Source organism: Lactuca saligna, chromosome 6 (assembly GCF_052625555.1).
Source record: "Lactuca saligna cultivar CGN05327 chromosome 6, ASM5262555v1, whole genome shotgun sequence".
NCBI lineage: Eukaryota > Viridiplantae > Streptophyta > Magnoliopsida > Asterales > Asteraceae > Lactuca > Lactuca saligna.
Window position 1 is genome coordinate 61,979,653 of NC_136422.1, and position 72,089 is coordinate 62,051,741.

The 72,089-nt window shown below is 37.8% G+C and overlaps 1 protein-coding gene across 3 annotated transcripts; it reads left to right on the forward strand.

Annotated features, from left to right (window-relative positions):
• Positions 1–1,263: 1,263 nt before the first annotated feature.
• Positions 1,264–10,430, forward strand: GCT (RNA polymerase II transcription mediator). Of its 3 annotated transcripts, none has more exons than XM_078960199.1 (23): positions 1,264–1,508; positions 1,674–1,766; positions 2,125–2,264; positions 2,483–2,553; positions 2,643–2,782; positions 2,877–2,963; positions 3,105–3,192; positions 3,299–3,379; positions 3,458–3,535; positions 3,652–3,731; positions 4,035–4,113; positions 4,214–4,501; positions 4,603–4,662; positions 4,770–5,004; positions 5,092–5,310; positions 5,399–6,769; positions 6,854–7,091; positions 7,190–7,304; positions 7,404–7,491; positions 7,581–7,659; positions 7,745–9,019; positions 9,120–9,476; positions 9,567–10,430. In XM_078960199.1, the coding sequence occupies exons 3-23, from the start codon at positions 2,241–2,243 to the stop codon at positions 10,178–10,180; spliced, it is 5,667 nt and encodes a 1,888-aa protein (XP_078816325.1). In that variant the 5' UTR covers positions 1,264–1,508; positions 1,674–1,766; positions 2,125–2,240; the 3' UTR covers positions 10,181–10,430. The 3 variants fall into 3 exon arrangements, with proteins under 3 accessions (XP_078816325.1, XP_078816326.1, XP_078816327.1); XM_078960200.1 differs by having other exon boundaries at positions 1,264–1,427; XM_078960201.1 differs by having other exon boundaries at positions 1,264–1,427; positions 1,719–1,766.
• Positions 10,431–72,089: the final 61,659 nt, after the last annotated feature.

Here is a 72,089-nt window from a genome sequence, read left to right on the forward strand (position 1 = left end):
ATCATGCGGGATAGATCTGCACTGCCTCCCACTCCCCTGTACATCAAAGGTGTGGAAGTTTCATCGTCACAGAACTTGGATACTCTAATTTGATGGGCGATTGGAAAGTCGGTGGATTGGAAGGATAGGGAAGAATTGTGACAAGTTATTGTAGTTGGAATGAGCGTCCTTAGGGAACTGCTCGATGAAATGTTGGACGTTGTGAGAAGACATGGTTGGAACTGTGTAGTTGCTGGAAGAAAATGCCTCGAATATTAGAATTGAATAGTGGGAGACGATGGTACGACCGTTCTAGCTGCAAATCACAGGATGCTTCATGGAGTTTCGGTCACAAACGGATTTTTCTGCTTGAACAACCACCATTGAGTATGAGCAACCGGTCGGAATCAATCGACAACAAACTGGAATCAATATGCAGCAAAATCCAGAATCAGAAACGGTTCTATAAGAAGGACGCAAAATATTTGTAGCATAATCAATCTGCACTTGAAAGATTTAAGGTCACCAGTCTGTGGTGGATCAACAATCATTGTTGCTGTCTGTGTCATCGCCGCCATTGTTTCCATCATTCAGATCTGGTAAAACTAGGGCTAGAATTCGTGAAATGTTTCCTGAATCAGAAACAATTCTATGTAATGGAGTCGGAATCAGTGATATTGATTTGTAGATGACTAAGGAGATGGTCAGGGCAGAAGCATAATAGCGGTGGTGTCGGTTTGGTGGTAGAAGGAGAGCACTGATAATGAAGGTGAATGGAAGAGTACATCTTGAAACTCAAATCAATGGTTGCTTCATTTCCGAAAAAAACCGATTCATCTTTACCATTGCTAATTTATGTCTGTGGGTTTGTATATATTCTAGGTTCAATGTTTTGCAAAAAGAAAAAAAGTGGAGGAGTACAGTGGAGACGATGGTTGCATTTTGGAAGTGCTTACTTGGCAGGTGACTAAGCAAGAATACCTACTTTTTCAATCGGTAAAACATAAGTACATGCCCTTCAAATGCAAAAAAAGTTACGAGGGACCATTTAAACCAATATACTAAAGTTTGTTGGGTTAGAGTGACAATAACCCTTACTGAAATATATGAAGGAGCTTCCGATGACACAACTGCCGCTCTAAAAAAAAATACTGTATATAACAATTTATTACTACTTCAAAGTGAAAATTCTAAAAATCTTGAGGGGAGTCAAGTGTCGAATTCCAAAACCACAAGGCACGAAATGGATTCGTCAGCCTTGACGACACAGTACACACCAACAAGCCATAAACCACAAACCGGAAAAAGAAAGACGAGAAATAAACGGAAGGAAAAGGAGTGGAGGATCGATTCTTCACAGGAGAATCCAGCCATAGCAGCACTTACCATCCCCAACACATAAAACCCTTCGCTTTTCTTGCTGAAAAGGGAATCTTTCAACGCAAAGGGTTCGTATTCTGTTCGTTGTTTCATCAAATTTCTTCATTGGTTACCCAGAATTCGCACATTTACAGATCTCTTTCACCTCCGTAAGTCTTAATTGAAAACCCGTTTTCAGTTTTCTCGAAATCTCCACCGGTTCACATAATCAGAGCTCAAATTTTTTGTTTTTCCACTCTTTTAGCTTATACGATTTTAGCAACTTACTTCCTTTCTTAAATTTGTTTCTATATACTTGAAATTGAAATCCTCAGTAGCTGAACCTTGCCTTTGAATACTTCAATCATCGCGTGGGACAGCTAGTAGCTTGATGCAGCAAAGGAAAATGTTTCGTAATCTATGATTAGGTATGCAATTGCCATTCATCTCAGTTCATATTATCTGTATGTTTATATTTTTGGGGATTTTCGCATTCGTTTTTTTTCATTGGCTATATTGGGTCCATATTTTATATGCGATTATGGAGCTAGGTTTCCAATTGTTACTCTGATTGCGCTTTAATTTGATCAAATTTGAAGTTTCTAGGGCTAGCTAGGGATTCATTATGATCCCTCATATGTCACACAAACATCATGTATATGACTACTTTAAACACTCTGTATCTCTTTTATTCAACCAATGAAATCTTTCTTAACCTCAGTTGCTAATAATTTCATTTGATTCTGATCACAAACCATACAATTGGCTGATTTCAATTTCCTTCAGTTGTCAAGGGGAAGACCTCTACGAGTTTACTTGAATGAGGATACGAATGTGGCTTTCAATAGAACAAAGTTTTTACCTGATTTGAACTTGTGGGGAGGTGTTCAAGTGCATTAGTGATGTGGACAAATGTCTTCAAAATCGTATGTTTCTTCCCTTTACACTAATCTTCTTTTGAATATATTATTATCGCTTGTATTCGGCTATAGTAATGTTAACAATTGCCATCTACTTATCATTTTCGGCTACTTATTCAAGTTCTTGATTTTCTTCCATTTTGGACGCGTGTTATTGTTTCTAAAGATCACATGGTTTTATTATTCATATTCTCATTTACTCTCTCTCTTTGACTTTTCTGAAGGGTGGTCTACATCAAGTATCATGGTTCCAGTATCTCCCGAACGAATCTGATCCCAACATTTCTGATAGAAGGTTCTTCATTTTCACAAATTTTAATACTTTAGTATATTATAATTTATTAATTCTTGCTAAAAATCATATCTTTTTCAATATTTTCACAGTGCAAAGTTAAACCAAAGAGATTTTGCTGCACAATTAGTCCTTTCATCCCATTTGCAGTTACAAAAAGATGGATTCCTTAGCACATGGGGTAATTCTTTTGTTGGCCCTTGGGATCCATCTCAGGGTCTACATAACCCTGGTAAACCTTTTAACTCTTTAATCACCTGTTTCAAGAATTGAAAAAGTGACATATTTAGTCCTCCAACTAATTCTTACTTGACAAAATCTTGTAGATGAGAAAATCAAGCTATGGCTTTTTATCCCTGGTCGCCATTCGTCTCCCAATGATAAAGCCAAAGCCATTGTATCTAAACTGAGAGGTGCACTTTTTTGTTGCAATCCATGTTTATAATCTGTGAAAACATATACTAGCGACAATACTATAAAAATACAAAAATAATGAAAGCAGATATAACTTATAAGCAAATCATGGTGTAATCCATGTTCATAATTTGTTGCAGTTCTTGCATCTGGAGTTTGGTTAGCACCTGGGGATTCTGAAGAGGTGGCAGCTGCACTTTCTCAAGCTTTAAGGAATTGTATTGAAAGGTTCTTCTTTTTTATTTTTTTCCTCTTTTATTCTTTATTTAAGTTTCTTGAAGAAAACTATATAATAAACATATGAATTTCATTTTCTCTTAACTAATGTTGACAGAGCATTAGTAAATCTTTCATATATGAGATTTGGGGATGTATTTTCAAGATACCATCCATCTTCACAAGGAGAATCATTTAGGTATGATCATTGATATTCTATAATTTTTACTTTTTGGGTGTTGAAGTAGCTTAAAAATTACGATTTTTGCCATTGTAGGAGAGGCAGACCAATGCTTGAGTTCATATTTACTGCAACAGAAGAAGCAGTATTCGTTCATGTCATAATATCTGCAAAGTTTGTTGCTTTCTTCCTTCTTTTTTTCTTTCATCAAATCATCAATTGTCTTTATGACTTATGAGCTCTTATTTGCTATTTGAAGATATTTACATTTATACCCTTCTTCCTACCAGGCATGTTCGGGCACTTTCAAATGGTGACATGGAGGCAATCTTGAAGCGCACGTCTAGTCATTCTAGTGACAGGCTTCCAGGTTGATTTATAGCATCCTACTTTCATTTAATTCTATTACAACTTTGTACTCTCATTTTTATTCTTATTAAAGCATTGATTGTACTTTGAAAAAATCTATTCAATTATAGCAATAACTGCTAAATCTTTTTCTTTTTGGACCATTATACTCTAAAAATCTTTCCATTTATATTTGGATGACAGATTTTCCAAAAAAACAATTCTGTAATAAGAAGAAATGAAAGTAGAATGCTATAGTTAACAAATCGAGAAAAGTACATTGCTATTTCTTGTATTTAACCCTATAAAGTATTTCCTTATGCAGTTATTGCTTCACCTCATGGAATGCGTGGCAGACTTACAGGATTTTGTCCAGGTGATCTTGTGAAGCAATTGTATTTCAGGTATTCCTTCATTTCATAACTTCTTTTTATAATAATTAATATTTTAATAATAACAACATAACTCATATTTCTTCTTCTTTCTTGTTCTTGTAATGAACAGTTCTGGAAAGTTCAAGGCTTCAAATGGAATTGTTGGTCTTCCAAACCAAATGTCCCAAACCTCCGGGTGCCAACTCAGGGGCCAAAAATGTTACCTTGAAGTAACCCTAGGGTGCGAAAGTGTCAAAAATGAGAAACCATTACCATCAAATTCAACTAAAAACTTTTCAAAGCATCATTCAACTGAAAATGAGAAGGGGCCCACATACGATAAAACTTTCATATATCCAACCGAAGCAGTTCTTGTACCCGTTGTTCAAACATCATCCGCTAGATCCTCTCTAAAAAGGCATCCCACTTTATCTTTCATTATTTAAAAAAAAAAAAGTAAATAAGCTTATATTGCTATTATCTATTTATATGTTCACTAAGTGTTACTTTATTGTATAGATTCTGGCTTCAAAACTGGATGGGCCCATCATTGTCTGGTTCCTCTTTCTCTATGCAATGGTAACTCTTTTTGTTTTCAATTAAAACATACAAAAACATTGTAACATTTACAATTCCATAATCATAATCATAATCATAATCCGAATTCTGTTTGGATCTCTGTGTAGTGATGCTTTGAGTAGCATGGATGGATCATGGCATGATGCAAGCATCCGATGTCAACAGGGTTACAATAGTAGTGGGAATAGTAATAGTAGCAGTATTAGCACAAGTTCATCTAGTGATAGTGATTATAGAATGACAGCAGAAACTGGTGACCTTGAAGCTGATGCTGATTCTCTTTCTTGCATAAAATCTGGATTAACTTCTGCTGATCAAATGCATATTGATGCCTCCAAAATGGTATAATCATTTATCTAAATAGTAATTTTTTTTTGCATTATCTTAAATTATGTATTTTAAATCTATGAATCATATAAAATTATGCAGGGTAGCAAGCGATCAAGGCCTGGATTGACCGAGTCATATGGTCAAGCTGGAGCAGTCATTAATGACTTTGGGTCAATGGAAGTCAACAATGAGCAAGGTGGGTCCCAGTGGGATTGGGATGATGATGACAGAGGCATGGGTATGGACATTCAAGCACTTCTCTCAGAGTTTGGAGATTTTGGAGACTTTTTTGAAAATGATGCTTTACCATTTGGAGAAGTAAGTGATAAAATTACAAAACAATTAAGAAAAACACTTTTGTTTTCTTCTAAACTTTTATGATGTGTTTTTTTTGAAAAATTTAAAGCCACCAGGGACTGAAGAGTCACAAACACAAACTCCCATGTTTTCTGCAACGGATGGTGGAGATGCAAGTAGCAGCCCATTTACAGGGATGATGGATGCATCTGATCAGATCATTATTCCACTTGGGTTTTCATCTTTTGAAAGCTTTAATCCTCCATCAACTGTTGTAGAAGAATCCATAAGCAAAAATCAAGAACTCACAAAAGAAACAGTGTCATCAGGCTCAATGAACTACAACCCACCAGCTAACAACACTGAGTTTGATTATGTAATAAAAGCAGAAGCCATGATGACATTCGCACCTGAATATTCAGCAGTTGAAACCCCTGGAAATGACTTGTTATTAACTGTCATTAAAACCCCATATGTCCCAAAATCAAGAACAACCGAAAGTGCAAATTCAAGCACGAATAATTACATCTACTCTTCAATTCCTCCTAAGCATGATTTATCTGATGATAAATCAGGTGCGAATTTGAATGATAAGAACTACTACACTCATGTGGAAAGTGGAAAACTTAAAGACAAAAAAGATGAAAAGGATGAAAAGCTTTCGTTTCGTGACAGTTTTGGTTTTGGAGAAGATGTTGCTAATGCTAATGCTAATGCTAATGCTAATGCTTCAGGTTTCAGTTCTTTAAGTACTGCTTCAAGATCAAAGATTTTGGAAGGAGGATTAGGAATGGAGAATTTTGTTTTGTCATCAAAGACAGGTGTCGCGAATGAACTCGAATGCGTCATGTTTCAAGCTTTTATGTGTAGAATAAGACATACATTATTAGCTTCAAACAGATTATCCGGGAACAACAACAACAACAACAATAATAATAATAATAATAATACAATTTTGTATCAAATGCATAGTGAATCGAATGTTTTGGGGGATAACATGTCATCAAAATATGATATAAAAAAGAAAGAAACAATTCCAGTTAGAATCGCGGGTGGTGACATGGACACTGGGCTTCTAGATGGGCCTTTGAACTCGCCTGTTGGTGTTTGGAGGACAGTTGGTGTCGCAAAAGGGTCAAAGGCAATGAGCATGACACAGAATATGGAATCTTTCGGGAATATTCCTCATAATTCTTTTACTGAGGAAGGAATGTTGTTGTCATATGGTCAAAGGCAACCTCTTTTAGAGCTTCTTGATGGAATGTCTTTGCTTTTTCAACAAGCGTTGACTTTTGTTGATGTCACTTTGGATTCCGATTGTGGGGACGGGCCCTACGGGTGGTTGGCAATGCAAGAGCAATGGAGACGCGGGTTTTCATGTGGGCCCGCTTTGGTTCATGCGGGTTGTGGCGGGGTGTTGGCGGCTTCTCATTCTCTTGATATTGCTGGTGTCGAGTTAGCGGATCCACTTTCTGCTGATGTAAGCTTCCACTTTCCGCTGATGTAATCATTCTACATTTTTGTGAAATTTTGTATTTTTGATAACTTTAATGTTATGTTTCAGGTTCCGGCATCGTATGCTATAACATTACTACAATCGGATATAAAATTAGCCTTGAAATCGGCTTTTGGTAACTTTGATGGACCCTTGTCAGTCATGGATTGGTGCAAAGGGCGAAATGGTCAAATTGATGGGTTTTCAGCTGAGTCATCAGCAAGTATAAATGATTGTAGAGATTCTTCAAGTACACCAACAAGCCCATCTCAATCTGCTGGTGGATCAACATCCTGTCTTAGCAAAGGTAGCAAATATTTTTTACTCATTTAGTAAATGGTAAATACGTTTGTTAGATATATATTTTATTGTTTTAATAAAATAAAAATCACATATTGTTGATAGATGGAAATCGAATTGATGATGTAAGCGAAAGAAGATCAAACCAAGATGAGTCAGAGCAGCAACTCGGCCTCAGGCCTGCACTTCTTGTGCTTCCTATTCCTGCTATTCTTGTTGGGTATTATTATTATTATTATTATTATTTTTAATAATATAAAGTTTTTATAATGTTATTTTGACCAGTCAAACTCTAAAAGGGTGTATTCAAATATAACAGGTATCAAGATGATTGGCTAAAGACATCAGCAAGCTCTCTTCAACATTGGGAAAAAGCTCCTTTTGAACCTTATGCTATGCAGAAACACGTGAGAAAAATTTAATTTACCCTTAGTTTTTAACTTCTTATTAATAATTGTCAACGAATTTATTATCTTCTTTTACATAATTTTTGCAGATGAATTATTGCGTTGTATGTCCAGATATTGATCCCCTTACAACTGCTGCTGCAGACTTTTTTCAACAGCTCGACACTGGTGTGTCATAATTACTTGTCTTCTTTTTCCATTAAGTTCTTTTTCTTTTTTGGACTGAATGAACTAAGTATCTGTTTTCATACAGTTTATGAAACCTGCAAATTGGGAACTCATTCACCTCAAAATTTGGGTAACCAAACTTCCAAAGACTCGGTCAAATGGTCAACTTCTGGGTTTGTTTTACTAGATTGCCCTCAATCAATGAAGATCGAAGGCGATAGTGCATCTCTCGTGGGATCAATCAGTGATTACTTTCTTTCTTTATCCAACGGTTGGGATTTAACAAGTTTCTTGAAATCCCTCTCCAAAGTTCTCAAAACCCTAAAACTCAATTCCATCTTTGCCCCTAATTCAAAAGAAGGAAACACCACTCCATGCACAGTAATATACGTGGTGTGCCCGTTTCCCGAACCCGTTTCGATTTTAAAAACCGTGGTTGAATCATGTGTAGCCATTGGATCTGCCATGTGTCCACCATCCGATAAAGAACGAAGATCCGCCTTACAAAATCAAGTTGGAAAGGCTTTAAGTTGCACAACAGCTGTAGATGAAGCATCAATTTCAAACATCGTGACAATTTCCGGTTTCAGTGTCCCTAAATTAGTCCTCCAAATCATAACCGTTGATTCCATCTTTCGTGTCACAACCCCGTCTCTCACCGAGCCCGTGATATTGAAAGAAATCGCCTTCACAGTCTACAATAAAGCGCGAAGAATCTCCCGAGGGAATGGAATCGCCGATTCCATTCCATCGGTTAGATCTCAGTCGCAGTCTCATTCGGGAATGATGCAAATGAATTCGAACTCGCCGATTCCGGGGATGTGGAAAGACTCAATTGCCCCTCGGATGGTGGGACCTAGAGAGGGCGAGTGGGATAACAACTCATGGCAAATGTCTAATCGTGTCACGGGAGAATATTTTCTTCAAGATGAGTTAAAATACATGTTTGAGCCGCTTTTTATTCTTGCGGATTCACCGGAACGCGGGATTCCGCCGGAATCATTGAAGGTTTTGTCAGATGATGGGACGAGTTCTGATACCGGAGACGGGTTGGATGACGGATACGGGTCGACCCATAAACCTCCCCCGAGTTTACATTGTTGTTATGGATGGACAGAGGATTGGAAGTGGCTTGTTTGTATATGGACTGATTCCAGAGGGGAATTACTCGATAGCTATACGTTTCCATTCGGTGGAATCAGTAGTAGACAAGACACAAAGGGGCTTCAATTCCTTTTTGTTCAAATTTTGCAACAAGGTTGTCAGATTCTTCAGGCATGTTCACCGGAAACAACCACTGCCAGGCCACGAGATTTTGTCATTACACGTATCGGTTGCTTCTTTGAACTTGAATGCCAAGGTATAATTACGTTTCTACCCTTTGGTATTACAATTTACAATTATAATACCCGTGTTAATTAATTAATGTAATGTGATGTGATGTGTAATTGTGTATGCAGAATGGCAGAAAGCGCTTTATTCTATTGGTGGTTCGGAGGTGAAAAAATGGTCGTTGCAGCTCCGGCGATCGGTGCCGGATGGGATTCCGGCGAGTAGTAATGGTGGTTCTGAAATGGGTATGATTCAAGATCGGAATCTGGCGGCTCATGGGAAGGGTGGTGGGTTTATGAAAGGTGGTGGGATGGGACAGGCAGCTTCTAGAAAGCAGATTTTGAGTGGTGGTGGTGGTGGTGGTGGTGGACATATGGGAATGGATAATTCCAAGGGTTTGCTTCAATGGGTGCAAAGTATAACTTTTGTATCGGTTTCAGTTGATCATTCATTACAGTTGGTTTACCAAGCGGATTCATCTCCAGGTTAGTTTTATTTTGGAAGGAATGGAATGGTTCATTCCGAGGAATGTGATTCCTGTTTAATTTAGTTTTTTAAATTTCTTGGTGCAACAGGGACAACTCAAGGGAGTGGAATCATGGGGCAATCGGTGTACACGGAAGGATTCACACCTGTAAAATCTCTGGGTTCCACATCAGCATCTTACATATTCATTCCATCACCCACCATGCGATTCCTCCCCCCGAACCCCCTCCAACTCCCCACCTGCCTAACCTCGGAATCACCGCCACTCGCCCACCTCCTCCACAGCAAGGGTTCCGCCATTCCCATTTCCACCGGATTTGTAGTCTCAAAAGCCGTTCCTTCCATGCGAAAAGATTCAAGAACCAACTCCAAAGAAGAATGGCCTTCGGTTCTCTCAGTAGCCCTTTTCGATTACTACGGAGGCAACAACAATAACAATAGCAACAACAATAATAATAATAACAACAACAATAATAATAACGAAAAAACATCCAAGAACATGGGAAAATCTATCGAGAATCATGTGATTTTGGACAGAGTGGCGGCTGAGCTACACGCGTTGTCTTGGATGACTGTGAGCCCCGGGTACTTAGAAAGAAGAACATCGCTTCCTTTTCATTGTGATATGGTGTTGAGGTTAAGAAGGCTTTTGCATTTTGCGGATAAACAACTCTCGCAGATTTCGGTTAAGTCAGAAGTTTAGATGTCTTAATGGGTTATTGTGGAGAAATAGTTGTACAATGTATAACTAAAAAAAAATGCATGATGATTTTAGAGTTCTTTTTGGTGATTAGGGATTATAATGTTTTTATCAAGGGTTGTGAGAACTAGAGGGAAGATTAAAATACATAGATGGTCATCAAGTGTTGTAGTGGTAGGAGTTGTTGATTGTTTGTACAAAAACAACATTTGGATTTTGAAGGGTGTTTGTGAAGCATTATAGGTCAACATAATCACCTCTTATGTTAGTCCATTAGTCAAACAGATGATTAAATATTAATGAGACAAATGCCACTATTCATAGCGAAGAAATTTTGTTTAAATCTATGGGCATGAACTTCATCCATTTTATTTGTGTAAAAAAATTGAAAAAAGAAAAAAAGAAAATAAATATAGAAGGATATACCGAGAGAGATGATAACATGGGGTGGGTGGGGGCAATCCAACCCATGTGAGAGACAAAGGTCCAACCAACCGACCCTTTTCGATAGTGAAAAGCAATGATTATGTGTAGACACCCGTTTGGGTTAGGCCTTCTTCCCCCATGTGCAATGCACATGATGCCAAAATCTCATTTGTCATTTTACCTCACCTTCATTGTTCATATCTTGTGATCCTCAAAATATCTTTTGGTTTTTTTCATTATTGATCCACCTAAATTTTGCTCACATAACATGAAAAATAAGTTATGAACTTGGTTATTGTTTTATATTATTTGTTACGCCTTTTAGTGAAAAAACTAATATCATCTCCATTTAATCAACTTGATTTCATTTTTGTTTTGGATTTGGTCACATAGTTCAAAATCAGGACGCTACACCAGTCGTACGCCTGAGGGTATTTTCGTCTATTCATCTCTGTATTTGGTGAATGCGATTAATGGTTTTATGAAGAATGATTGAAAACAACCTCTCATACAGCATGTGATATGATTTGACGTCTAATTTTGGACATAGTACCAAGCGCAAAACAAAACGAAACCACAATAATAACAAATGTAACACAAATAATTTTTGAATTAGATCTATAACAAACAATAAGTACTTAAAACAAAGATAATGGTAACAAAATTTGGAATTGATTTACATTAGTAAATAATTATTTCTTATTAATATTTGTAAGATGGAACAGTGTTTGGTCTGTTTTAGCCTTTAGGATATGCCATAGAAGTTTCTGTTTTTTGGAGTTGAGCACAAGTTTTCTCCAATGATGTGGGGTTGATTTGATTGTTAATCTTGTTTGTTTTATTGGCATTATTATTTAATAATTCAAACAATAATGAAGGTAACATGTTAATTCAACTTTTCCATCTTAAAAAAAAGTCGTTCTGTCTTTTCTTTAAATTAGTGAAAGATGTCTCCTTTTCTACTCAACAAATTCATCAACAGAATTGTTGTGATCAACAATTTGAATTTTGAACGCAAAAAACCATAATTTTTTTTTTTACCTTCTCGGATAACAGAATAGTCACCTTGTTATTTAAATGGTTTACGTCGCCTTGTTTTCATACAAGAATAATTTAAGTAAAGCTGCTTTACTAAAGTTCTTAATCGTGAATTTAATTGCATATAATTACAATATCAACAGGAATTATGAAAAATAGGAGAGTATTGAAAAATTCATTGATTAGCAAAAAAAGTAGAGTCTGTCAAAAGAATTAAATAAAGGAATGAATTGGATTATGAAGTAATTGTAATCAAATAAATATTTGGTTGACAGTAAATAAGATAAAAATCAATAATAGAATGACTTTTATATTTATATTTATAATGACATGTTACTTATCTACTGTTGTTCCGGGAGTAATGTTTGTTGCTCACGTTTCGCTTCCTTTTTAAACTCCATCTTTAGTTTTAGGTTCCTCAAAAATTTCCTTACGAAGAATGTAACATATTTGGTTTCGATACGTTATAACTATGAATTGTGAAATACTAAAATCTATCAAAGATGAAACTTATAATTTTTTTTAAAGGTGTCCATTTGACAATCAAACAGTAATTGAATATAATCTAGCATTCCAGTTAAATAAGCAATTCCACATTCATATAAGTTAACATCTCATTAAGTCGTACACAAATAACACTTAAGGTTTAATTCAAAGTGACATAACAAGACGTCTAAACTGTTTAAAGATATTTAAGCATTAAGTGAATGTTTCTTATTATTAATCAAATGTTCGTAAATAATTACGAAAAAGCTGAAACTATTTAATGATCATCTTATTACTTTTCACCTAATTTTAATTGAAGTGGGAATGCTATTCCTCAAAAGGAATAATAATGTGAAATTTGAAGTAGAATCATGTACTACGAAGTGGGAATGCTATTCCCAAAGCACAGGTTCGGAAAGCAAGATATCGAATAAAGCTACAAAGGTGCAATTGTGCAAACGCATTGAGATTTGTTTTACTTTTGAGATGATAAAAAGCAACTCTAAGAATTTGATCAGATTAATATGTAACTATCTACATTCTACAATGATTCCGATTAGATAAGAACAACTATCCATATAATCGATCTTCGAAAAAACGTAGATCAAATCCAATAAAATCAGGAACTGAATTTAATTAAATACTAGCAAACTCAAACAGAATCATAGATAAAAAGATATAATTATGAATTCATTAAGAAACAAGAATGATACAATATGAGTATGGAGTTACTGATTACATCGTCCGATTTAACATAAAAATAGTGCAAGTTCCTCCCAAATCCACAGATCAAATCCATTAATATCACGAACTAAATTTTATTAATCTAACAAACTCAAACACAAATATAGATAGAAGATTTACATTCTTCTCTCTCGCTTCCTTCTATTTAAAATAGGAGAAAAGAGAGAGAGCAGAATTGATAGGTATATTTATAGTAACAATAACTCTGAAAATTAAATCGTACTCTGGAGTAGAATTAATTAGAAAAGGAAGGAGAAAACGAGTGCAGATAGAGAGGCGACAACGGTGGGGATGAAGACGGTTGTGGCATCGGAGGTAGGAGCCGGAGCCGGAGCTTCTGCGGCGGAGACAGAGATGGCTGAGACAGCCATCGTCATCACCACCATTATGGCGAAAAGCTTCATCATCTTTGTTGCCTCCATGAATGAGCTCTGCAATTCAATTCTCGATGAAGATTGTGGGAGAGAAGAGAATTGTGAGAGCAGATAGTGGGGAACAGAAGGGTTCAGGTGTTGGGGTTTTATAGGGAAGGGCAATGGAGTATTCTCAAGACATGGATGGTAGTAATAGAGAAGGTCGCTGCCCGCTGCCCGTTTCTTTTTTGGAGAAGAGTAAATTAGTGTTTTGGTACATGACCTATACATCTTTCTCCATGTTACAATATTTAAGAAATTATATCCTTGGTGGTTATGGTTTATAGGGATATAAATGGATTTAAGAGTAGTTTAATGATCTTCCAAAAAAATATGCCATTAAATATCTTTCTTAAATAAGTATAAAAATGTTATGAAATATTATTTAGTGAATGACTATTGGATTCCTATGTTTTCCTTTTACTCTCCATAAATAGTGAGCATTATAACAAACTTTATTATGAATTTTATGACTGTAATTATGCATCACTATAATGAACATTTATAACATACATCATATTTCATCTTTTTTGTCTAGTATAAATAGTTAATATTATGTATTGTAAGGTTTGATGATTTCACACACGTATTTGAATAAAAGTTCTCTTTATTCTCATATATTTCTTTATCTATAATTCATATTGTTATTCAATTTTATTTTATAACACATTGTCAGCACGACTCTACTATAGAGCTCTAACTCATTATCGTTTTTGTTATTTTCAGGTATGTATTTTTTATAAGCTCACATGTACAATGATTACATATTATTTTATAAAATTTTGTAACTAACAATTCCTTAATGTACAAGTCTTAATTTTGATTAATATTTTCACTATGGAAATTATTTTATGCTAGAGAAAATTTTCTCTACTTTTCATATCACCAACATGCTCCTACATCAACAATATCGTGAGGAACGTTTAAAAAAAACTATTCATAATTAATCTCATGCCTTCTTGTGGCTAAACAAAACATGAGTTATTGATGAAAAATCATCAATCAATCCCTACCAATTCTACTGCATTTCCTGAAGTGAATGCACCATCATATAATTATAATAGTCATGGGTGTAACCGAGATCGTGAATGTTATCATAATTATCATAAAAATAACAAGATTACAAGTAACCACCAGAAGTTGGAAAATAGCAAAAATAATGATAAAAGTGAGCAAGGCAAAATGAAAGATGAAAATGTTTGTCACCGATGTAGAATGACCGATTATTGGTCTTGTACATGCCGCTTACCAAAGCATTTTGTTGATCTTTATCAAGCTTCTTAAAATCTAAAGAAAAATTAAATATCAAAACAAATTTTATCCAAAATGATTTTCACGAAGATCGACCGTAAATGACACATTTGGATGTTGTCGATTTTATTGTCTACCCAGAAGGGACACGTGCTACTATGGATAGTGATTAGAGAATAATATGTAGTTTTGTTTCATATAATTTATTATGTTTTTATGTCATATTCATATTATGAAAAATGATGTCATCACAATCTTCTCAAAGAAATAAAATATGAATTTATTTCTTTAAGTTGAATGTTTCTTATGTTTTACTAATTTATTGAAGAGAAATATTGATATTCGCAAAAGAAATGATGAAGATATATGTCTTGCAGACAGTGCAAGAACACATAACATTTTTAATAATGAAAATTATTTTACTTACTTATCAATTAGAGAAGCAAATGTTAATACAATAACGGGTAATGCAAAAATGATTAAAGACTCTAGAAGAGCGAATATAGTATTACCACAAGGGACAATAATTATAATTGGTGATTCAGTATTTTCATTAAAATCACCAAGAAATATATTAAGTTTTAAGAATATTCAGTCTAACGAATATCATGTTGAAACAACTAATGATGGTGATAAATAATATCGCAATATTACAAAAATCATATCGGGAAAGAAAAATCTTTTGGAAAAATTATCCATATTATCCACCAGATTGTATTATACAAATATTAAAATGATTAAATCTAATGCTATTGAAAATAAAAGGTATGATAACACCTTCAAAGTTTGACATTACCGGTTGAGCCATTCCGAATCAATTATGATGCGCAAAATAATTGAAACTTCAAGTGGTCATTCCTTAAAAAATATGACATCCCCAAATTTCTAGGCCAGAATAGACCGATTTAGTTTATGTTTTTAAAATAAAATCATAGTAATCTTTTAACAGATTTTGCGGAATTTGCCTCCAAAACAAAACATGATAAAAATTTATCAAAACATTTATTAAAGAAATAAATATTTTCATTATATATCAAAACCTCGGGATGTCATGTTCCGATACAGGCCAAAAACATAAGCAGTACATTATAAGCCTTACAACAAATATTTACATCTAATGGCCTATAATCCAAAAATCCTTCTTCATCATCCAACTACGCTCTGGGTCCACTTCTTGTAATATAAAAAGTTGAGTGGGTCAAGCTTGGGAGCCTGATGAGCATATAGGGTTTTCAACCCACAAATAATAAATTTATTAATTTCTTCAACCAACAATAAATTTATTAATTTCATCAACCAACAATAACCCTGATTACCCGTTCCCGTTATCCTCACTTTACGTCCCTAAACACCTATCATAAAGGGACCTAGCCTAAGGATCATCATCGGGATGGACACTACTGCTAAGGCGATTTCTCAGCCATATATGTCCTTAAGGCAACCATGAGGGGAATGGAGTACACCAGCGAACATATAGTTCACCAACACCTACAGGTTGTAAACATGCTAGCGTTTCACTGGACTGTCTAGAAAGGTTTGTGGTCATCATCTATACTCTACTAGATGACTACAACAACAACAGCAACAACAACATCGAGGCCTCTCATCATTTTAACACACACCAACTATTTCATTTACCTATGTTATACCCAACATATTTGTAGATTAAAATACATATATAGCTTAAATCATTTTAAAACCTGTATAAAATATTCATTCAACACTCATCTCAAATAAACAAACAATAAATATACACATAACACGTATTTTTTAGAAAATACTTCATATCTATGTGTAAGATGAAAGTAACCACACACTCATTTGTTTTAATGAAAATTGGGTAGCAACTTGTTTCTTAAAATAATCATTTTCTGATGAAACCGGGGTGATTTCTCAAAAACCGAGCTTCACGTGGGCATATTTTCGGCTCGAAAACTGTTTCTCTCGTGATCTTCGGGCTCTCTGAGGCTTGCTTATGATGCTAGGATAGTATTTTAGGGTTAGGGGTATTTATTGCCACAAAAAGGAAAGTAGAAGGTGAAAGAAGCAAAAATGTAACCAAAATTCAGTTGGCTTCAGTTCCTATTTATAAGGGACCAGAGCACCTTAGTACGCGGGGCGTACTGCCTCGCATAAGTCTTCGCTAGGCGTAACTTCGTACGCTGGGCGTACGTAGTGGATTGGATTGGACGCGTCAAGGCTACGATACGTGACTCACATGCGAAGGAGTAGGGCTACGTGGCCAATCTCGGTTCGTGAACACTTACACGAGTACGCTGGGCGTACTCCCTCGGACCAGCCTCGAAGTTTGTACCTAAAACTTCAAAAATTCATAACTCTTTGATTAATCGGAAACTAACTCAAAACCAATGTTTTACAATTTGTTCTCATAATTATAAACTCGATTATGAACATGTATATATAGCCTAATAAACCAACTTGTATTAAACTAGGAAAATTATGACCAACTTGTCATAAACTAGACTTGCCATAAACTAGATTGCTTGGTCTCCAAGTCATCATCGACTTAGGATTCCAACAGTGGACATGTGGTAGAACATTGTTGGACATGATACCGAACACGTCGACTAGAACTTCGTTGGGGGTGGCGTTGATCATCAATAAATTGAGGGAAAGAAGATTGCACTGGAATGTCCATAGGAAACAATCGATTGTTCTTGTTAGGATACTGGATACAATTACAGTCGAGAGTGTGAGGATGAGAGGTTGGCCGAGAAGGAATTAGGAAGATAACGTAAGGTTTGACTTGGAGGACTTACCTTTACCGCATGCATGAACTCATACAAAAGTGTGGAGACTTAGAATCATGGTAGCAGAGTAATATTGGCATAGTCTATGTTCTAGATCATATTGTTGGTCATAGTCTATGTTCTAGATCATATTGTTGGTGTATGTCGGCTTGTTTCCACCTTCTTACTCTTGTTTTCCTACATATAACATATGAAACTAATATTTGCTTTCAAATTACTTCTTATATCTGCTTCCACTACTTATGTATTCACTAATGTTTTACTTGTTGACCCTCACTTCTTCATGTGCAAATTTAATTACTTTTTTCTTTATTCGCTCTTTTCATTACAAACATATACCCACGTTATCATTCATCATGGGTGAATGTATTTATATACATGGATCTTGTGCAAGGATAACTATAATGTCAGCATGATTATGAAATTTTTATTTATATGTATTTATCATTATTTGAATTTTTTGTCGAATGTTTATTTACGGAAACCATCTTTAAACCCTACTGTGGAGCCACTAACCATCATACCTCCCTCTTACTCAATTTGCAGGGTCAATCCAAACGTATCTGAGGCCCGAAGCAAAAAGAAAAAAAAGGTCCCTCAAAGACAAATAAAATATCTAATTAAAAAAATATCATTTATTTTTTGGTATAAATGTTTTCAATTAGCAATAACAAGTAAATCAAATTTTTTATCTTTTGAGCTAATTTAAGTTTGAACCAACTTTACACCCTAAAAATCATTTAGGTAATAATTTTTTTTAATAATATACTCTACATATCCCATAAATTTTGGCCCTCATGGAGAAATGGGATTTAGGCGGTCGCTCGGGTTGCCACCATCTGGACCAGCCCTCTCAATTTGTATAAGATTGTGGAGTTGTTAGATTGTTGTTGATTGAATCAAGCTCGATAGAGTCACACCAACTTCTTATCACACCCAATAAGAAGCATATTAAAGACAATATGACCGAATCATAAATTTCTAATTATGATATCAAACGGTTAAAATCTGACTGAGTCAGAATCAACCTCTTACCAAACTCATTAATAAGCATATCAAACAATATTGCTGTTGTTTGTATGGGAGCTAGGTGTGGTTTACCTTTTTGGTTATGTAGATCATTGGATGTAGATATTTAATTTTATTCTTTTAGGAGTTGCTGTATTGGTTTAAATTTGTCATTTGGAACATTTATTGGTTAACATATGATTTTTAATTGTTTTCGAATCGTAATTCCAAAAAGATAAAGAGATGGCCTTTTATAGAAGAGGTTTTGATTTATGTTGGGCTATTATCATGTTGATTTATTTCAGGAAATATTATAATTAATGTCTTTTTACATTAAATGTGAGTTATGAACGATTTTTACTTTGTTTGGATGATGTGTTCTAGTTTTCGATATGACGTCCATTCGAAGGACTTTACTTTTTGTACATATGTGTCTTAAATATGCAATACGATTGTCAAAAAAGCCCCGTTAATCAAATTAACGTATTCCTAAGTGAAATAAGTTCAAGTTTAATAAGGCCATGCTATTTGGTATATGTATCAAGCACTATATTTTTGCATAAACTAGGAATTTTCAACACAATTAATGTTTTTTGATTTGTGGCGCGTCACAGCTATCAAACCAGTTTTTTTATTTTTTATTTTTATTTTTATTTATTTTATTTTTATTTATTTTATTTTATTTTAAGTTGTCATGTTTGAAAAGACAAAAAATAGCTTATAAATTGGTTTTTTAAAACCTATTTAGAATAGCTTTTAGAAGTTTTTTTTTAAAATTTTCCAAAAATACTTCTTAATTAATTATAGAAACATATTCTTTTAAATGTCATTTTAAACCATTTTATATTTTTCGGTTAGTTTTACTAAATGATATTTTTTATCAGCTAGTTTTTCAGTTATCAGTTAGTTTTTTATTTAATAGCTAACTTTTAATTATCAGCTAGTTTTTCAACTAACAAATAACTTTTTAGTTTGTACGCCAAACATAACATTAATATTGACTTAATTCTAACTTTTAGTTAATGATGGTTAATAATCAAATAAAATAAAGATTTACTCATATAATTGAATAACACAAAATGAAATCCACATGTTAAGGCCTCCCCACAAATTCCAAATAAGAATACCAAACAACGTTTAGGAACTATTTTAAGGTAAAAACTAAAAATAAAAAATAGACGTATTCTCCTTTTTCTATTTTTTTTTATAATATAATACATTAATTTAATTTATAATATAACATCAATAAAAATTGTAATGTAATATTAATTTAATTTATATAATATCAAATGAATATCAATTTATTTATAATATAATATTTCAAATAACTATATTAACTACATATATAATTAAATAAATAATCTAATAAAAGTGAATAAATTTAAATTTGAAATATCAATTTGTAATGATCAAGTATTTTTTTAAAACAAATTACACATAAATTTACTACTCTACTTCTCAAAAATCTATATCGTTCCTCCAAAGCCATTTTGTAATGTATTATTATTATATTTAATGTTAATGAATAATTTAATTTGTATTATACTATTTGCCATCGGCAAATTCGGAGTAATCATATCTACTCTAATAAATAAATGGTTTTTTTTGCCACATTTCACACTCTCATTCAATTTGCTAAATGTTATTTTCTAGTTATTTTGAATTAATTTCTTTTCCACATGTCATTTTATGAGTTTTTCTATTTTAATAAATTAAATCTACTATAATAAATGAAGGTTTTTTTTTGCCACATGTCATATTCTTATTTATTTGGACACTTGACATTTTCTAAAATTTTTAAATTTTTTACTTTCTACTTGTCATTTTATTAAATTAAAATTTCATATTTAATGTGTAAGGTAATATATATGTAAATTATTTATTAAAAAGGGTTTATATATGTTATGTATTCAATATATTAAAGTTTTAATAATTTTCATAATTCAATTTTTTTTCCATTTTTCTTATAAATTCAAACTTTTCAAATTGTTGAAATTTCATATATATATATATATATATATATATATATATATATATATATATATATATATATATATATATATATTTTAAATTAAAACCATGTAATACATGGGTCTTACACATAGTATTTTAATGTAATAACATTGTAATAAATGAATATCAATTTCATTAATAAATTTATTTTTTTATTTCAAAATTCCCAAATTAAAGTTCATTGGTTTATTTTATTTATTCATTTAAATTATTTTTTTAAATTTAAAAGATGAAAAACATTTCAATTATAACAATCCATTAGTTTTCTTATTTTCTTATAAATTCAAATTTCTCAAATATATTGATATTAAGATTTAATTTGTTTAAAAAAAATTAACACATGTAATTGATGAGACTCACAACTAGTTTTCTGTAATATCATTCAACAAACCAATTTGGGCATAATTTTTAATGCTCCTCGTACAAAAATGGTGTAAAAAATCGATTATTCAATTAAAATGACATGTATTTTTGGAATGTTCTTAAAATTAAACATTAGATGTACGACAACACAAATGGTATTTGGTACTTGTATATCATTCCTTCTTGCCGTTAATATGCCATATGAAGGCATCTTATCCAATAAAATCTTGAATCGTAAGAAAATATAAAGATAACCACTTCAACAAGACGTCACGTCCATGTGCTCGATATAACTTGCGGGTATCTTTAGAAAAATAAAAAATAAATAGCTTATAGCTGAAAATTGCAAACTCGAAAACTATAGCTTTTATTTGCTTGCAAAGCATTTTGATTAACAATTGCACAAATTGTTCTGAAGAAGAAAATGAAGAGTAAAATGTAAATGTTTTCAAGTAACCTTGAGTCAGTGACAACCAATGTTTTAAAATCGGTTAGAACCAATCGGTCGAGTTGGGATCCAGGTAAATGAGTGGTTAAATATTATCGATTTTATGCCAAATTTTATATCCGATCGAATCTGATGGTTTATTTAAAAACCGGGTTGAACCGTAGAACCGGTAAAAAACTTTTTGAACCGGTTTATTAGATTTGGATACGTGAATTTCATTTCGCCCTTAAAAATAACTCATTTCCAAAGCAGCTTGAATAACGTGATAAATATAAAACTTATGGTTATCTATTTTTGTAACATACTTGTATTGATCTAAAGTTGTTATGTTTATTTTCATTGTTTGAAATTATGGATGTGAAATTCTTTTATATATATATATATATATATATATATATATATATATATATATAACCATATTGAACCAATAGTTGAAACGGTTGAACTAAAAATATTCGTAATGTATAATTCAAAAGGAGAGTTGAATGAAATATTATGCCTAATTGATATTCAATAGATTAAACTCTACTATCAATAACTATAGAGTTCGGTTGTCATTGAACTTTTTAATAGAAAAAAAAACTTCTTATTAATAAATATATATTATATTAAACTTTATAAAGTTTAATACATTATTAAAAATAACTTTGATTAGAGTAATAATCTATTAAATTTAATGAGTTCTTAAAAATTGATCAGGTTCAATTAAAAGATCTGTTTTTTAAAAGATTGATTATTGATACAAACAGATATAGTACAATTATGTCTCTGAAAGAAAGACCTCCATGGCTCAATTAAAGAATATGAAGTTTCTGGAAATAATAAGGCGATGCTTATAAGTAAAATCATGGAGAGAGAATGATATTCATATTCCCAAAACAAAGTCTACAAAGCAACATGCACGATTAAAGTTACGTAAAGTACAACTGCATTTACCTTTTTGACCTCTGTTTTACTTTTGAAAGGATAAAAAAGCAAGAAATCATGAATACATCAATTAAAGCTTAAACTGAAACCACAAATTTGATGCTTCAAATCCAACGAATCCAGTAATGAATTCAACAAGAACAAGAACATGAACGTAACAATTAACATTAATAATAACTATCTCCGAATTTATATATATGTAGAACGATAAAGTTCACAAACACAAACTTTCTAGATCTAGCAAACTCGAGTAGAATTACATATATAAGATCTACCTTCCTCTCAGAGAGAGAAGAGGTGTATGTATAGTAACAATAACACTAAGAATCAAATCACACTGAAATCTGAAGGTGAAATTAATTAAAATAAGAAAGCGAAAACGACCGCAGATAGAGATGCGATGGCGGTGGGGACGAAGACGGTTGAAGCACCTGCGGTAGGAGCAGGAGCAGGGGCGTCTGCGGCGGAGACGGTGACGGAGAAGGCTGAGACGACCATCATCATCACCAGCATTACTGCGAAAAGCTTCATCGTCTTCAAGGCCTCCATGAAATTGGTCTGTGATTCAGTTGTTGATGGAGAGATGAGATGAGAGAAGAAAATTGCGAGAGAAAAGAGTAGGGAAGAGAAGGGTTAGAGGGATGGGTTTTTATAGAGAAGAAGGAAGGGTTCTTACTTGTTAAGTTAAGACATGGGTAGTAAGTAGTAGTACCTCAGTAGAAGTGGTCCTCCAATAAGAGAAAGATGGTATGCCCGTTGCCCGTGATTCCTGATTCTCTTTGACAGGTTGTTGGGTGTAGGGAGGTAAAAGACCGACACGTGTCCTTAATGAGTTCTTCCAAATTTCATCTATTTAATTTTCGTTTTTACATAAAATAAGGTTTATTAAACTCCATAGAATATTCAACATTAATGACAAAATTATATACTATGTGGTTAGGAAAAGTACCACTACAAGTTCTAAGTTTTTATGAAAAAAAATTTGTATGGATGACTTGCATCAATGGCTAATATCCTTAAAAAATAAGGGTAAAGTTTTTCACATATTTATCGTTTATTTTTTATTTTTAGTCTTTTTAAATTTTATATTATTTAATTTTGATCTTAAATATTTTTGGTTTTTAATATATATATATATATATATATATATATATATATATATATATATATATATATATATATATATATATATATATATATATATATATAATAAAAGGCTAACATACAAATAACATATGTACTACATCTTCGTTTTCTTTGTGGAAGACTCGCACCATAACTTTGTCGAAGAACCAAATCTATAATCACTTTCTTTATATTGTTTTGTATCTCTATCATTGTTAATTTCTTGCACCTTGAAAATATCTTAATCTCATTGGATAGAATAATATAGAAGACATCATATATTCTTTTTAACTTAATCGGTTGGAAAAACATAAAAATGATAAGTAGTCAGGTAGTGAGGGGATAATCAACTTTCTCTTGTGTTTTTTCTCTCCCAAAAATAGGGATAATGACTTAAAAGGGTAACATATTTTTATGTTTGTACATTTAGTCATTGACTTTTATTTTTCACCAAATTTTCTCATTGAACTTGTTAAATTGTTCAAAAAACATCCTTACGACCTACTATCGGAGGTTTAGCCGGTCTCCGATGTTCTTGTGAGCTCCGGTGAGACTCCGGTCATCTTTTCTGGCGAGTCTCCGACCCAAAACATCAAAAAAAAAAAAAACACATACATAAACAAAAAACACCTAGATTCATATGTTTTCCTAAAAAAATTCTTCAACCCCTTCAACCCAAATTGAACATCTTCAAGAACAACTAGATCTGAAAAATGAGATCATCAAAAATGTTTTCAGATTTGTATGTGAGTGTGTGCGTGTTTGGTAGATCTGAAAAAAAAAATTCTCCAACCCTTCAATCGTTGTGTATGTGTGGGTTTTTTAGATTAGAAAAACACATACACAATCATGTTCATCCCTTCAAACCCTTCGAACCAAAAATCATAAACCCATAAATTCTTCAACCACTTCAACCTAAATCTGACCATCTTCAAGAACAAATAGACCACAAAAACGAGTTCATCGATGTGTGTGTGTTCATCTTCTTCCCAGAAATCAAAAGATCTTCAACTGAAGTTATGTTTTTGAGTTATAATTTGAAATCAAGTTTCCATTTTTGTTCAAGAACACACTGTTCTGAACTCGAATCTAGAAGTGTTCATGTGAAAAGTTTGAAGCTCGAAAATCATGTTTCCATTTGTATTCAAGAACACACTGAACTCGAATGTGATATCAAGTTCGTATAAAAAATCGAGAATCATGAGTGTTTGTATGTTCTTGAACAGATGAAGATGACTTTTGGGTTTGTGTTTGTGTTCTTCATCATATTTGTGTTCTTGTTCTTCATCAGATCTAAAAACCGGCATAAATCTTTTTTGTTTGTGTTCTTAAAGGTCTGATGAGCTTTAAGATAAACTCGAGTTAGGGTTTTCAAACCCAAAAATTGTCGGAGTATTGTTCCAGATCTTTTGTTCATCGTGTTCATCTTATTTGTTCTTGGAAGTCAACAAAGTACAAATAATGCAGCACAATTGTACAAGTTCGTCGATGCATTATGCTTTGAACCAGCTCACATAAAATCGATTTCTTCTATGTGCTTGAAAATTGTTTCTGGAAAGTAGGGGTGTCAATTTATGACATGACACGACAAAAATACACGAATCGAAACCAAATCGGGACGAAATCAAAATTCGAATTCATGTTCGTGCCGTGTTCGTGTCAAGATTAAAAAACACGATGTCGTATCGTGTCGTGTTTGTGTTCATAAATCGACACGAAATTTACACGATTAAGCATGTGGTGGTCGTCTTTTTTGTGTTTGTCATTTTTGTCGTGTTGTATATTTTTAAGTATGAATGAAATACACTAATAGTTATGTAATATTATCTTTGTTGTGTCGTGTCGTGTTTTAATTTGTTCATTTTCGTGTTAATGAAAAAAACACGACATCGTGTCGTGTCAGACAAAAACACAAGACGAATGCCCGATTTGACAGCCCAACTGGAAAGAAGAAGATGATCGAACATCAGATTTGGGAAGAAGATGAAGACGATGAAGATCTACAAACCTTGAAGATCATTTAGAGGTGGCAAAAATTGACATGACCCGAAACTCGACCCGAAATCGACACGAAATAAATGGGTTTGGGATAGAGATTTCGACACGTTTAATTAAACGGGTTGACACGACACGACACGATTATTAAACGGGTAAGGTTAGGGTTAAGATTTTCAACTCGAAAATGACACGAAAATAACCTGTGTGTGTGTGTATATATATATATATATATATATATATATATATATATATATATATATATATATAGAGAGAGAGAGAGAGAGAGAGAGAGAGAGAGAGAGAGTATTGGGTTAAAGTAACATATTGGGCTGTTATTGTGTTCAAAGGGTATTGGACTATTGGGCTAATAAAGAGATTTTTTGACCTAATTACGTGATGACCTAATTCTTTCCTAGTTTCCGCACACCAGTGAGGCAGTGACCACAGAAGACAGAACGCACTCCACGAAAACGCTCTTGATTCTCGTCTTCTTTTCCTCTTACGTCGTTCGATCAATCGTTCCTTGTGAGTCGCAACAACTATCGGTTTACTTCCTCCTACATATCAATCGATTCTCATCTTCTTTTCCTCTTATGTGTTTTTTTTTTTTTTTTTTTTTTTTTTTTTTTTTTTTTTTTGTAGTTAGGTAATCATGGATGAACCACTCAACTTGTCTGGTGATGAAATCGATGTTTCTAATGACGAAATAGGAGATGAGATGGAAGAGGAAGTTGGTAGTGCACCACCAAGTTCTAATCGGAATATGCATAAACCGAATCTGTCTGGTAACCCACCTGTCAAACGAAAACGTAAGCTTACTTCTCGTGTTTGGAAATCCTTTGAAATACTTAAAGAATCGGATAGTAAGGGGAATATGTTGTGCAAATGCAATAAATGTGGGACTACGTATATTGCTAAAAGTAGTCACGGGACAGGGAATCTACTTAGGCATAAAAGGGCTTGTGATTTGAAACACAAAAGTTATAAAGATGTTGGACAGCTTCTTATACAATCTAATTTGAAAGGGACTTTGGGTACTAGATCTCCTACTTTTAATGCTGATGAATTTCGTGAGTTGGTTGTTGTTGCTATTGCTAGACATAATCTTCCTTTTCAATTTGTAGAATATGAAGGTATTAGGAAATGTTTTGCTTACTTATATCCAGAAGTTAAAACATTTTGTAGCAATACCATAAAAAAAGAAATATTCAACATGTATTCAATTGAGAAATCAAAGCTCTATGATTTGTTGCGACTTGTTCCTGGTAGAATAGCATTAACATCAGATTGTTGGACTTCTGTAACAATTGATGGGTATATTTCATTGACTGCTCACTTTGTTGATCATAATTGGTGCTTGCAAAAACGTATTTTAGCTTTTACTTCTATGCCCCCTCCCCATAATGGTGCTTCCTTAGCAGAAAGAGTTTGTGGATTGTTAAAACAATGGGGAATTGATAAGAAAATAGTTTCCATAACCTTAGATAATGCCTCTGCAAATGATTCTATGGCTAATGCACTGAAGTTTGATTTGAATTTGATGTCTGATGGTCATTATTTTCATGTTCGTTGTTGTGCTCACATCCTTAATTTGATTGTACAAGATGGCTTAAAAGAATTAGATGAAGCTATCGTTAAGGTGAGAGATACTGTTAAGTATTGCAAAGGTTCTCAAGCTCGGAAAAAATAATTTTTGCGTTCTATTCAATATGTTGGCATAGATTCCACAAGAGGGCTAAGGCAAGATGTTCCAACTCGTTGGAATTCTACATATCACATGTTAGATAGTGCATTATATCACAAAAAAAGCAATTCTTCATTTGGCAAAGACTGATGCAAACTATGTTCATTGCCCAAGCTTCGACGAGTGGAGTAGGATTGAAAAACTTTGCAACTTTTTGCAAGTTTTCCATGATGTGACTTTAGCTTTTTCAGGTTCTAAGTATCCTACTTCCAATCTTTATTTTCCTAATGTTTTAAAGATAAGATTGCTTTTGCAAGAGGAGAAGGAAAATTGTGATACTTTTATAAAGAACATGGCTAAAAATATGCATTTGAAGTTTGACAAGTATTGGTGTGAGTTTAGCACTATTATGGGCATTGCCATTGTTTTTGATCCCCGTTACAAGTTTCATTTTATTGAATGAGCTTTCAAAAAGATATATGGCTCATCTTTTGATGTTGAGTTGGATTTGTTTAAAAAAAAATTATTTTCCTTGTTTGATGAGTATACAAAAAATTATTTTCCTTGTTTGATGAGTATACGGCTGTTAGTGCTACAACCAAGGCTAATGAAAGCTCATCTCATTCCGGTGTTGCCAATGATAAGTCGGACACATATATGACGGTAATATTTTGCTCCTATCTTATTTTATGATTTTTTTTTGTATTTTCCTAACTTCTACATTTTTTGTTAGGATTTTGATGATTTCTTTAGCTGTGAATTTACTACTGGTGGTAAATCTGAGCTGCAATCTTACCTAGAGGAGCCAAAATTACCTCGCACGAGTGATTTGAATGTGTTGGAGTATTGGAAACATCTTCAAGGACGGTATCTCATTGTTTCTCAAATGGCTAGAGATATTTTGGCCATGCCAATATCTACTGTTGCTTCTGAATCTGTTTTCAGTATTGGAGGAAGAGTTATTGATGTTTATCGTAGTTCGTTGAAGGCAAATGCTGCTGAAGCCTTGGTTTGTCTTAGAAATTGGGTTTTTAGTGAAGGTAAAATTTGCATTTATAAAATTCTATATTTACAAAAAAAAAAAAAAAAAAAAAAAAAAAAAAACTGCATTTAAACAAATATTAAGAGTAAAATCTGCATTTTTTAAAGAGTTAGAATTTTGCATTTACAAAAAAACAACATTTAAATTTATGCATTTATAAAAAAAAAAACTGCATTTAATATGAAAGTAATGCTAATATAATTTTTTGTATTTTGTAGGTTCAATGCATACAGATATTGAGGCGTTATGCAAACAGACTTTAACAATGAAGATTGACGATGTGAATGAAGATGAAAGTGATGTACCAAGTACTCCTAGTATTCAAACTCAACAATCCGGTTTAGGTTAAAGATTTGAAGTTGAATTCTCGTATTACTTGTATTTTTTATTTTAATGTTGTGGATGTTGATGTTTTGGAAACTTTCTATTATTTTGGATTGTAAACTTTTCTTAATACTTTGAATGTTTAATGCTTTAACTTGTGAACTTTAAGTTTTGATCTACTGATTTGGTTGTTTACTTTCCTGATGTAAAATTTAGAAAATTTTATTCTTTAAACGGGTTACATGGGTTAAACAGGTTTCGCAGGTTAAACAGGTCGTGTCGGGTTAAAGGGTTTTATACGTGTCGAGTTCAGGTCAACAATTTTTGACCCATTTAATAAACATGTCGTGTTCGTGTCACATATTTCCAACCTGTTTAAGTTTCGACACGACACGACCCGTTTGCCACCTCTAAGATCATTGTGTGTGTGTTCATCTGATACTTCTTCTATTTAAACTCAAGAACATTTATCATTATTTCTCTCTCAAAAAAATGATATTTAAGTGTAAGGTATTTTGATCTTCAAGCTGAATCATGATATGAAGACACCGAAGTTCATGTTCTTCATTAACTTCGATTTTCCATTTTTGTTCAAGAACACGACTTTGATTTATGGGGTTTTCTTCATGTTCTTCATCAGATTTTTCGATTTATGTTCTTGAGTTCATGTTTGGTTTGGAGATGAAATATTGTGTGTGTTGTTGATCAAAAAATAAAAAATTAAATTATTTTAAATTTATGGTTAGAGACTCACCGGAGAAGATGACCGGAGTATCGCTGGAGGTGGCAAATATGCCGAAAACCCGTTTAACTTCCGATAGCAAGTCATGAGGATGTTATTTGAACAGTTGAACAAGTTCAATGAGAAAATGTACACAAAAAAATATCAGTGATTAAATGTATACAAACTGAAAAATATGTTACCCTTTTAAATATGTTACCCTTTTAAATCATTATCCCAAAAAAAAATATATTAAACTTGTTGTAATGGATAGTGGGCATGACCATCAGAGCAATTAGAATAGGTTGTCATCTTTTTTCATGAGAAAAATCTCATAATTTCTTGATCAATAACACCTAAGGATAATAAAAGCTAGATTTAATTATGTTTTGAAAGTTGAGTTAAAAACCGTCATCAATTTTGGTATCATATATCCTAAATATGAACTTAATAAAATTAAATACGGATGGATGCTCTCGCGGTATATTTCAGTTACCTATATTGATTCAAATGTTCAATCAGATCTTATGATGCAAACGGTAGTGAGCAAATGGTTTGTAATGATTCCGCCGAATACTGATATGCTCTAGGGATTCAATTCTGAAAAAAAAAAAAATAGTAATATTCAATTTATGATTACTTCAGTTATCATTGAAAAGAACTTTATTATGGAAATTTTTGGGGATGTGATAGCCTATGTTTGCTTTTCCTACTCGATGATGTGGACGATGATTCAGGTTTCAGTCAGTTCTTCGTCATTTAGTTATAACGAGAGAGAGAGAGAGAGAGAGAGAGAGAGAGAGAGAGAGAGAGAGAGAGAGAGAGAGAGAGAGAGAGAGAGAGAGAGAGAGAGAGAGAGAGAGATGTCTATTTTGGTTTTAATTAATCGTAAACCAATTAAAGAAAAATAAAATAAAAATGGTAAAAATTCCATGTAACAAACACTTAACCGTTATGCTTTAACATTGTTAGGCATAAGGACCTACAAATAAAGTTTTTGAAACCACAATGTCGATCTATCTCAAAAAAAAAAAAAAAAAATCCTATGAAGACTTGTAGGGTTTTTTTACGAACAAGAAGAACCGTTTATGTTATTTTGTCATGTAAATATTAAATGCTTTTAGTTTTGTTCCATGCAAGTTTTTGTAGATATTTCATATTTGTGTCTTCGTATTTAACGGATTTCGTTATATCTTTTTGGTCAAATTCCATTAAAAAGAAAAATTCATAAAAAATATTTGAGTATGTTTTTTTTAACCACCGAAAGAAGTTTTTTTTTTTTTTTTTTTTTTTAAATTTAATCATTGGGAGTTTGTTTGTTTTTTAAAAAAAAAATCAATTTAAGTTTTCCCCCTAATTTGTTGTAGAAAACAAATGAGAGATTATTATTCGGTTAAAGATGTTTTTGTTTTTAATTTCAAACTTTCAATAGTTAGATCAAAATAAAAATTCTTAGAATGGTTAAACTAAATAAATTTCAAGCTATAATCGCTTTTATATAATTTAAAGGTTTATATAATAGTTTTTGTAGATATTTCATGTTTGTGTCTTCCTATTTAACGGATTTCGTTATATCTTTTTGGTCAAATTCCATAAAAAAAACATTCACAAAAATTATTGTAGTATGTTTTTTTTAAACAGTAAATATATTAAACAAAACACCTCACATCAAAACCATGCAAGGGGAAAATACAAAACTGAAAAAACAAAAAACAAGAAAATTACAAACAAAGAAAATGATCAAGATTCCAAACTCTCCAATCCATGTTTTGAAAGGAACCTCTATCTTTACATCAAATGAAAGTTATTGAGTTCATCTTCTCCACCGTATTCGCCGGTACGGTACAAAGGAAATGTTTTTGAAAACCTTTTGATTTATGTCTTTCCATATACACCACAATCCTCCAAATAAAATCACATTCAACATATATCTTTTCTTTTTGCACTTAGACCACCGAGATATGAAAAGTAACATATCATTCACCGAGTCAAATCCATCGTACGAGACTTCACACCAAGAATAAATTGGATTCATGACAGCTTTAGCCAATGGGCATAACAGAAGGACATGATCGCTCGTCTCCTAATCCAGTTACATGAACCACACATAGTTGATAGAACAGGAACTCCCCTTGATTTTAACGAAACTGATACACCATTCGAACAGTCCATCACAGACAATGTGACTTGCTATTTCAGTCCGTTCTCGTAACAATCTCACAGAGAACTGACCGTCAATCCCAAAGTCAGAGACCCAACAACCTTCAGTTGATTTCCAATACACAATTCCATTAGGATCAATGGTTGAGATTCTTTAACACACGCCTGATTTTGACTATATTCTTCCAAACACATGTTCAAGATCTATCACCGAAAGAAGGGTTTTTTTTTTTTTTTTTTTTTTTAATTTAATCATCGAGAGTTTGTTTGTTTTTCCAAAAAAAAATCACTTTAAGTTTTCCCTTTAGTTTGTTGTAAAAAACAAACAAGAGATTATTATTTGGGTTAAAGATGTTTTACTTTCAATCAAGGTTGTAAAAATGTTCGACGTTAGCTAGTTGGTGGACTGGTGTCAAGGAATTAATCGACTAAGCGGAGATTTATCGAGAGTTTTTTTAAATTTAATCATCGAGAGTTTGTTTGTTTTTCCAAAAAAAATCACTTTAAGTTTTCCCTTTAGCTTGTTGTAAAAAACAAACGAGAGATTATTATTTGGGTTAAAGATGTTTTACTTTCAATCAAGGTTGTAAAAATGTTCGACGTTAGCTAGTCGGTGGACTGGTGTCAAGGGATTAATCGATTAGGCGGAGACCATTAATTGCTAATTTGTTGAATTTTAAAAAATCAAATATGACTAATATCATATCAAAGTTCATAAATACCACTAATATGATAACAAAATAGGTTAATATGATTAATACAACACTAATCATGCCTCAAATAGTTTCTATTGAAATAAGACTTCTTCAAAATATTAAAATTTCATCGTTTTATAATGTTTCACTCATTATGTATGCAGAGATTAATCGTTAGGCGCTCTCTAATCGGCCGAGTAGTGCCTAGAGATTAATCGGGATCTAGTCAGGATTTTTACAACAGTGTTTTTAATTGTTACATGGTCCATGTTTTTTTTAATAAGCGATCAAAACTTGAAAGTTCATCATTTGTTTTTGATATTTATAAAAGTTACACTAATGGTCCATGTGTTTCGGCTAATTTTTCCGATCCCAAAAAAATAATAATAGGTAAGTTTTTATTATTTGGTTTTGTTGTAATTTGGTTCCTAACATACCTTAAATGGTTGTTAAACCCTTCTTTTTCCTTTTTATGTTTTTATATTATTAATTTCCAAAAAAAATGTTTATAAAATTAGTTGGTCCCCTTTTTATAGGTCATTCTCATGATTTGTGTATCTACATTTCTCTTCTTCATCAGATATCAAGAAGAACAATAGGACCACTGTCACCCCACTTAATATCTCACTCTCTCTCATCTCTGGCAACCGTCTCCTACCATCATATCCGGCCACCAGTTTTGAGCTAAAAAAACAAATATTGTTTTTGAATCATATGTACAACAAAAACATAAAATCCCAAAATCTAGAATCAATCTAGAATAAAAAGTCGTCAACTCCCAAAGATCTTGAAAGTTAGATATGAAACTTGTTACCTATACTATAAAGTCTTAGAAAAAATTAACATATTATTAGTTATTATTTTGTATAATAAAACCAATTTATATTTTTGACTGTGTATAATACTATTTTATGTTCTGGAACTGGAACCGACTGGTTCCGATTTCAGTTCCTAATATGTGGAATTATTTGGGACCTTTTTTTTCTTTTTCTTTTTCTCTCCTCTATGGAAAGAAAGAAGGGATGATATGTGCCATGGTATACCATGTTGATTGAATGAACAAACAAACTTGCAGAACCATTTCACCTAATCGATTGTGGTTAAGTCAGCAATGGATTCGATGGATCATCAACGTCGCAAATTGGATGGCACACACAATTCTGACTAGTTCTCTGCACTAACTCAAATGATACCCGCGTAAATGCTAGTCGAATATGTATTATAACATCCCGATAGAGGTATAGTTCTCTGACCTTAATCTTTTATGTATTTGTCAAGACTAGTCCTTATTGAGAAAAGGTGGTAATTGAGTACGTGGGGCATATGCATGTGTACGCGCAGCGTACTCATGCACTTTGCATGAGCGCGGAGGCCACCAGGTACGTTGGGCGTACCAGAGGGTACACTGGGTGTACTAGGCGTATAGTAAAACCATAATGCCCTTTTGTGCCCTTATTTAAGGAACATGATGGCCTCATTTCCAACCACCAATTCCAGCCTCCAACCTCCCTCAAACCCTAATTTTGTATTCCTAGCTTGTGTGAGTGTTTGTGGCTCATTTGAGTGTCCTTTTGAAGCTGTTGGTGAAGAAGGAGCCTTAAAGGAAGGATAGCTTGTGCATCTAGCTCTTAGATCTGAACTCTAGTCTTGTTGGTGCATCTTCCAGAGGTATCAAGTTCAAAACTTGCTCATTGTTGTGTTAGTTCATGTTTTGGGTCCATTTTTAGGGTTTTATATATGTCCCAAAGCTTTGTGAGTTTGGTGAACTCCAGAGCATATCTCCTATCCTTTTAAGTGTATTTGGTTGTCGAGATTCATAAAAAAGGGAACTTAATCGTCTAAACCTCTCCATGCATGAGTTATGTTGACTTTTGTGTGGAGAAGGTTAGATTTTGTGAGTTTGGGACTTGTTCAGCCATGCTTAGGCTTAAAATCCACGGCTTTATGAAGTAATAGGCCTTATTCAGCCCAGAGGGTTTTATTTGTTTATGTGTTATTATGCTATCTTTGTGACTTATGTTGTTATATTATTCTGTGTGTATGTTGATATATGACCGGAGGGTCCATACCGAGACGTGAGACCGGAGGGTCTTCACTGAGACAAATGACCGGAGGGTCCTTATCGAGGTTTAGCCATGAGAGGCTAATTATTTGTGTATATGGTATTTTGGGTAACTCACTAAGCTTTGTGCTTATAGTGTTGATTAAATGTGTTTCAGGTACATCACAAGATTGTGGGAAGGCAACGACATGATTGTACACACCAACTTGATGATTAGGGTTTATGTGGATTCTGGGATACTTCACTTTGTTTCATGATATTTTGTATTTGACAATTACATTTTGGCATGGGTTCATCTATGTTTTGAGAAATTTAAAAATGAAAAAAATAATTGTTTGAAATTTTGAGTTGTTACATATATGCCCAAACCACATAAGGTAAGCTAAGCAGCTAGATCGATTCCAAAATTAACTTCAGTCGTTGGGTTTTATTAGTTTACTTTGTGATTCGTTTGCTACTGCAAGTGATCTGATTAGGTTTTAATTATGATGTTGATTATTGTGAGGTAAGTCATCCATATTGTATTTTGATTTACGGTTTCAATTTTGTGTTTTCTAGCTTCAAGTTGGTATATGTAATTGCTTATTTGAATGTATGTTTGTCTATGCGTCACTATTTTCTTTTAATTTTATGTGGATTTCATGTGAAAAACCTAGACGCTGCAAATAAATAACTTTTTCTATTAATAAAAAATCTTTTTTCCTCTGATTGCATGCTACGGTTGATCTCATTTGCTTCAACTATATCTTGACTCTTACCACGTGTTGAGATTGAAGTAAGCGATTGTTCCATTCTTTACTTAATGGTTGATGTGTGGGTATTGTTGTGTGTGTCAGTCACATACTTAAATTCTAAAAATCATAATTATATACCTATTTTTTTCTTCATTTCAGATGAATTTTTAGAAATCCAATTGCTCGATGGTTGTTGTATATGCTTTTATATTAAAGATTTTAGCTGAAAATTTGCTCAAATGGTAGCAGCAATCTGATCAAATGTGCTCATATGTTTCAATTTGTAACTTTCATAGATAAAAACATAATGATCTAAGGATTATAATATTATTTCAAATGAGTGAGAAATTAAAGTGAATTCAAAAGTTTATCATTTAAGCACCCATTTTTCTTCACTACAACGAAACTTTTAAATCCAATATTATTTCAGTATAAATTTGGATACATATTTTTTTATTAAAACATGGATAAATAGAAATACCATAACAAAATATGCAAATTAACTATTATCATATAATAGTTGTTTTTTATTGAACTTTATGTAGTTGTAAAAATACTCACACATATTTCCAAAATATACAAAATATGAAAATAAAAAAATAAATATATTTTAATAATTTACAACTATGGTTGCTTAGTGTATGCATCATAGTTGTAAATAACTAAGATTTTATAGCCTATGAATGTTTGATTTAGCCATATTTCATGTTCCTTGTATGGTTGTGGGCTTAGGGTAGAATCAAGTATTCGATTGTCTATCAAATCTAGTGTTATTTATGATTAGCATACACGAGCAGCTGCAAGTGTAGTGGACGTTTCATGAGTGAGTATGGTTTGTAGTATGCCAACATGAGGAATGATTAGCCACTCTTGAGAGAGTGAGTATAGTATGTATGCATATCCTAGGAAATGGTTTAGTGCGATTGGTGTGATGTTTAGCAGTTTTTGGGAGTATCGGCATGAGTAGTTACTTAGAGGATCCGAAACGATTCTTGAGGAAATTGTGTATATGTGTAGAATGTAGTATTGGGCCCGTACTACTTAAAGAACAGGATCCATACTCGAATCAAAGGAACTTTCGAGGATTCTAAAGAGCTAATTGAGGATAGATTGCATTGTTTGGCACCATGATTCACTGCAATATGTTTTCGTCTTATTCGGTTTATCGGTTATGGTTTTTCAGGCTGAGGATGGGCCTGGTGATTGCTTGGGCCTCAGTGGCCATGTCAGTTTGGGTTTGAATGGTGCAAACCTAGGAGAGTTAGTTGATTTTGAGGTCTCGAGAGCCTTGCTCGAGGTAGTGACATTTAAGTCGCAAGACTAAAGAAGGAAGCGATTATGATGATCGGCTCAAGGATTGCAGTCGGAGGCTAAGTGATTGGCAGATGGATTGGAATGTCACTAGCTACGACGGAGGAGGTTATGTTCTTCCAACCTTCCATTTTCGGAGGAAAGAGAGAAAATACATGAGTTGGTATGTAGACCCATCATGGAGCTAGATAGTTGCGGTTTTTGGTAGCAAGTATGGCAGCGTGGGAATGCACAAGAAGATTCGTGTGGTATAGTTGCCTTGAGATGAGATCAAGGGTCTGATTTCTTTGAGTTTAGTTAGTTCAGGTGTTAATTAATTGCTTTAGTTGATCAAGGGATGTGAAATGGGAATGATAGTTTTTTGTGTCAATGATGTATCCTGACTAAGAGATGATACTTCTTGTATATATGGATAATGCTCGCGATGAAATGTTTGTTGGTCTCGGTTCGGTTTTAGGAAGTTTGGGTTGGATGTTATGATGCTAAGGTAGCTGTTGGGCTTCTGTCGAGTGGTTCATGTGAGTTTTCCTCACTGTACTCGTGGGTTGAAGGCACCAATGATGAACCACTAGGTTATGTGTACTGGTATATAGGATGATGTTATGATGGTTATATATTAGACTAGTAGATATGTATGATTACATGTACTTGATGGTTATTGATTATTGTTGTGTATGTCAACATGTTATTATTTTGTTGGGTTGAGACAGTACTGCTTTGTGCTCAAGGACAAGATACCCAGGTGGTCCAGTTGATACTATAGGCCCAAGGGAGCGGTCCAACTTATGTTATAGGCTCAGGAGCAGTCCATCTTGTAGCTGAAGGCTCAGTGGCGGTCTAGCCTTGTGTTGTAGGTTTAGTTGTGTGTATTATGTATATGTTGATGTGTGGGGTACTTTAGGGAAACTTACTAAGCTTTGGCCTACGCCTTAACTTTTTGGTTTCAGGTACTTCAGAGGGTAGGAGCAAGGCGAAGGCTTGATTGTGCGCATCATTCCGGATATTTACTTGACCTATGATTTTGGGATACTCTGATTTATAATTATTGCTTTTGGAAAGTATGTTTTGTATGATTTATAGATTTTCATATGGTTTTAAAAATGAAAATTTTGTCATGATTTTTGGGATGTTATAGCTAAGTAAGCTCAAATCTCAACTTTAGAAATTTTGTTTGAGTCTGTGGTTCTTTTGGAACATTTGGATCGGTGGATTTGGATATAACTAGTGGGGTGGATTTCAAAGTAAGTGACATGAAAAATTATATTGATAATCTTTTATTGACAAATGGTGGTACCCAAACTAAATGAAATTCCTTGCTTCCAAAAAAAAGGTGAAGATTTTTATGTGAAGAGTGTAAACGTATAGATAAGTGTAAGATTATTTTGAATGTATTGTAAAGATAGGATCATGTTTGTAGATCTATCTTATCTCTTAGTTGTATTGTTATATAATACCAATCAATACCCAAAGGGTTTATCATGACAATAAGCTTTTGACTTGGTATCAGAGCCAATCCTAGGGTTTCTGAGTTTCTTACTCCTCCTTCGGCTATCTGATCTTTTCTCTCAGTTACGTCATCACCATGTCTACTCATATCAATTCCTCCAAAATTGCCATTGTCATCTCTTGCAAATTAACCAGGACAAACTTTATGTTATGGAAGGCACAAGTCGTTCCAATTTTGAGAGGTGTCCAACTCTATGGATATGTCAACGGTACTACACCTGCTCCTGCTGCCAAAATAACCACCGGAGTTGGTGCTTATGCAAGACAAACCGACAACCCACAATATAATACGTGGGTAGTTCAGGATCAAGAAATCTTTGGAGCCATGTTATCTTTTATGACAGAAGATGTAATCTTACAACTCACCCGATGCACCAACACATCTTCTGAATTGTGGACATCACTTCACACGATGTTTTCCGCTCAACACAAAGGAAATACCATCCAGATTCTAACTCAACTGTCAACCACCAAGAAGGGAGACCTTTCGGCAGCAGAATACTACCAGAAGATGACTGGATATACAGATACCATGGCAAACATAGGACATCCTATGACAGATGAAGAAGTAATTGGCTATATCTTAGCCGGTTTGGGTCCTAGTCACAGTGATCTGTTTACATCAATCGCTGTTTTGAGCAATCAACAAACAATTACACTTCCTGAATTCTACTCCTATCTAATGCTCATGAGGCACAAGCTAGTGTTGTTAACAGCAATATCACAACGTTTGTGTCTTCGGCATACAATGCAACCCGTCAAGATTCGAACCCTTCTCGAAGAATCTACAACAACAACCATGCTTCAAACCATAATCAAAGGTCACATTATAGGGGTAATGGCAGCTGTGGCTGTGGCAAGGGTCGTGGCAGAAGTAATGGAGGACCAAGATGCCAAGTTTGTGGAATTCCGAGTCATACGACTTTAAACTGCAGAAACAGGTTTAATCATGCTTATCAGTCTGAAGATTATCGTGGAGGCAACAGTGTCACGACAAGAAACTACAACAATGATCCGGCTTGGTACATTGATACCGGTGCTACAGACCACCTTACCAATGATCTTGATCGACTCACGATAAACCAAGAAAGATACCAGGGCAAGGACCAAGTTCAAGTTGCTAATGGAGCAGGTTTGGGCATTTCTCATATTGGTCATGCAAAAAATTTTGGTTCAGGCACATCTCTTAATCTTAAAAATATTCTCCATGCTCCTCACATTAATAAACACTTGCTTTCTGCTTACAAACTTGTTTGTGACAATAATGTTTTCATTGAAATTCACAAACATGCTTTCTTTGTTAAGGACAATGTCACGAAGGAACTGTAACACCCGTTTATTTATTAAATAAATAAATAAAGAAATGAAGCACTCGTAGCCCTAAAATAAATAATTATGTATAAAAGGATGGTCTCGAAGAGCTAATCGTCACCATTTTAGTAGTCGGGGGTTAAAAGTGTGAGTTTGAGACTCATTTTTATAATATTTATGAAGACAAGGGCCCCGTGGTAATTATCGGGAATTATTTTAATAAGAAATGAGGTGGAGGGGCTAAATATGTTACAATTAAGACATTGGGGGACTGTTTGGTAAATTGTGTACTTAATTTGTAAGGGAATTCTATAGATAGGGTGAAATGGTAAAATAAGGACCATGTTTGAAAATGGATTTGGAAACGAGGGGCGAATAGTGTCAACATGGAATAGAGTTTGAGTAGTTGGGTATATAAGCCTTACGTCGCCCTAACCCTAACACAAGAGCACAGCCGCCTCCTTCCTTGCGTAGCCGCCACTCCCATCGGCTCTTCCTGTTTCGATGAACCAAAGACCATCGAGACCATTGTTGCCGGTGACGCTGTGAGTGGCTTGGAGGGCCACCGAGACCAGAGATGTTTCCCCGACGAGTGTCGACGATCCCGAGACACACTGAAGAATCGATCGACTGCCTCCTAGCCTCCACCGTTCTCATTCTTCTTTTCCTTCATCAACCACCATTTGCATTGTCGAGCCCGACTGTGACCGTCTCCGCCGCTGCACCGCTTCTGTGAAGAAGACGAAGTCAGCGTCCATCGCCACCTTCTGTCCAAGTAGACATCGTGGTAAGCCGTCGTTATCGGTTGGAAGCGAGCTAACCTTCTATCGTCGACGGCCGTCGCGCGTAGCTGGAGAAGAACCGCCATGACCGGACGAGTTTGTGTTGTTGGGTTCTTCATTTCTGTTGCCGGCATGCGGTTGTTGCACGATGAAGTCGCTGCCACCGTCGCCTAGCACCACAAGATTCCGATGGGTGTGTTTCTTTTCATGTTCAGCTCATGAGTTAGTGTATTTGGTGTTGCTGAACAAGGGAGGGTGCGTTTTTTGACTGGTAATCACCATGGCAGCCAACCATGGTGGTTGCCACCATGCACCACCGTATTTTGTGTGTGTGTCAGTAGGTGTGTGTGTTTACTTGAGATTTAGCCTTGTAAAATGTAATTGGAAATGGAATAATGAGAAAGAAACTAAATACCACCACCGTGAGGTAGTGGCTGCCGCCTCCTACCGCCACCGGCCACCGTGTCGGGTGGCGGTGCGCTTGCCTCTTGTGATAGATTCGTTTGGGGTGCTAGAAACCCTAATGGGCTCAAAGGAGCTCTAATGGACCCAATAAAACTCATATGGGCTTAATAAGATTTTAGTGGGCTTATTAGGCCCAATAAAGCCCTAATTATCATAAAAGGCCAACAAATTGATAAATGGGCTAATCTTTGGATTGGAACACCCTAATGCCAATAAATCTTAATTTGGGGAATTAATCGGGACACACGCGAATTATTTAATAACTTGAGATATTAAATAATAATCATTGGCAAACTAACATAAGGCATAATGGACTTAATGGATTAAGTCCTTAATGGGTTAAGAAAGAAACACCGAACCTTAATCATCATTTCATGTGAAAACTCTAATTCGGGATTATGGGCTTAGACTTATCGAGACCCACATTTGGGCCATTGGAATGGAATTGTGTGATTAAGCCCAATCACACCATATGACTTATTCAGAAGAATGATTGACTTAATGGGTTAAGTAGGAAACTTAACCCTAATCGACATTTTATGTGAAACCCTAACTTCACTTGGGATTATTGTTGGGCCTTTCTATTGGGCCTTGATGATTGGATTAATAATGGGCCATCCAAGAATAATTATATGGACTAAAATGATTTAATGGGCCTAGGGTAAGTCCGATGTAAGGGGTTGGGCCCAATTTGTAAAATTGGGCCATAATGATTGTATGATGTTGGGCCTTAGAATAAGACCATGTATAGGCCTGGGACCAATTTGGAAAATTGGGCCATATGTTGGGCTTTGATTTCCTAGTGGACTTTGGGCCTAAGGATTGGGCCTTGGGCTTGCATAAAGTCAACCTTGGGGTAATGTAGTAATTATCCAAGTGAGTATCTATGATTATGTGTTGGGACCCAATTATTAATTGGGTGTTATTTTTGTGTTGACAGTTCGTGAATCTGTCATCTAGCAACTGGGGTGAAGTCTGCGGGACTTCAGCAATGTGGGGTTATGTCTACGGGACTTCAGCAGTATGAGGTGAGTTACCTTCCAGTAGCGGTGGGTCTAAGGCCACAATGTCGGCCCACCAGTAGGAGATGTATGATAGATGATTGTCTTTGTGATATCATCTAGGTTTGATACTACCTGATATGTTATATGCTAGCATGATATGTTGTATGTGATAGTAGTAGAGTTCGGTTGTTAGGACCGAAGGGTAGTCAGACACCCCAGATACGTCTGACAGTATGTGATGATATGTTTGCATGTTGGCTTGTTATGTTATATGCGATAGAGGTAGTAAGAGGGGACTAGTCCCTGAGTTCGGTTGTTAGGACCGAAGGGTAGTTCAGGCACCCCAAATATGTATGATATTATGTTTGTGTTATGTTATATGTGATAGTAGTAGTAGGGGTGAAATAGTCCCCGAGGTTCGGTTGTTAGGACCGAAGGGTAGTCAGCACCTCAGAATAGCTCGACATGGGTGGGTCAGCGCCCCAGAATGGCTTGACACGGGAAGGACGGCACCCCAGAATGGCCGCATGGGTAGGTCGGCACCCCAGAATGGCTGTACCGGGTAGGTCAGGTACCCCAGAAATGTCTGGCAGTATGTATGTGATATGATTTTATGGTATGTGGTATGATGGGGGAACTCACTAAGCTTTGTGCTTACGATTTTCAATTTTGGTTTCAGGTACTTCGTGTCTAAAGGAAAGGAGTCGGCTTGATTGCAGCGCATCACACTATGGTATTCCGCACATGAGATCTTTGGGATTACACTCTGATATTGTTTTATGATAACATGTTTAATTAATTCTACTTTGGTTTTGACATGACATGACATTACAAATGTTTGATTACACTGTTGGTTTTATAATGACGTATTTAAAAGTGAAATTTTTGGCCTGCATTTTTTGGGATGTTACAAGAACCCTTCTATTCGGTAGAAGAAAAGGAGGACTTTACCCTGTGCCACTCATTTGTACTCCCCATCAAACTCCGCATTAGGCATCATCTAGTGTCAGTGTCTCGTCGTTTCAATGGCATCAACGTCTTGGTCATCCCACTTCAACAGTAGTCAAGTCTATTTTACAGTCAAATAAGTTAGGTTGTTCTTTTGATAATAAGTTTTATGTTTGTGATGCATGTCAACGTGCTAAGAGCAATCAATTACCCTATAAAACTTTTGTTCATGTTACTTCATCTCCACTTGAGCTTGTCCACACTGATGTTTGGGGACCCGCTCAAGTATCGAGTGGTGGTTTTAAATATTATGTTAGTTTCTTGGATGACTATAGTCATTATACTTGGATTTATCTCATTAAACATAAGTCTGATGTTGAGAAAATTTTCTATAACTTTCAAAATCATGTTGAACGTCTTCTAAATGCTAAGATTTGAATTGTTCAATCTGATTGGGGAGGTGAGTATCATAAACTTCACCAATATTTTCGACATGTAGGCATTTCACATCGTGTCTCATGCCCTCATACCTCACAACAGAATGGGATGACGGAACGAAAACATCGCCATATAGTCGAAACAGGGTTAGCCCTATTCGCTCATTCTTCTCTTCCACTTCGGTTTTGGGATGAGGCTTTTCTCACAGCCTGTTATCTTATAAATCGAATTCCCAATCGAACAACCAATAATTTAACCCCTATTACTCGTCTCCTCAAACTCAAGCCTGATTACTCGTTTCTTCGCACCTTTAGTTGTGCATGTTGGCCAAGTTTACGTAAATATAAATCACGAAAACTTGAGTTTCGTTCCAAAATGTGCACATTTCTTGGTTATAGTTCGATCCATAAAGGTTATAAATGTCTCGATCGGACTACAGGTCGTGTTTATATCTCTCGAGATGTTGTTTTTGATGAATCTCGCTTACCATTTGCGAGTTCCGACACTACCACCACACTTTCATCTTCATGCCCTGTTGTCACTTTTCCGCAGAATGAACCAGAAATTTTAACTGACCATATGAATGCCTATGATTTATCCTTGCTTTTGTCTAACAGTTGTGATGCAGAAACAACTCCGGTAACGACAGTGTTACCGGTTTCTTATAAGTCTCACGGGACCATATCTCAAACACCAGTACAAGCTACCAATGAGACCCAAACCAAAATATCGATCCTGTAATCACTACTGAGGATCTCCAACCTCATGGAAGGTATGGATCGGCCTCCCATTAACAATCCCGTTACTTCGCCCTCTATCGATGCTTCTCCTCATCCATCTCCACCAGGTATCCAAACACGTGGTCGTGCTGGTAAATTCTTTCCACGTAAATTTACAGATGGAATAGTTATGTATGATCTTAACTGTAGCACCTGGTTCCTAGTACTTAAAAATTTATCTAAGTAATTGTCATTTTAGCCTTGGACTCGGCGAGTTGCAGGTCCGACTCGCCGAGTAGGGACGCGGTCTGGGGGCACGCTTAAGTTGGCGACTCGGTGAGTCCATATCCTGGACTCAGCGAGTCATCGTTGTTTGATGAAACCCTAATTCCAGGGGTTTGCCCCCTATTTAAGCTAGCTTGTGCGACCCAAGCTCACCCCCTTTCACCCTCAGAGCGCCCTACATCAAACCCTAACTCGTTTCTTGTGAGATTGAAGGGATTAGAGTGATCCCTTGAGGTTTTTGGGAGAAGAAGGAGAATGGAGCAAGAAGAGGAGAAGGAGACCATATATCTTGGTGCTATTTCAGAGTTCTCTGAGGTATATCTCTACTCTATTCTGTTTGCATGCTTAAAACCCCATTAGAGCACCTTTTGAGCTCTTCTTGGACCTTTTCCAAGCTTGTGCATGAAGTAGAATTCGTAATAGGTTGAGTATCCACTAGAACTAGTCTTGTTTGAGCTCCAGAAGCTCAGATCTATAACCTTTATGGGAGTAAATTACTGGAATGTCCTAGATCTACCTTCTTAGCCATTATTTCGCCCCTAATCCCCATTATATGCATTTCTACACGTAAAGTTGGAAACTTTACGTGTAAACCAGGCCCTAAGAACCCAGATCAATGAATGGAATGAGCTGGATCCAAGCCAAATTGCGTGTATCGTTTTTACATGTGGCCGACTCGGCGAGTCGGTCGCGAGTCCCAGGGTTGTTCCCTTTTGTGTCTGCAAGTTGGAGTAGTGAGTCATAGGGTATGACTTAGTGAGTTGGAAACCAGACTCACTCATGATGTAACTCGGCGAGTCAATGCCATGACTCGGCGAGTTCAAGACAATCTTCTTAGATCAAGAACAGACTCGACGAGTTGTTCATACAACTCAGCGAGTCACAACATAAAGTGTTCTTCGGATGAAGATGAACTCGGCGAGTTGTTCATACAACTCGGCGAGTAGGATGAAGGACTTAGACATCAGTTTAGAAGGAGAACTCGTCGAGTCAATGCCTAACTCGACGAGTAGAGACGGGATACAGGTCAATGGATTGGATAGAGACTCGGCGAGTTGGGTATCCAACTCGGCGAGTCGGGTCAACGGAAAGTTGACTCTGACCTTGACTTATGACTTGGTCAGGGGTAAAATGGTCATTTTACCCCAAGGGTCAGTTAGCAGTGATTGATTGAGTGTTTTGTGGGAATTATAGCCGGAGGATTTCCGGAGCAGCAGTAGCAGCAGCAGACAGTTAATTCCCACACAGATCAACAGTTACATTGAGGTGAGTTACCTTCCAGTAGCAGTGGGTCTATGGCCACAATGCCGGCCCACCAGTAGGAGTTGTATGATGGATGATTGTCTCTGTGATATTCATCTAAGGTTGCTACTACCTGTGATATGTTTATGTGCTAGTATGATATGCTGCTATGTGCTAGTGACAGTAGGGGGAGATAGTCCCCAGATTATCGGTTGATAGGGCCGAAGGGGCGGTCATGCCCAGCCATGCTAGATAGATTACGATATATATATGTTATGTGGTAGTAGTAGGGGTGAAATAGTACCCAATATTCGGTCGAGAGGACCGAAGGGGGAGACCAGCACCCAAATATACTAGTCAGTATCCGGTCGAGAGGACCGAAGGGGGAGACCAGCACCCAAATATGCTAGTCAGTATCTAGTCGAGAGGACCGAAGGGGAGACCAGCACCCAGATATGCTAGTCAGTATCCGGTCGAGAGGATCGAAGGGGAGGCAAGCTCCCAGTTATGCTAGACAGTATCCAGTCGAGAGGACCGAAGGGGTAGGTCGGGCACCTAGATATGCCTGACGATATATGCATGTTATGTGATTGTATGGTATGTGGTAGGTTGGGGGAACTCACTATGCTTCGTGCTTACAGTTTTCAGTTTTGGTTTCAGGTACCTCTTCTTCGAAGGGGAAGGAGCTGGCGCGGTAGCGGCCCATCACACACATGCTTTGTATTCCGCATCATGAGAACTTCCTGGGGATTTGTACTCTGACATTATTATGTTTATTGAAATGTTTTCCAGACATGCAGTATCTTATTAAAATACTATCATCAGTAAATGTTTTAATTCGAATGTTTTGTTAAAAATATGTTTTCAAAAATGAAATTTTTGGCTCGTATTTTGGGGTGTTACAAGTTGGTATCAGAGCCCTGGTTTGAGGGATTCGGACACACCTTCGGGGGTGTTTGAACTCAAATCGAGGGATTAAAAGATTTTGGAAAGAGAAAATGTTTTCTAAAAGGCTAAGTAAAGGGTTTTAAGAAAGAACAAAGTGTGTGATGTGCGCGACCGGCCGAGCTCAAGTAAGTATTCCCCAATGTACCCATACAAGTTTATTTATGTTTATCAGTTTCTATAGAACAGCATGCTAGAATAAGACTAAGGATCTAGGAGTGATGCCTTATGTGCCTGCTTTATGTGCTTCAGTATATGAAAGAGTTGCATGCTAGAGTTGAGTAGACAGCAGTAGGGTAGCCTGTTTAGGATATTCCTAATAGTACGAATTTAGCATTGTATGCTAGTTCAGTTCTCTCTGCGAGGATAGAGTTGCTTGAGATTGTTTTCCTTTTGTCCAAATGTTGATTGCTTTGTGCTATGTGGGCTTTGAAGTGATGGGAGTTAACTGTTAGGTGAATACGTTAAAGTCACATGTGATCAGGGTTGAATAATCTCAGAGTGTTGGATTTGACTCTATTGCGTAGCTCTTGTTTGAGTCCTAACCGTTGTAGAGATGAGTCCCTTACTCAAAGGATTATCCGAGCCTCATCACATGTGATTGTATTCAGGTAATAGTTAATTGGCATCACCAAGAGGCCTTCAGCAGCTGAGGACTGGGTTCGGTGGAGTCAGAGGTTTCCTAGGGTAAGCCTAGGATAAAGAGTAGCAGTGATCAGCGGTAGTGGAAGGGACCTGGTTGAGTCGAGGCAGTCTTTGGGGAAGGTACGGATAGATGTGGAAGGTAGTATGTGTTAGGTTTTAGCCATAAGAACTTTCCTATGTGCGCATGCAAAACCCTATTGCTTGGATCTAGGCTTTCTAATAAACATGCTTTTGAATCCAAGACTTCTAATGGCTAATTAGGTTAAACAACAATATTAAAACAGATCTAGAATCATACCTTTGAATCCCTTGTTGATCTTGTTTGTCTTGGAGCTTCTAGAGTCACAATTGTCACTCCTCTAATGGCTTACAAACACCAATAGCAAGCAAGATGATTTAGGAGAGAGGAGAGGGGAGGAATTCGACCAGAGGTTCCTTGCTTAAGGTTGTGTGTCGAATTCCCACATCCATAGGGTCTATTTATACTATCAGACTCCTTAAGGGTTTCACCCTAAACCCTAATTGGATAATCTTCTCTTAAGGCTATCCAAATCCATTCCATAGATAACCCTATGGACGATTTTGAGCTATCCTAAAGCTCTTAGAATCCGTCCAAGGTGTATCCTAATGGATTTATAGTCCAAATTCTAACTATCAAACAATTGACAGTTTATACCCTCTTATTTAATTAATCCCTTTAAGTCACCAAATTAATACCAATTAATTTATGACTTATATTAATCAAATAGCTAAATATTATTCCTTATAATATTTACTCTCTTCTTAACAAATCATCCTTCAAGTTGCTATGGTGAAGGCAACCCAAAAGGACCATGCTCATAATCGGGTCAAGTACATACCAAAATAGTTATGGACTTAGACACTAATCCAACAGTCTCCCACTTGGATAAGTCTAATAACTATTTTCCGTATGACTTCAGAACCTGATCAGCAATCGTAGCTTTCAAAAGCCGCTGTCAACTCTGATCTTATCAGATAACATGTCCTTTAGATAAGGGATTATATATTCCTCCATTCTCAAGATATCGTGTAGACATAAGACATGAATTTCAATCATTCTCTCTATACTGTTTCCCGACTTCCGATTCATGACGACTGATAACAGACTACAATTGAACACATCAACTTAGTCCCGGCTTGGCCAAGCGCTTCGGTGTCATCACTAAATCATCGAGAGGCCCATAGATATCGCTTTTATTCCACTTTGGGTAAAAGGAATGGATAAACTTCGACTCAAATGTTCGCTTGTATTTACTGATCGAATCACACACAACAATAAGTTTTATAACACCAAGTTACTGGTGCGTTTACTTATTATCAATGTGTAACCGATTAACAAATAACAACTCACACGTCTCGGTTTCAAGAATATACAATATTATCGTCTCACTAATCACTCGTGATAAAACTGTGAAGTGATCCAAGTGAGCGTGGGTTTAATCCAATACTTTAATCTTATCAAAGCATTCACGAACTCTGCAGCAAACTTGTGCCATGTCTAAACACTTCAGACAATCTACAGACAGATTCATGACAGTCTTTATTCATACCTACTCCCAACGTATGACCAACTGTGGATGTTTGAATAACCTAGTTATTCTGGAAGTCAAAACATGCAAATTGAAACATGACAACAATACTTAATCCTATATGGCCTCAAACTTGTGAGAGTAAATAAAACCCTTCTATTTATCCACCATATTGATTACTTATTATTTATCATTTAACGTTTCGGATAATCAACTCATTACTTGAATTATACCAACAATTGTCCCATGCTCTAAACATGCACACTTTGTTTCCTATGGTCCATGCTTTGCGAAATAGATCACCTGAAAACTTTTCCAATGATGCTCATTTCACAATTCCTTAATCCTAATTATTAGTGTAAGAACACAAGGTTCTTGCCACTACTAGAATATGCTAGATTCTAACATTTTATGCAACGATCCCTTTGCAAAATCATAGCACAAAAGTCACCAAGACGTAGCTAATGAAATTACAAAGTACTTTCTTAGAAATTGTTACAAGACAATTCCATAGATGTGAAGTCTCACATTCAAAGTACATTCCTTTGAACATCCTTCTTGCATAAAAGTTTCTAATCTAGGCATAGACTCTCAATATCCAACTCCCAATATGGAAACATTTTCACATTTGCCATATGACAACTCATTCTTAATAGAATCTTATCTATTCATAATAATGTCGATATGGTCCATCCAATACCATACTTCCAACTACTTACAAGCGATCAATCCTCAGCGAACTTTGGATCGTCCTTTGATAGTTGTTAAATTCTTTCAGTCAAAACCAATTCTATTCCTTTTTCCCTCTTAATGCGCTAGACATTTGGAAAATTTTAGAATGGTAAAATACTATAGCATTTACAATCGATCCTATACCCGAAGCGTATGGGACACGATGCATAATGTCTTACATAAAGATATGATACTTTACCAATCTTTTGCCATAATATTAAAATTTCTTAATCTAAGCTTTAGATATTGAAACGGAGTATAATATTCTCTCCCTTAATTATAGCAAAACAACTTTTCAACCCATGCAACTTTGCAAATGGAATCTTTGTTTTTCTATAATTAATATTGCTAACTTGCAATACTCGCCATAACAATCATACAAGCATAACACTTATGCTCCCACTATCATGATGATTATCATATAAGCATAACATTTATGCTCCCACTAGCTTTGACATGAACTTCCAGAAAACAATGCCTATTGAATCTCTGAAATTCATATTTCTAATACCAGATGCTTCGATAAGCCTTTATCTAAGCTTCTTAACCTTATACACCTTTGCCTTAGATAGCTCATATGTGTGTTTAAACAATTCATAACTTATGTTACTAAGTTCCAAATGTTGAAACTAATTGCCAAATCTCACAATTCGAACTATGGAAAGGGATGCCGTAACCATAATCGAATTTGAGAATACAATTTTCACTATTGCTATCTTCTTAAAATCTCTCTTAGTGAAAGCATTTCCTCACAATCATTTTCATGAAGGAGGGAATCTTATGACACTTAGATTTTATGGTGTATGAGTTCCTATCCATGTGAATTTGCCAAAATCAAGGTTTGCAACAAATCCAAACTCATATGGACTGAACTTTCTTAATCTTGATTTCTTGCCCTATGGTAACACGAGTGCCCACCATGCCTTCCAAGTAGTTTAGTAACTTGTCCTTACATATCAATTTACTTTCCATCGACTAAGGCTCTAGTGTGTATTCAAATGAGAACTCATAGAACTCATATACACAATTAACTCAATTGGAATGGCACAGAAACAAAACAATATCAGCACGATAGGTTGTAAACCTCAAGTCGTGTGCTAGTGATGATCGATAAGGTTTATTCTTGATTTGTTCTTGAAACTTTTCAAGACCATTAAGACTCCCACTGACTTCTTGACATATAAGATTCTCTTGTCAAGAAACATTTCTTGACAAATATTCAAGAGTTAGTGAAGCATTTATCAAGACAAAACACTTCACACAATTGGTCCTAGTTGGTCTTTGTCTTATCCAAGACAGCACAACTTACCAATTTCAAATGTGCAAGAATAAGAAAACTTTTCCAAATTCCACATTTGATGAGTGTTATAAACCTACTTAAGACTTTTCACTCAATGTCACAATCTTGACTTTAAGACTTGATATTGGAACGAAGTATGATTGGCTTCTTGATTTAACCATTTCTACAATACTTGATTCCTCTTCTTAGACATGCAGTTGCACTAAGACTCACTTAGAGGATCTATTGAGACATGGTTCTTAATCTTTAAGACTTATCATAAAACACAATAAAAGGTACTCTCCCTTCTTCCTAGAAAAGAGAAACTTTTATCTTTCTGCCTACTTGATTCTTCTCTATTCGTTCTACTATTCATTGAAACTTTTTCAATCAACTCAGAATTATACTTAATCTTATAAGTATAATCATATTTACTAAGCTTTAGTAAATCATGACGAATATCTTTGTCACTCTTGTGGTGGACTTGATCAACACACAACCTTGTGTACTTGATCTCCTTGTCCTTTAATTGACACTTTGCCAAAGAATTAGTCTAAGTTTCCCAAATGTGAAAGTTTTCCATTCATCATACAATACACATTGCATGATTCCAAGTTTCTGTCCAATTGAAACTTGGGCGATGAGAAAGTCTCCCTATTTGGTACACTTTTGACATTTCCATAATTAAGAATCAAATCCATTTTGCTAATAATAGAAGTACATGAACATCAATTTTTCATATATTTTATTGTAAGGATAAATAAATAAGACAAAATCAAAATTTATTTTATTGCGGAAAAAATTTGTCCTTACAATGTAATTCAATTGAAAAACTATGTTATTACATATTTCTTAACAATCTATTCTAACTCCAAGTAGTAGCTTAAGAATCCATTCTTCAAGTAATGCGATAGACATCCATTTCTTCATGATTAGATTCAGCTCACTTCTTTTCTCAAGCTTCCTCTCTTTTCCTCGATCCTTCAAAACATCAAAATGTAATCTTATCACATCATGTATTAAGAATCTAGAATAGGAACTTAAAAGAGTTAGTTAATGGATTTTACCTGAAGCAGAGCCATACGTCTTGACTCTCCCATCTCTTAGATCTCTCAGGTAATTAGGGCAGCTTCGTCTCCAATGCCCCTTCTCTTGGCAATAAAAGCAAATAGACTCCTTTGGCACAACACATTGGACAATCACAGACTTAGTTCTTTCTGGACTTCCAATGTTGCCAGTGTGCATTAAAGTTTGGGAGTTTGATTCACTAGACAAATTTGCTTGACCAGCACGCCAAATCATTGCTGATTCAACAGCTATAAGCAAATAGGTGAGATCAATTAGGGTCACGTCGTGGTCCATCATATAGTACTCTCTAACGAACTCACTATATGATTCAGGAAGTGACTGAAGAACCCAGTCAACAGCCAACTCACTTGAAATCTCGACACCCAACATGTTTAACCTATCAATGTATGACTTCATCTCTAAGACGTGCGCACACACAGGTTTCCCATCTTCGTGTTTACTTGCCAAAAGGGCTTGAGTGAGCTTGAACTTTTCAAGCCTTTGAACTTGTGGGTCACGGAGAATAATTGGAGGAGGTGGAGGAAGTGAAGCATGACTCTCATTTCCTTGATCGTATCTCGGAACATCATCTTCATTTGGAAAGCTTGTTCCAAAGGATTTGGGAAGACCATTGTAAGATTCAGACATCTACAAAACGGGAGAAAATTCAAGTTGAGTTGATTAGAATTCTTGATGCAACACCCAAATGAAACATCAAGCTAGGATCCAACACAATACTCTACAACCTAGAAGAGGGATGCCGTAATCTAGTTGCAGAATATCTGAAGGTAGGTAAATGACGATTTACCAATTTCCACCATGAAAAACGAAAAAGAAGTTTAAGTTTTAAATGAATTGAAACTCCTAGATCTTTTGAGATTCATTGAACTTTTCAATGGCATGTTTAATCTCGATTATGCCCTACTATTTGTGACTGGGATGCCGAGGATCACAAACAAGGTGCAAATAACCATACGAATCACATGGTGCACCCAATGTTACTATCACCTAATCAATATGCCGGTTAGCCACACACGCTCCATTGATCTATGACAAACATCGAGTCACCCTTCGCTACCAATGTCATCCCCAAATTAGTGTGCCGGTTAACCACGCACGCTCCACTAACGTTTGACAAGGGTAAGAAGTGTAATTCCATGGGTTAGCATACAATTTCACATTTTGCCTAAAGTAACTATGATTTGGGAATTTGAAAAAGCATTTAGTTACTTTGTACTTCATTATACTTATAATGGAAGGTTTCTGTCCTATCCTACCCGTTCGGCTAACGACCCTCCACTAGTCAAGAGTGCGGTGGGTAAGAGTGGATACCCATTCAATCGCCATTTTATAGGCAATTTCCTTAAACACCCCTTATAGACTAGTTTCGTGAATGAGGCCTACTAACGGTAAGACTGACTTTTTAGTTATACATATATAATATTAAACTTTTAATGTTATATATAGTATAAGGGTGTATTTTACACTTTTAAAATACTAGGTGGTTTAAATTATACTTTTAACTAACCAAAATCATTATGGATTTATCAAATCTCTTTTAATTATACACTTAATTAATTTAATAAAACCATAAGGGTTTAATTTGAACTTTTTCAAAATCAGGGTTTTGGAATTTAGACTTTCAAAATTAACTTTTAATCAACAATTTAAATTCCAAAACTTGAGGGCAAGTTTTGAAACTCTTCAAAACAATTAGGTTTTAATCTCACTTAAAATTTTCGAATTTAAGACATTTAAATTAAATTTTAAATATTAAAACTCTTGATTCAATAATTACCATAAATTAAACAATTAATTTAAATTATTAAATCACAAGGGATTATCTAGATCATGAGGATAATTACCAATTATACATCTAAGATATCCTAATCCCTTGAATCCCTCTCTAAATCTCGAAAATAAGGGATGGGATAATTCAAGATCTTTAATTACCATATTTAACAATTAAAAGATAATTACAAGATATGGGATTATCCAAATCCCTAAAATTTAGGATCTAACCATGGGGAAGGAGGTAATTTCGAAATCCAAGGGTTGGATAACCCTAGATTTCAAAATCTTGGAGGCTAAGGAAAGGATTTGGGAAACCCTAGCAAAAATCGCCATCTAGGGTTTTGCAACCCTAATTCGAAAATTACCTAGCCTTTAGGGTTTATTAGCCATAAACCCTAATATGTCAAGTTCACAAATTTGAATAAAAGCTAATTGAAAACAAAAACCAATGGCTCTGATACCACTGATGAGTTTTATACAAACAATCCTATGTGTGCATGCAACCCTAGTATTGGATCTATGTTTTCACTATTAGTTATACAACTTTATGAACACAAAAAGAAACCTGGCATGCTACTATAATTTTCGAAATTCATATATAAAACTAGAATACATACCTTTTGTTGTTATATAGCAATAACAACTAGTTCCTTGAATTTCCTTAGCTCTTGAAAGCAAGTACCACAAGTGTAGTACCTCTAATGGAGTCACAAACACCATATGCAACTTGGATGAAGAGGAGAAGTAAAGGAGGCACCAAAAACGGATGGAAACCCTAATGGAAGTGTTGTGTACGTTTTTGGGGCCTAAGGGGTCCTTTATATACTAGTGTGGGCTTCTAGGGTTTCAGTCAAAACCCTAATGGACAGCTTAAACTCTAAGCAGCCCATGGAACCTTCTGGACAAGGCTATGGACGAAAATATGATGGGCTTCCATCATAATTTCGTTCACCCCTTATTCCTATAGCATTCCTTAGCCCAATAACTCAATTATCCAATAATTGCAGTCCAGTCCCCTATATTTAATTAATCTCTTTTAGCCACAAAATTAATTCTTAATTAATTCTTGACTAATATTAATTAAACAATATGATTTCTCCTTTAATATATTATTCTCATAATATATTAATAAATCATATTTAAACCTTAATCTCCTTAAATCATCCTACATATTGCTATGGTGAAGGCAACCCAAAAGGACCATGCTCATAATCGGGTCAAGTACATACCAAAATAGTTATGGACTTAGACACTAATCCAACAATTTATACTATCAGACTCCTTAAGGGTTTCACCCTAAACCCTAATTGGATAATCTTCTCTTAAGGCTATCCAAATCCATTCCATAGATAACCCTATGGACGATTTTGAGCTATCCTAAAGCTCTTAGAATCCGTCCAAGGTGTATCCTAATGGATTTATAGTCCAAATTCTAACTATCAAACAATTGACAGTTTATACCCTCTTATTTAATTAATCCCTTTAAGTCACCAAATTAATACCAATTAATTTATGACTTATATTAATCAAATAGCTAAATATTATTCCTTATAATATTTACTCTCTTCTTAACAAATCATCCTTCAAGTTGCTATGGTGAAGGCAACCCAAAAGGACCACGCACCACCGAATATAGTTATAGCCTTAGACACTATTCCAACAGTATGGGCCCGTACTACTGAAAGCAGAAGATCCGTACCCGGACCGAGGAAGGCTAAGATAAGACCAGGGAACTTGTAGTGGGTTGGATCCCTCCAGGGGTAACAGTATCGCTAACAGTTGTTATTTCTTTGTATTTCAGAATGGTGGTACTACGCCCGAGGCCAGCAGTTGGCAGTTCAGGAGAGGGATTGGGTTCGGGATCAGGTTCCGAGCCAGTAGATGAGAGGTTGCGCAAGTTCATCGCGTCTGAGATCACCAAAGGTATCCTTGAGTCGACCCCCATTATCTTCGGGTCGATCAAGGAGGGGATATTGGAGATGATGGAGGATCGCCTCCATGCATTCAGGAGTGACATGGAATCTGGTCAGTCGGGATCTCACACACTGTCCTTCAAGGACTTTCAGGGCAATGGTGCACCGGACTTTCATGGGGCGAAGGACCCCATAGTTGCCAGAAGATGGATTGCAGACGTCGAGTCTGCACAGTTGACTAGCTTCTGCCCCCTGGGTCGAAGGTGAGGTATGCGGCAGGGTGCTTACGAGACCGAGCTCGAGATTGGTGGGAGTCAGTGGGTGACTCGTTGGGAGCCTCAGCGATCGAGGCTATGACTTGATCAGATTTTGTGACCAGATTCAGGGCAGAGTTTGCGCCGGCTGTCGAGCTTCAGCAGCTGGCCAGGGAGTTTTTGGACGTAAGACAGACGACGGAGACTATGGTGGAGTTCACCGCCAAGTTCCGGGAGAGGGCAGTGTTGGTGCCCTAATATGCGCACGACGAGGATATGAGGAGGACCCACTATCATGATATGCTACGAGATGATATTCGGGAGCATGTTAGTTTTCAACTTGCAATACCTTGGACTCCATGATTTCCAGGGCGAGGGAGAGGGAGATAGATTTGGAGCACATCCGGAAACGGAAGGCGGAGGAGGGACAGTCAGGAGGGGCTTTGGAGAAGAAGCCCAAGGGATCAGATGTGGGACCGAAAGGCCAACAGGGACGGGGCCGCTGCAGGAAATGCGGCAAGACGCACGAGGGGGCGTGCATGTTGGGATCATCAGGTTGCTACAAGTGTGGTAAGTCTGGGCACTATAGCAGGGATTGCATTGCTCCGACAGCAGTTATTCAGACGTCTGAGTTGGTGTTCCCACTGCAACCAGAGGGGCCACAAGAAGGCCAATTACCCCCGGTTGACAGTTCCAGTGCCGGTAAAGGCGCCAGCTCCAGCGACCCTGCGGATCACGGATGGCCGGCAGGGCAAGGCAGAGGCTCCAGTGGTGAGGAGTCGGGCATTTCAGCTGACCGCCGAGGAGGCACGCGCTGCACCCGATGTGGTGACGGGTATGATTCTTTCCTTCTCACTTATTTATATGATGTTATGATATTGATAGGTACTCGGTTTATGTATCTATACGTGTTAGGATCGTTCCATGTGAACGGCATCCCAGTCCAGGTGTTGTTCGACTCGGGTGATACCAGATCGTTTGTTTCCCTTGTGCTTAGCAAGTAGTTCGCTGAGTCTTCGGGCATGTTGGATTGCCCTTTAGAGGTAGAGATTGCCGATGATCAATCGGTGCGAGCATCAGCAGTGTTCAGGGATTGTGATTTGAGGTTATTTGAGTAGGGTTATCTGGTGGATTTGGTTCCCATACCATTGCGGGGGAACAAGGTGATTATAGGCATGGATTGGTTGAGCCCCAATGGGGCGGTGATAGATTGCGCACAGCACCTAGTGCGGGTCAGGACCCCAAGTGGGGGAGAGTTAGTGATTCATGGCGAGAGGCCACAGTGTGGACCCTCGGTCTGTTCAGCAGCAAGGGCTAGACGACACCTTCAGTAGGGATGCGCAGGTTATGTCGCGTATGTGATGGATACCCGAGAGGCGGGTAAGGTGACGGTGAGTGAGGTTCCAGTGGTGCGAGATTTCGCAGATGTTTTTCCAGAGGAGCTTCTTGGGATACCTCTGGAGCGACAGGTGGAGTTCAGGATTGACCTAGTTCCTGGTGCGGCTCCGATAGCCAAGGCACCCTATCGGTTGGCTCCTCCCGAGATGCAGGAGTTGTCTACGCAGCTGCAGGAGCTGCTAGACAAGGGATTTATTTGTCCGAGCAGTTCACCCTGGGGAGCCCTGATACTGTTTGTGAAGAAGAAGGATGGGTCGCACCGGATGTGTATAGATTACCGGGAGCTGAATAAGGTGACGGTGAAGAACTGTTACCCACTCCCGAGGATTGATGACCTCTTTGATCAGTTACAGGGAGCATCTTGGTTCTCCAAGATTGATTTGCGTTCAGGCTATCATCAGATGAGGGTTAGAGAGGAGGATATACAGAAGACCGCGTTTCGGACGCGCTATGGCCATTATGAGTTCGTGGTGATGCCGTTTGGGCTCACCAATGCTCCTGCCGCGTTCATGGACCTCATGAACCGCGTATGCAGACTGGTGCTGGATCGGTCTGTGATAGTTTTCATTGACGACATCTTGGTTTATTCAAAGACTTAGGAGGAGCATGAGGAGCATCTGAGAGAGGTTTTGGAGACCCTGAGGAGGGAGAGCTTGTATGCCAAGTTCTCCAAATGCAAGTTTTGGTTGCGCGAGGTGCAATTTCTCGGACACCTTGTCAACCGGAACGGGATTTCAGTAGACCCGGCCAAGGTGGAGGCCGTGTTGAGATGGGAGGTTCCGAAGTCTCCATCCGAGATTCGGAGTTTCCTAGGATTAGCAGGCTACTATCGGTGGTTCATTCAGGATTTCTCCAAGATAGCCGTACCCCTAACACGGTTGACTAGGAAAGTCGTGGTCTTTCGATGGGGGCCTAAGCAGCAGGCAGCGTTCGAGACTCTGAGGCAGAGATTGTGCGAAGCACCGATCTTAGCCCTGGCCGAGGGCGTGGAGGATTTTGTGGTATATTGCGATGCATCGATCTCAGGCTTAGGCGCAGTGTTGATGCAGAGGAGGCATGTCATTGCTTATGCCTCGAGGCAGCTGAAGCCTCATGAGGCGAACTACCCGACACACGATTTGGAGTTGGGGCGGTGGTCTTCGCCCTCAAGATATGGCGGCATTACCTTTACGGGGTTCGTTGTACCGTTTACACGGACCACAAGACTTTGAGGTACCTCATGGATCAGCCGAATCTGAACATGAGGCAGCATCGGTGGTGGGACGTGGTAAAGGATTATGATTACGAGATCCTTTACCACCCGGGGAAGGCCAATGTGGTGGCCGATGCGCTTAGCCGCAAGGTGGCGCCGATCAGGGATGTTTGCATGAGGATGACTGTGGTGACTCCTCTGTTGGAGCAGATTCGAGAGGCCCAACAGGAGGCTATGAAGGAGGAGCATCGAAAGAGTGAGCGAATAGTGGGTCAAGTCACCTCTTTCGATTATGATAGCCAGGGGTTATTGACACTACACCGTAGGGTGTGGGTGCCGTATCATGGAGGCGTGCGCCAGATCTTGATGGAGGAGGCACACAAATCCCGATTCTTTATTCACCCAGGAGCGACGAAGATATATCGGGATCTTCACCTAGACTATTGGTGGCCCTGCATGAAGCGAGATGTGGCATGGTACATCAAGCGGTGCTTGACCTACAGGAAGGTTAAGGCCAAACATCAGAGACCGCATGGAAAGATGTAGTCGTTGGGCATACCGTTGTGGAAATAGGAAGATATCACGATGGATTTTATCACGAAGCTTACCAGGACCGCGCATGGAGTAGATTCGATTTGGGTCATCGTGGATCAATTGACCAAGAGTGCTCATTTTATTCCGATTCAGGAGAGCATTTCGGCCGAGAAATTGGCCGACATCTATATTAGGGAGATTGTGGTGCGGCACGGGGTGCCAGTATATGTTATCTCGGATAGGGATGTGTGTTTTACTTCCAGGTTTTGGAAGAGGTTTCATGACGAGTTGGGTACCCGTTTTCATTTTAGCACCGCCTTTCACCTGCAGACAGATGGTCAGAGCGAGTGGACCATCCAGACTCTGAAGGATATGTTGCGGGCGTGCGTGCTAGACTTCGGTGGTAGCTGGGATACTTATCTTCCCTTGGCTGAGTTCTCGTACAACAACAGCTACCACGCGAGTATTGACCGCCCTCCATTCGAGATGTTGTATGGACGAAGGTGCAGGACCCCGATATGTTGGGGAGAGGTTGGTAAGAGAGTTATGGGGAGCACCGAAGTGTTGCTCAAGACTACCGAGAGGATTCAGCAGGTTCGAAGCAAGCTGCAGACTGCGCAGAGTCGGCAGAAAAGTTACGCCGACAAGCGTCGATCAGACCTGGAGTTCCAGGTCAGGGATATGGTTCTCCTGAAGGTGTCGCCTTAGAAAGGCGTCATTCAATTCAGGAAGCAGGGCAAGTTGGGCCCGAGAGTCATTGGTCCGTTCAGCGTTGTAGCCCGGGTGGGCAAGGTAGCATATAGGCTGGATTTGCCAGCCGAGCTCAGCCAGATCCACAGCACCTTCCATGTCTCCCAGCTGCGGAAGTGTCTTGTGGATGATTCAGCGGTGGTACCATTAGAGGATATACAAGTTGATGACAGCCTGAATTACATTGAGCGCCCAGTCGCAATCCTCAACCGGAAGTCGAAGGATTTGAGGAACAAGAGGGTGGAGTTAGTGAAGGTGCAGTGGCAGCACCGAAAGGGGTCCGAGTGGACTTGGGAGCCGGTGGAAGAAATGATGGAGCATTACCTCAGTTGTTTCAGGATCGAGCAGCAGATTTCGAGGACGAAGTCTACAATAAGTGGGGGAGATTTGTAGCACCTGGTTCCTGGTACGTAAAAATTTATCTAAGTAATTGTCATTTTAGCCTTGGACTCGGCGAGTTGTAGGTCCGACTCGCCGAGTAGGGATGCGGTCCGGGGGCACGCTTAAGTTGGCGACTCGGTGAGTCCATATCCTGGACTCAGCGAGTCATCGCTGTTTGATGAAACCCTAATTCCAGGGGTTTGCCCCCTATTTAAGCTAGCTTGTGCAACCCAAGTTCGCCCCCTTTCACCCTCAGAGCGCCCTACATCAAACCCTAACTCGTTTCTTGTGAGATTGAAGGGATTAGAGTGATCCCTTGAGGTTTTTGGGAGAAGAAGGAGAGTGGAGAAAGAAGAGGAGAAGGAGACCATATATCTTGGTGCTATTTCATAGTTCTCTGAGGTATATCTCTACTCTATTCTGTTTCCAAGCTTGTGCATGAAGTAGAATTCGTAATAGGTTGAGTATCCACTAGAACTAGTCTTGTTTGAGCTCCAGAAGCTCAGATCTATAACCTTTATGGGAGTAAATTGCTGGAATATCCTAGATCTACCTTCTTAGCCATTATTTCACCCCTAATCCCCATTATATGCATTTCTACACGTAAAGTTGGAAACTTTACGTGTAAACCAGGCTCTAAGAACCCAGATCTATGAATGGAATGAGCTGGATCCAAGAAAAATTGCGTGTATGGTTTTTGCATGTGGCCAACTCGGCGAGTCGGTCGCGAGTCCCAGGGTTGTTCCCTTTTGTGTCTGCAAGTTGGAGTAATGAGTCATAGGGTATGACTCAGTGAGTTGGAAGCCAGACTCACTCATGAAGTAACTCGGCGAGTCAATGCCATGACTCGGCGAGTTCAAGACAATCTTCTTAGATCAAGAATAGACTCGAGGAGTTGTTCATACAACTCAGCTAGTCACAGCATAAAGTGTTCTTCGGATAAAGATGAACTCGGCGAGTTGGTCATACAACTCGGCAAGTAGGATGAAGGACTTGGACATCAGTTTAGAAGGAGAACTCGTCGAGTCAATGCCTAACTCGACGAGTAGAGACGGGATACAGGTCAATGGATTGGATAGAGACTCGGCGAGTTGGGTATCCAACTCGGCGATTCGGGTCAACGGAAAGTTGACTCTGATCTTGACTTATGACTTGGTCAGGGGTAAAATGGTCATTTTACCCCAAGGGTCAGTTAGCAGTGATTGATTGAGTGTTTTGTGGGAATTATAGCCGAAAGATTTTCGGAGCAGCAGCAGCAGCAGCAGACAGTTAATTCCCACACAGATCAGTGGTTACATCGAGGTGAGTTACCTGCCAGTAGCGGTGGGTCTACGTCACAATGTCGGCCCACCAGTAGGAGTTGTATGATGGATGATTTTCTCTGTGATATTCATCTAAGGTTGCTACTACCTGTGATATGTTTATGTGCTAGTATGATATGCTGCTATGTGCTAGTGACAGTAGGGGAGATAGTCCCCTGATTACCGGTCGATAGGGCCGAAGGGGCGGTCATGCCCAACCATGCTAGATAGATTACGAGATATATGTATTATGTGGTAGTAGTAGGGGTGAAATAGTCCCCAGTATCCGGCCGAGAGGACCGAAGGGGGAGACCAGCACCCAGATATACTAGTCAGTATCCGGTCGAGAGGACCGAAGGGGGAGACCAGCACCCAGATATGCTAGTCAGTATCCGGTCGAGAGGACCGAAGGGGAGACCAGCATCCAGATATGCTAGTCAGTATCCGGTCGAGAGGACCGAAGGGGAGGCAAGCTCCCAGTTATGCTAGACAGTATCCAGTCGAGAGGACCAAAGGTGTAGGTCGGCCACCCAAATATGTCGACGATATATGCATGTTATGTGATTGTATGGTATGTGGTAGGTTGGGGGAACTCACTAAGCTTCGTGCTTACAGTTTTCAGTTTTGGTTTCAGGTACCTCTTCTTCGAAGGGGAAGGAGCTGGCGCGGTAGCGGCCCATCACACACATGCTTTGTATTCCGCATCATGAGAACTTCCTGCGGATTTGTACTCTAACATTATTATGTTTATTGAAATGTTTTCCAAACATGCAGTATCTTATTAAAATACTATGATCAGTAAATGTTTTAATTCGAATGTTTTGTTAAAAATATGTTTTCAAAAATGAAATTTTTGGCTTGTAATTTGGGGTGTTACATTAACAAGCGAGCATTCGTTGCTACACCTACTTCTTATCGCATCGCTCTATCTGAGCCCAAGTGGAAACAAACTATGAAAGCTGAATTTGCTGCCTTGCAACAAAATCAAACATGGTCACTTGTGATGAGTTTTAGTCATAAGAACATCCTATGTTCTCATACAAACCCTAATGCTTGGATCTAGGTTTCTCTATTGTACATGCAATTTATCCAAGACTATAAACCCTAATACTAACACATGATAATCGACATTAACATGATAATGGGTTTAAGATATTACTTTGATTGTTATGTAGCAATAACAATCACAAATCCTTCTTCTAATGACTTTAGAAAGCTTAGAGTCACAAATGTCACTCCTCTAATGGTTCACAAACACCAAGAGCAAGAGGATGAAGAAGAGAAGAGAAGGAGTGTAACGCCGTAAATTCAAGGCAAAAATTTTCATTTAAAATAATCATTTTATTAGAACACTTGTTTAAAATCTCATTCATGATTGCATTACAAAACATAGTTCATTTTCACTTGAATAGAAAACCAGGATCCTCCAAAACATAACTCTTTCTCTGGTGTGTACAATCGAGCCGGTGCCGTCCTGTGTTACTGAATGGACCTGAAAACAACATAACACAAATACTGTAAGCACGAAGCTTAGTGAATTCCCCAATATACAACTTATGCATATACGCCTTTCCAGGCCCTGACCTTCCGGTCCACTACACAATGCCTTCTGGCGCATGAGATAAACGCCTTCCGGCCCATAACGTATTGCCTTCCGGCCCATAACATATTGCCTTCCGGCCCATAACATATTGCCTTCCGGCCCATAAACATACACAACACATAATACACTTAACTTACCACATATAGCACATATATCATATTTCATATCCGACCTTCCGGTCACATAACGTATTGCCTTCCGGCCCTTATAAACATACATAGCACGCATAGAAATTATCTTACCATTTATAGCATGTATAACACATATCATATCCGACCTTTCGGTCACACAGTCAAACCCTTCCGGGTACAGTATAGTGAGAAGACTCACCTCGTGGATACTGGAAATTAGCAACTGCTGAAATCACTTGCACTTGATCCGCCGAGCTTCAAGCTCCCTGGGTAATGTATTCTCTTATTAATACTTTTATCTTTCAAGACAACTGACCCTAAGAAATTACACATAGGTCAACTCTGGTCAACGGTCCACGGTCAACTCGACCGGACTCGGCAAGTACTCTGGCGACTCGACGAGTCTAGTCGTCCTCCAATCCTCTAAGGTTTCCCTTCTACTCGTCGAGTATCCTCCTTGACCCGACGAGTTACTCCTGGAAGAATCGCGGGGCCACCCCGACTCCACTCGCCGAGTCTGATGAACAACTCGACGAGTCCCAGTTATTCTTCAAGCTACTCGCCGAGTCTGCTCATCTGACTCGGCGAGTCCATGCCATGCAGTCGCTCAAACTGCTTCCTAAGGTCATAACTGCTCCGACCATTCATAGGTCTGGCCTTCCTCGACTGGTCCATTACATAAGGTCTTCATTTAGGTGCTCATGCTACACCCCAAAACTTATAATTTACATGTTGACCTAAGGCATAAGGATTTCAATCCAAAACCTTCCCAATTCCCGAAATGCACAGACATGGGATATTCTGGACCTCCAAGGGTCCTAATACAGGGTTACAATCGCTTGGGGAACAAGGGTAACATTCAATCTATCCATAAAAGGGTTCCATAAACCCTAATCCTCTAAATACACCACCATAGCAGTGTATACACGAATCCTTACCTGGATAATGTGCTCTCTGTGTCTCCAATCCTCAGAATGTGATTCCCTTGTTGTTCCTTTAGCCAAACCCTTCTCTTCCTTGCACAATAACTTCTTCAAGATCACCAATGGCCTTCAATCCTTGCTCCAGATGCACACAACCGATTAGGGTTCTTCTCAGTAGGCTAAAGACGGACAATGACGGCCTATAAGTCCCCTTTATACGTCCCAAACCTAAACGGCTAGGGTTTTCGCTAAACAGCGCAGACTCGCCGAGTCCCTATCTGACTCGTCGAGTCCAGTCGCGAACCCGCGACCAGGTCTGCGATCCTACTCGGCGAGTCTGGCTCCAACTCGCCGAGTCCCCCCTTAAAACACCCCATAAATATAATTTCCACAATACTTGAGATTCCGGGCTGTTACAATTCTCCCCCACTAGAATCAGACTTCGCCCTCGAAGTCTTACTCTGAAAATAGTTCCGGATGCTGCTCCCGCATCTCACATTCCGGCTCCCAAGTCATTTCCGATCCCTTCCGGGGTTACCACTGACCCAATACCAGAGGTACCTCCTTGTTCCTCAGAACCTTGATCTTCCGATCCCTGATGGCCACTGGGCTCTCAGCATAACTCAGGCTCGCATCCACCTAAACGTTCTCCAGTGGAACCACTGCTGACTCATCGACTATGCACTTCTTCAACTGCGACACACGAAAAGTGTCGTGGATCTATCTCAATTCCGCTGGCAACTCCAAACGATAGGCCACCCGTCCTACACTCACAATTTCACGAAAAGGCCCAACATACCGGGGCCCCAACTTGCCCCTCTTCCTGGATCGAATCACCCCTTTTCCAGGAGAGACCTTCAGGTGTACGAAGTCGCCGACCTGAAACTCAGCTCGCACCGGCGTCTGTCTGCATAACTTTTCTGTCAGCTATAGGCGATCAATAACCTCTGTTTAACCTGCTGAATCTGCTCTGTCGACTGAAGCACAATCTCTGTACTGCCCACTACTCCCTGTAACCGAGAATTACCCACGATGCAATTCTGCTCCAAATCTCAACGATCACTCGACCCATAAGGGTTAGGAAACCATGAATCACTGGATCCCCGATCCAAAACCCACTTTATCCATTTCGGAACGACTGAGAGACCCATTCGCACTCTCAGAGCAACTCTCACGAGTTCCCTTCTTGTATTCGCATACACATGCTGCACTAGTCCCGACATACCTTCCTCTCCCTTACCTAGGGAAATCCGCTTGACGACCTTGCCACTACTCCATGTATCGCACATGCTCTGGATCTGCTCGCAAGGACTCTCAGGCCCATGCGTTACCTCTCCTCAGCAATGAGGGTCCGACATCACCTCCTATGCAACAACTCAAAGGGCGGCATACCAATGCACTAATGATGGCTGTTGTTATGGAACAACTCAACCAAGGATAAATACGTGCCACAGCTTCCTCCGAAATCTAATACATATGCCCGAAGCATGTCTTCGAGCGTCTGGATCGCTCCCTCTCTCTAAAGTGTCCTTAGATGTCATCAGGATAATCTCCTTTCTCATATTCCTCTTCAAGACTGAGTACCAGATCAGCTTTTGGCTCCACAGCTGAGCCCCCAACGTCACCCGTATCATGATCCAAGTGTCCCACTAACTTCCTCCCCGTGACCACTATCTCGGCCCAGTGACACGCAAGTCACGAAATCCTCTTTTCCTCATGCGAGAAAATACAATCCAACCGAGGATCGTCTCAACTCAATCTCCGGTTTTTGCTCCGCATATTCCCTGCGTATCTCCCCGCATCTCCTGAAAAAGACGGAGACCCCCGTCTCGCCCCCGACTCAATATCCAAGCTCCAAAGACTCAATACCAGGGCTACTCAAACCCAACTCTTCCACATCATACACTGCTCGAAACACATTCCAACATCGAAATTCTCTTGCCATCTAGTGAGTACTGCAACTCCACGCAGTATCACAACACCCTCTGAGTAGGGAGTACTACGGCTCGAATGTCCATCACAGACTCTGGAGGCAATCAACGTAACGAATGCCCATCTATGCGAAAATCCACTCTCTCAAATAATCTCCCTGGATGCTCATACTCGAAGGGCTCCCACTGGATTCACAGATACTTGATATGCCACACGTCGATTCAATTCAGGGTTCACAAGTAACTCCAAAATAAGGATATCATACCCGGATATCACAGAGTACTTCAACAGAACACCACAAGATCCTGCCACAACCACCGATCTCCTGCCCCAAGCACCATATAAACACAATGATACGTTTCCTCTGAACCCCATAATTAGATCTACATTTTTCCCACATTACAACTTCGGTGCATATAATTTCTCGATTGGAATACGAGAAAACGCTGACGCTACGAAATATACTGATAATTCTCCGAAACCCCTTTTTCCCGACACTCAAAATCCAAACGAGGATACGCATACCGACCCCGGGAGTTGGCCGCCCAATCATTCTCTATCTACTTGCAACAACGCCAATCACCTGTCATGGATACATTCGTCCTCCTCCTCAAGTACTTCCCGTACTAACTCACTCTGACCCCTTTCCTCGATCACCGACATCCCTGGTCTCATGATTTCTTACAACATGTCTCTATACTTCACTTATAACCACTCCTGACAAATCTTTGCTTCCTTACATACTGCACCCGGTACTCCCCCTCTTAGGGTTCGAACCATTACCAGTTAGCACACAACCAACCCACGACTATTTTTCCACCAGCGAAATCGCACCTGCCCCAGGAAAGTGCTACGCAACGCCCGATAATTCCCCCTTAAGGAAATCAATCAACCCCCTATACTCTGAACCTCTGATGAACTCTCCAAGAACTTCTCATCACGACTGTCTCTAATCGTTCCAAATCCCATACCAATCTAGCACCAAGCATCACAACTGCTCAATAACATCCCTGGCTCATAGACTGCACCACAAAATCATCATTCCTCTCACCTCAACTCATCAACCAATGTTCTAACACCGGAATTGTCCCAAGGATAGGGACCCACTCCCAACATAGACGAAAACTCCCTGCACTGCAGAACTCAACTGAACTCCCCACCACTACCACTATAACACAACCTACTATTCTCAATTAGGTGTGGTGTGGTCCTCGACTACCTCAGTCCCAACTGACTGTCTGCTCCCGATAAGTCACTGCCTCGCGGCACACATGCCACCTGATACTCTGGGGAAAATCATCACCGATACGACCTGTAGGGTGTACCCCCAAACCCAAAACCGAAACATTAGGCCTCCCGTGTCTTGCACACGAACAAAAATAGCACCACTCACCTAGAAGATGACCTCTCCTCTATCGACTGATTGCTCAACTCAGACCGAAATTTTCCTCTTCCTTTAACTCCTTCCAAAATACTCTGATAGGCACTCGCCTTTCCTCTCGAGGGCCGCCTCTTCATACTCAATCATGGTCTGCAGGCCTAAAACCCATAGCGTCCGATCTCTACCTCATCGATCATGACCGGATAATAAAATAATCACCAGCATCATTCACTACGAACCATGGTACTCATCCCATGACATCCCTTCTCAATCTGCTCCGGTGTATGGTACCCGAACCATAGTATCACTCCTCAATCTGCTCCGATGTATGGTACTCGAACCATAGCATCACTTCTCAATCTGCTCCGATGTATGGTACTCGAACCATAGCATCACTTCTCAATCTGCTCTGATGTATGGTACTCGAACCATAACATCACTCCTCAATCTGTTCCGATGTATGGTACTCGAACCATAACATCACTCCTCAATCTGCTCCGATGTATGCTACTCTAACCATAGCATCACTCCTCAATCTGTTCCTTAGGACCTTCAGAATGATCCCTGTATCAAGTATGGGTCCTCTGCTTTCAGTAGTACGGGCCCATACTACCTGCCACATCTACCCATACTTTCCACACGGACCATCCCAGAGCTCCTAAGTAGCTGCTCGACCTGCTCTTTCACCAATCCCATCGCACGTGCTCGCTCCCCAGCGAAATCCTCTACTCTACCAGCGCACTCATCTGGATAGGGTTATTCCCTAGGCTCTTCCGTCGTCCTCCCACTTCTTTGCTCTCAGCTGCTGAAGAGTTCCTAATGATGCCAGCCATCTACCTCCTGAATATCGTCATATTCACTTGGTAGCTGACTCCCATCATCGAGAGTTCCACAAAGCACAAAGCAAGTAGCATTCGAGCATCGAAGAATACATAGGACTCCCTCCCTGTGATAACTCCAACTTCCCAGCTCATCTTCGAAAGTACCACCGAACTCTATAACTCTACCCCTCATGGGTTCTAGCTGGATGCTCTCACTCATCACATACTCAAAACATAACACATATATCAACGAGTCCTAGGCTAAGGCATCACAAATCAGGCCACTCTAGTCCTAACATATGAAATACCTAGCCTGTCTCTAGCATGCAATAATATCTCATAAAGTGCATCATACATATCTCATAACACAAAAATGAGGGTATTTTGGGGAATCACCGTTCGGGCTCTGGCTGATTGTACACACTGATCTTTCTTGCTTTCTCTTTGAACTCTTATTCACTTTTAGAAAACTATTTATTTGAAAACTTTTTCTTACTTCCTCAGTTTGAGTCCAGATTTACCTGAAGGCGCATCCGAATCCCTCAAACCAAGGCTCTGATACCAATTTGTAACGCCGTAAATTCAAGGCAAAAATTTTCATTTAAAATAATCATTTTATTAGAACACTTGTTTAAAATCTCATTCATGGTTGCATTACAAAACATAGTTCATTTTCACTTGAATAGAAAACCAGGATCCTCCAAAACATAACTCTTTCTCTGGTGTGTACAATCGAGCCGGTGCCGTCCTGTGTTACTGAATGGACCTGAAAACAACATAACACAAATACTGTAAGCACGAAGCTTAGTGAGTTCCCCAATATACAACTTACGCATATACGCCTTTCCAGGCCCTGACCTTCCGGTCCACTACACAATGCCTTCCGGTCCATGAGATAAACGCCTTCCGGCCCATAATGTATTGCCTTCCGGCCCATAACATATTGCCTTCCGGCCCATAAACATACATAGCACATAATACACTTAACTTACCACATATAGCACATATATCATATTTCATATCCGACCTTCCGGTCACATAACGTATTGCCTTCCGGCCCTTATAAACATACATAGCACGCATAGCAATTATCTTACCATTTATAGCACGTATAACACATATCATATCCGACCTTCCGGTCACACAGTCAAACCCTTCTGGGTACAGTATAGTGAGAAGACTCACCTCGTGGATACTGGAAATTAGCAACTGCTGAAATCACTTGCACTTGATCCGCCGAGCTTCAAGCTCCCTGGGTAATGTATTCTCTTATTAATACTTTTATCTTTCAAGACAACTGACCCTAAGAAATTACACATAGGTCAACTCTGGTCAACGGTCCACGGTCAACTCGACCGGACTCGGCGAGTACTCTGGCGACTCGACGAGTCTAGTCGTCCTCCAATCCTCTAAGGTTTCCCTTCTACTCGTCGAGTATCCTCCTTGACCCGACGAGTTACTCCTGGAAGAATCGCGGGGCCACCCCGACTCCACTCGCCGAGTCTGATGAACAACTCGACGAGTCCCAGTTATTCTTCAAGCTACTCGCCGAGTCTGCTCATCTGACTCGGCGAGTCCATGCCATGCAGTCGCTCAAACTGCTTCCTAAGGTCATAACTGCTCTGACCATTCATAGGTCTGGCCTTCCTCGACTGGTCCATTACATAAGGTCTTCATTTAGGTGCTCATGCTACACCCCAAAACTTATAATTTACATGTTGACCTAAGGCATAAGGATTTCAATCCAAAACCTTCCCAATTCCCGAAATGCACAGACATGGGATATTCTGGACCTCCAAGGGTCCTAATACAGGGTTACAATCGCTTGGGGAACAAGGGTAACATTCAATCTATCCATAAAAGGGTTCCATAAACCCTAATCCTCTAAATACACCACCATAGCAGTGTATACACGAATCCTTACCTGGATAATGTGCTCTCTGTGTCTCCAATCCTCAGAATGTGATTCCCTTGTTGTTCCTTTAGCCAAACCCTTCTCTTCCTTGCACAATAACTTCTTCAAGATCACCAATGGCCTTCAATCCTTGCTCCAGATGCACACAACCGATTAGGGTTCTTCTCAGTAGGCTAAAGACGGACAATGACGGCCTATAAGTCCCCTTTATACGTCCCAAACCTAAACGGCTAGGGTTTTCGCTAAACAGCGCAGACTCGCCGAGTCCCTATCTGACTCGTCGAGTCCAGTCGCGAACCCGCGACCAGGTCTGCGATCCTACTCGGTGAGTCTGGCTCCAACTCGCCGAGTCCCCCCTTAAAACACCCCATAAATATAATTTCCACAATACTTGAGATTCCGGGCTGTTACAAGGAGGCTACCCAAAACCGTCCAAAACCCTAGAGAATAAGTTCCTTCCGTTTTTGGGGCTTAAGGGTCCTATATATACATGTAGGCTATTGGGGATTTAAACTATGAAACCCTAATCTGACTGCTTAAGCCCTAAGCAGCCCATGGATTTCTTTCCTTAAAGCCTTGGATGATTTCTTATGGGTTTCCCCATAGAATTCGTCCAACCTTATATAATAAGGTAATCCATAGCCCAAATCTCTTTTAGTCACAAACTTAATTCATATTAATTCTTGACTAATATTAATTAAACAATATGATTTCTCCTTTAATATATTATTCCCATAATATATTAATATATCATATTTAATCCTTTCTCTCCATAATTCATCCTATCAAGTTGCTTTGGTGAAGGCAACCCAAAAGGACCATGCACCATCGGGTCAAGTACATACCAAAATAGTTATGGACTTAGATACTAATCCAACAGTCTCCCACTTGGATAAGTCTAATAACTATTATGCGTATGACTTTAGATCCTGATCTGCAATCGTAGCTTTCCAAAGCCGCTGTCAACTCTGATCCTATCAGATACGCGTGTCCTTTAGATAAGGGATCATATATTCCTCCCTTCTAGATATCGTATAAGATATGATTTCAAATCATTCTTTCTGTACTATTTCTCGATTTCCGAATTATGATGACTGACTAATTGAACAAATCAAATTAGCCCTAGCCCGGCCGAGCATTTACGTTTGTCATCACTAAATCATCGAGGGGCCCAAAGATATCGTTTTTATCCTACTTTGGATAAAAGGAACGGATAAACTTTGACTCAATGTTCACTTGCACTCACTCACCGAATCACACACAACAATATATTTTATAACACCAAGTTACTAGTGCGTTTACATATCATCAAGATGCAACCGACTCGCAAGATACAACTCACACATCTTGGTTTCAAGAATATAAGATGTTATCGTCTCACCAATCACTCGTGATAAAATCCATGAAGTGATCCAAGTGAGCGTGGGTTTAATCCAATGCTCAAATCATATTCATAAGCACTCATGAACGTTGTAGCAAACATTTGCTTATGTCTAATACTCTTTAGACAATCCACACACTAATTCACGACAGTCTTCATTCATACCTACTTCCAACATATGAACGACTGTGGCCCGTTTGAATAATTTGACTATTCTTAACCAATTAAATTATTCAGGAAGTCAAACATGCAAAGTGAAACACAAGGATAATACTAATCCCATATGGCCCCAAACCCTTGAGTATAAATAAAACACCTTTTATTTATCACCATATCAATTACTCATTATTTGTCGTTTCGGGTAATCAACTTCTTACTTGAATTTTAACACTTGTCCTATGCTCTCAGCATGCACACAATGTTTACCTATGGTTCTTACTTTGTGAAATAGATCAAAGGAACACATTCCCAATCATACTCATTTCACAACTCCTAATCTTTATTATAAGTGTAAGAATATCAAATTCTTGCCACTTATAGAATATGTTAGATTCTAATAATTTATGCAATGATCCTTTCGTAATGTCACTACACTAAAGTCACAATGACTATTGCCAATGAAATTAGAAATTCCTCTATTGGAGATTGTTACAAGACAATTCCATAGATGTGATGTTTCTCACTCAAAGTACATTTCTTTGAACATCCTTTTGCATAAAGTTTCTAATCTAGACATAGATTCTCAATATCTAACTCCCAACATGGAAACCTTTCCATACTTACCATATGACAACTTATTCTTAATAGAATCTTATCTATTCATAATATTGTCGATATATTCCATCCAATACTATACTTCCAACTACTCGCAAGCGACCAATCCTCGACGAAATTGGATTGTCCTTTGATACTTGTTTAATTATTTTAGTCAAAACCGATTGTTGTCCTTTTTCCCTCTAAATGCGCTAGTCATTTGGAAAATTTTAGAATGATCAAATATTATAGCATTTGCAATCGATCCTATACCTGAAGCATATGGGACACGATTCATAATGTCTTACAAAAAAATTTGATACTTTATCAATATTCTGCCATAATATTCTATGTTCTATGTTCTCACAATTCGAATTATGAAGAGGAATCCCATAATCATAATCGAAATTCAAGAACACACTATGTATCCTTGACTAAATTATTAACATTCCACAACCTAAGCCTTTAGATTTGAAATGAAGCATAATATTCTCTCCCTTAATTATAGCAAAACAACTATTCAACTCTTACAACTTTGCAAAGTATGACTCTTGTTTTCTATAATTAATATTGCTAACTTGCAACACTTGCCTTAATAATCATACAATCATAACATTTTTGCTCCCACTATCATGATGATTATTATAAACATAATGCTTATGCTCCCACTAGCTTTGACATGTATTCAGAAAATAGCTTAACTTACAGAAAAACAATACCTATTGAATTTCTTAAGTTCATGTTTCTAATACTTAATGCTTTGATAATCCTTTATCAAGGCTTCTTAATCTCATACACCTTTATCCAAGATAGCTCATATGTGTCTTAAACAATTAAGACTAATTGCCAAATCTCACAATTTGAGTCATGGAGAGGGATACCGTAACCATAA

Coding starts and splice junctions, on each gene's coding strand:
- GCT (XM_078960199.1), top strand. CDS start 2,241: ATGTGGACAAATGTCTTCAAAATC. Junction 2,554..2,642: donor CCCAACATTTCTGATAGAAG/GTTCTTCATTTT, acceptor ATATTTTCACAG/TGCAAAGTTAAACCAAAGAG. Junction 4,663..4,769: donor TCCTCTTTCTCTATGCAATG/GTAACTCTTTTT, acceptor ATCTCTGTGTAG/TGATGCTTTGAGTAGCATGG.